The sequence below is a fragment of the Juglans regia genome, chromosome 7 (genome assembly GCF_001411555.2).
Source record: "Juglans regia cultivar Chandler chromosome 7, Walnut 2.0, whole genome shotgun sequence".
In the NCBI taxonomy this organism is placed as follows: Eukaryota; Viridiplantae; Streptophyta; class Magnoliopsida; order Fagales; family Juglandaceae; genus Juglans; species Juglans regia.
Genome location: NC_049907.1, coordinates 15,977,698 through 16,049,786, shown reverse-complemented (window position 1 = coordinate 16,049,786; position 72,089 = coordinate 15,977,698). Strand labels below are relative to the sequence as shown.

The following is a 72,089-nucleotide window of genomic DNA, read 5'->3' as shown; positions in this document are numbered from 1 at the left end:
CAAACAAGAACATCGAATTCGATGAATCCTTGAGACCCATATGCCAACCTCAAATCTGGAAATAACCATAGAAAAAATCAACAGTACCAACCTCAAAGATTTGATTAAAGAACAAAGATATGGGTTTGGGTAACTTACTGACGTCAAATCTTCACTGGGCAGTGATTAATCTATGATCGAGGGACGGTGTTCCGTGTTTGCATAGCTGCAATACACCTCAAGAGGCCATCGATGACGACGACGGGACCTAGGGTTTCAAGGGAAACTCGAGAGAACGAAGGAATTTCGGGAGGCTGCGTGCGAGAGGAGCTGTGAGAGAAGGTTGCGAGAGAGAGGGCTGCGAGAGAGGGTTGTGCGAAAGGAGCTGTGAGAGAGGGCTGTGCGAGAGGAGCTATGAGAGAGGGGCTGCGCGAGAGGGAGTGAGACGGTTGTGAAGAATCTGAAGATTGAAGAATCACGATGAAATGGAAAGGGGGGGAACTCGGGAACCCTCAGGCCTAATTCGGAATTCCTAAACGACTAAGTTATTAACAAATAGAAACGACGACGTATAGTAGTATACTAATTACTATGAATCTATTTTATATATTATATATATATATGATGATTTATAAAAAAATATATGATATATATATTATTATATATGAATATTAAAATAAAGGGCACCGAATGCGAAATATTAGTAATACACTAATATACTTGATATATATATATATATATATATTAAATCTCTAATCTCTTATGCTTGATATATATATTAATATATATATATATAAATATTAGTAATACACTAATAGTATTAGTATATTAGTAATAGTATTAATTTTAGTTATACTAGTAGTGATATTAGTTATACTAATAGTTATATTAGTATTAGTTATAGTGAGTTAGTATAACTATATAATATATTAGTATAATTATAGTGATTTAGTATAGGTATAATACTATAAGTTATAACTATAGTCTATACTAGTATTAGTATTAGTTATAGTGATTAGCATAACTATATATTAATATTTGCTATAGTGATTTTAATTTAGTATAACTATATAATAGTATTAGTATAAATATTATACTAACTATATCACTGATAGTATTAGTATACTAATAGTCTAATACCAGTATATCACTATAGTTAATAGTATCATATAGTAATATAGTATTTGTAATTAATACTATAGTGATTTATATAGTAATTTAATATAGACTTAAATTGGATTACTAATAGTATTAGTATTAGGCCATAAATCTAATTATTATACTAATGTATAGTGTATATTAGTATTACTAATATAGTATTACTAATATATTTATCAAAAGGAATATGTTGACAATTTATTAGGTCAAAAAATATAATTAATACAAGATATTGTTATATAAAATTTATATGAATAATACTTTAGTTATTATACATTAGTATTATATGTTATTATAAATTTATAGATTAATGTTTATCCATTAGTATTACATGTTGATGTTATTATGTATCTTAGTGTTTATAGTATATTATATATACATTAGTACTACATGCTATTATATTTATACATTAGTAATTTAGTGTTACAAGGTAGTAATATTGTAAATTTGTAATAGTATGATATTTACATATAGTCATATAGTAAACTATTATTAGTCAATTTAGTCTATATATTATAGTATAAATATATTATGTAACTAGTATATTATTGAGTTTAACTAACTATATAATATATAGTTGTATAAAATTTAAATGATTAATATATAGAAAACACATCTTTTTATAAAATATGTATAAAATCGGAGGTGAAGGCGGAGTCGGAGGGCTAAGTCGGAGGCAGATCGGAGTGGAGCCGAAGTCGGTTCATCAATGACTCTGACTCCGACTTCCAAGAGGGAAAAAACTCCGACTTGGAGCAGAGTCGGATCCGGAGTAGGATTGTCGGATTTTTGCTCAGCCCTAAGCTTGATGATGCATGGTGCAAGTGGCTAGGTGTGTAGAGCTCATAGATCAAAAGGTTGTCACGGGAGGGGAGGGCACAATGAGTGAGAGAGAGAGAGAGAGAGAGAGAGAGAGAGGACTTAGGGTTTAGGGCTGAGGTCAAAACAGCATCGTTTTGCACTTAGGGGCTGGGCCCTTTTCTGATGGTTTGGGCTTCGACACGGTTGGCACTCGCCTAAGGCTTTTGGTCCTTGCTCATATTGGTTGGGTTTCACACCCTTCAACTTAATTATTGATGTTTCGAAGCCCCTTATAATATTTATTTTAGGAAAATGCTTCAAATTCAGACTCCTATTAACATTGTCCCACACACTGATTTGTCATTGACAACTGTCATCATGCTTGCTTCTTACTTAATTACCACGGCATCAGCATGTAATTGTATTTAATAATTATCCCATCTTACCCCCACCAGATTTAATTAATTTCGTCATTAGTCAATGCAAGTTTAAGACCATAGAAAAAATAAAAAAAAACCCAAAGAGAGAGAGATTCTCACGATGTCAATTTTATATAATTTATTGTTGTCTATGAGTTTTATGTTCTTTTTCTAAGTATATAATTAAAATAAAAATGTAATTTGAACTATGAATGGAAAACACACGAAAATTACATCAACAAGTTCAAATTAATTCCTCTTTTAGGACGATATATTTCATCCCAGAAATTTTCATTCGAACAGAAAAATAACAGCTTCCATCATTTGGGATAGAATTTAGATTTCATCCCAAATATTCACTTTTTGGAATGAAATATAATTCGTCCCAATAAGTACTAAAATCTATTGTAGTGCATGTCACGTTTTATGTAATGAAGTTTATGAATTGAGCAATAGTACTCTACTAGGTCATCAAGTCTTGTTTATTTAATCTTTTATTTGAACAGTACTAGTCAGACTCAAGCTCATTACTAAGTTAAAGTTTATGTTCACGAAGTTTATGAGCTACTTAAATTAATAAAATAGATTTCATATTACAACTTATAATTTTATATACAAATTTTAGTGAACAAACTTTGAGCTTTTATAAATATATTTATATTGTTTATATATAAACATGTCCATAGTTTTATTATTCCTAACTGTTAAAACTGAAGATAAAGACACAAGGAATGCAAATATTCTGAGTGTTTTTCATTGATGTTTACTGTACATTGTGGTGGTATTTATACACTATGAAACAAATATTCGAGTATAATAGAATTCTCAAAATTGAATGAAATGCTGACACGTGTAGGAAAATTCTTCTAGACTATTCTGCATTGCTGTCATGTACTGGAGTGGCCTTTGGTAGAGTAGGAGCAGCTACATCTTTTGGTGGAGCAGAGGCTACGTGTGATGGTGGAGACACTGTAGGTTTGTTATTTCTAATATGCCCCGGCGAGCCAAGCAGAGCTGAAAGAACTGTGAGGCTCGAACGTAATGTGCAAAATCTGGAGGTTGATAGAGGCTTTGTAAAAATGTCAGCTAGTTGGTCCTTGCTTGAGAGAAAAGAGACTTGAAGGGCTTTAGCATGAATCCGATCTCGTACAAAATGATAATCAATATCAACATGTTTGGTACGAGAGTGCATCACAGGATTAACGACAGATATGTTGCACCAAAATTATCACAATAGAGAATAGAAAGTTTGGACAAAAAAATTCCTAACTCAGATAAAAGACCCTACAGCCACAATAATTCACAGGTAGCATGTGCCAAGGCTTTATATTCAGCTTCGGTACTTGATCTTGCAATTGTAGACTGTTTCTTGGAGCTCCAGCAAACCAGATTTTTGCCATCAAAGACACAATATCCTCCAGTGGATTTTCGATCATCTGGGCAGCCGGCCCAATTGGCATCAGAAAAAGCAGCCAAAACAGGAGTGGGAGATGATGTAATAGCCAAACCATAATCCATAGTATGCTTGAGATAACGTAAAATACGCTTAACAGCTTGCCAATGAGACAAGCAGAGTGCATGCATAAACTGGCACACCCGATTCACAGAGAAAGCCAAATCGGGTCTTGTAAACAGTAAGTATTGCAAACTTCCAACTATGCTTCTATAGAGAGACGGATCGTCCATAGAGGTAGAATCAAAGGCTGACAGTTTTGTGGAGGGAGACATAGGACTTCTCACAGACTTACAATTGCTCATGTTAGTTTTCTTGTCAAGAATATATTTCCTTTGTGATAAAACAAGTCCAGTGGGATTTCGATGACATTCAAGACCCAAAAAATAGTGAAGATCTCCCAAGTTCTTGAGAGGAAAATCAGATTGTAAAATCTCCTCCAGTTGAGCCAACACACTCAGATCAGAGCCAGTTAGAATCACATCATCCGCATAGACTAAGAAATAAATTGTCACGGATTGATGCCTATAGATGAACAAGGAGGCATCTGATTTCGAGACACTAAAACTCAGTTCCAAGAGCCATGAACTAAGACACACATACCAAGCGCGAGGGGCCTGTTTTAGGCCGTATAGTGCTCTGTTAAGTTTGCAAACATAGTTCAGGAATTGTGGGTGAACAAATCCCAGTGGCTGTGACATGAATACTTGTTCATCTAAGGTGTCGTGCAAAAAAGCATTTTGCACATCCAGTTGTTGAATCCGCCAACTAGAGGACACAACAATTGAGAGCACTAACCTGATGGAAGTTGGCTTAATGACAGGGCTAAAGGTCTCCAAGTAGTCGAGCCCTTCAAGTTGGCTGTAGCCCTTGGCGACAAGTCGGGCTTTCCGACGTTCAATCGAGCCATCCGAGTGATGCATGATCTTGAAAATCCAACGACAACCTACAAGCTTTTGGTTAGATGTAGGTGGAACCAGAGACCAAATATTGTTAGATAAAAGCGCATTAAACTCGGATTGCATAACATTTCACCATTCCTGATGCTTTGAAGCCTCTGTTACCGAAGTGGGCTCTTCGGGTATCTCAACAGAGCTGGTATGAGATTGTGGTCGGGGCCATGCGACGGTGCCATCATTGCGTATTTTTGGGAAATGGAGTTTGGATTTGGCTCGAGTCTGCATATGGTGTAGAGAAGAAGGGGGCATCGGGGTAGAAGTTGAATGAATTGGGGAAGATGCAGGTGCCCTAGATACAGGTGTGAGTGGGCTAGGTGGATTCATGGGCTCTGATGGTGATGCTACGGGTTGGGAGGAAATGGTACGCTGGTTAGGTGGGTTTGATGAAATGAGAGAAGGGTTTGGGCTAGAGGCTACGAGTTGGGTTGTGGGGAGTGTGGATCGAGAACAGTTAATGGGCCCGTGTGAGTGGTTTGAGTTGCTGAAGGTGGGAGGGGTGTTTAAGATTGGAAGAAATATGAGTTGGGTTGAGGTCTGGGGGACGAGCTAGTGTTGTGTGTAGAAAAATAAAAATGCATTTCATCAAATAACACATCTTGTGAAATATACATACGGGCAGTAGGTACATGGAAGCATAAATACCCATGATGATCCAAATTGTATCCAAGAAAAATGCAGGGAAGTGACTGATATTCCAATTTGTGATGATTATATGGCCTAAGATTAGGCCAACAAATACATCCGAAAGATTTTAAAAATGTGTAATCTGGCACTTTGTGAAATAAAATTTCAAATGGAGATTTATTATTTAAAACAGCAGAAGGAAGACTATTGATGAGAAACATTGTAGTTGTAAAGGCATCAGACCAATACAAATGTGGAGTGGATGAGTGTGGAAGAAGAGCTAATCCAGTTTCAACAATGTGTCGGTGTTTTCGTTCTACTGACCCATTTTGAGAATGAGCATAAGGACATGAGAGACGATGTGAAATACCAAATAATTGTAACATTGTGTTTAAAGATCTGTATTCACCACCCCAATTTGATTGAAATGCTCGTATTTTTGTATTGAAAAGAAGTTCTACATGACGCTTAAAAGATAAAAAAAGTAGACGTTACATCATATTTGCATTTCAAAGGGAATATCCACGTAAATCTGCTATAATCATCTACAAAAGACAGATAATAATGAAAACCACCATGGGATAGAATTGGTGCAGAACCCCAAACATCCGAAAATAGAAGTTGAAGAGGAGTAGTGGAACGAGAGGTGGACTGATTGTATAGAAGTTGATGAAGCTTTGCTTGACAGCAGGAGGAACACAACCCAGACGTGGATGATGAGTGCACTGGAAGAGAAACTTTAGAGATGATTTTATTGACTAGTTGCATAGAGGGATGTCCGAGCCTGACATGCCATTGAAAAGGAGATGCTCGAGTGCCCATATACGCTTGAGGAGATGAAAGATCAGATGGAAACACATACATTCCATCCTTAGTATTGCCTTGGAGCAGAATTTTGTTGGAATGAGAGTCCTTCACACGGAAAAAAGTAGAGTAAAATTCAAAGAAAACGTTATTATCTTCACAAAATTTTCTAACAGAAATCAAATTCTTAGAAATAGAAGGAATATGATAAAGTTTTGAGAGAAGAAGTTTGCCAGAAGTGGATGGAATGGTGGAGCTGCCAACATGTTGTATTGGAAGAGATGTGCCATCACCTATACACACTTGCTCATCACCCTTGTATTATGTGGGACTAGGAGACAAATTAGAAAAGTCATGTGTAAAGTGATGTGTAGCAGCTGAGTCAGGATACCAAAGATTATCAACTGAAGATGTTGGAGCAGAGGGTGAAGTGGGAACGTTGGTGAAATGAGCTGAAATGGAAGAGGGTGGAGGTGATTGAAAGCTTTGGTTGAACCTGTTATAGCACGTGAGAGCGGTATGGCCTTGTTTAAGACAAACTTGGCATGTGGGACTGGATGGTGAGAAGTGGGAAGGTGAGGATCGACCAGCATGACGACCACGTCCTCGGTAACCGCCTCTGCCTCGATAGAACCCACGGCCCCTATTTTGATTCTCAGTGAGCGGTTTATAAGTGACATTTGCAGAGAGTTCCGTGGTAGCTGTGAGGCCAATGAGTTGATGAGAGAGCCTGGATTCATGAGTGAGTAAATGACTGTACACCTGAGGTGGACTTAGAGGATCCACACAAGTTGTTATAGAGGTGACTACATAATCGAAATCGGAACCCAAACCAGCCAAGAGATATGTGATAAATTTAGAAGATGATAAGGGTTTGCCAACTGTTGCAAGTGTATCTCGGAGGAGTTTTGTCTTTTGGTAATAATCGGCTATAGAGTCTGAGCCTTTCTTCAATGTAGCAAGTTGATACTACACTTGCATGAGACGTGCTTGAGATTTTGCAGCAAAGAGATTAGCTAATGTGACCTAGATCTCACGAGAGGAAACAGAGTCTAAGACATGAGCAATTATATTTTCTGATAAGGAGGAGATAAGGACACTCATGATGGCTTGATCTTGTTGTTGCCAAGCCAAGTATTCAGGGTTGGATTTTTTTGAACTTGTATCAAACGGGTGAGGAGATTTAGTAGTGCCATCGACAAAGCCGATCAGATTTTGACCCTTGAGATAAGGCATGAGCGGAGCCTTCCACAAGAGGTAATTATCATGATTGAGTTTGACGGTAACTAAATGGGAAGAAGATGGAAGAGAAAGAGGTGGAGGTTGGGGTGGAGGCGTGTTGAGTATTTCGGCCATGGCAGTGCTTTAGATGTGAGTCTTAGCTAGCTCTGATACCATGTTAAAATTGAAGATAAAGACGCAAGGAATGAAAATATTCTAAGTGTTTTTCATTGATGTTTACTGTACATTGTGGTGGTATTTATACAATATGAAACGAATATTCAAGTATAACAGAATTCTCAAGATTGAATGAAATGGTGACACGTGTAGGAAAATTCTTCTAGACTATTCTGCATTGCTGTCACGTACTGGAGTGGCCTTTGGTAGAGCAGGAGCAGCTACATCATTTGGTGGAGCAGAGGCTACGTGTGATGGTGGAGACACTGCATGTTTGTTATTTCTAATACTAACGATTCAAGTACATATTTATAATACTATATATATAGTATTAAGAACACGATTTCTCCCTTAAATACGAAATTATTTGAATTGATAATAGTTTATACGAGCAAAGCCAAATTATATATGAATTGTATTATTTAATAATGTATAATAATTGTTTGTTTATGAACGACTCATTAAATAAAGAGCGGTGCCACTCTACCGTCTGAGTAGCACCGCTTGCTTATACCGCTAGTTACTTTTTAATTTTTTTTATTTATTTTTCACATTTTTTTAATATATTTAAATATTTTAAAAAAATAAAAAAAAATACCAATACACTTAAAATCACTTCTTTAAATAAATAAAAAAATCCTCAATAATACACTATAGCGGTCATCTTTGGACGGCATAGTAGCTTTTCTCTTAAATAAATGAATCAAGTTAAACTCGATTTTGACTAATTAGCTAATTATTTTGAGTGGTTTTTCTCGCAGTCTTATTTATTTGCAGTTAATTTTTATGATATAAAAACATGCAGTCCCATTAAAATCCGAACTCAAATTACTTAATTTCCAGCACATACGAAATGCGACCGAAAATTCAAATTTGGATAATTAGCACCAAGAAAAAATTAAGATGAGGTTGTAAATTAGGGCGTGAATCAGACATATTGCATGGTTATCATCAAATGGAAGTACTGTTGTCTAGAACATATTGCTTTGTTGGAAAAAGTTGGTTGACATGCATGGGATCCGAGTCATCCGACGATCGAAGCCAATCTGGAACACTTTATGAGGGCTATATAGTAATTGTCACATTCAAGGATTAGATTGTATTATTTTTCTTAATTTTTCTAAGCTTCATATATATATATAATATATATATATAAGTTAGTCTACATACAGTCTTCAATTGAGAACTATTTATGCAAATCCATTTATGTTTAAAAAAAATTAAAATTACAATAATATCCTCTTGAAAATTATGTTTTTTTTCTTTTTACTTCATTTATTAATGAGATTGCACACACAGTCTCTCATTTAGGATTACAAATAGAATTTCTTTATATATATATATATATTAATTTAAATAAATTTAAAACGCAACAAACCAAATCATAATTAATGTCTCACTTATATTCCCTCACTCTCAAATTTAAAGTTTTGGGCATATAGTCCATACACGTCCATTCTCAGGCAACCAACCACTTAATTAATATGCATGAAAGTCAGTACTCATTACATTCAAAATAAATAAATAATACATGAATCAAGCTAAATTGCTTAAAGATAAAGGATTGGATCAGATCATGCAAAGTACCCATGTGTCTACTTTATATATGCTGAAGATTACTACCAAGTCAAGATCATTTACTGTACAATTTTAAAATAATTGGCTTGAAAATTTGACATTTTGTACGTAGCCGGCGGCCTTTTTCCATATTTGCAGTTGCGAGTTCTACCCAAATTCTACTTCCTTTATGTTTTATTTATTATAAATTATGTTTGCAGTCTTATGATTATGTGTAAATTTTACATATTTTCTTTAAAAAAAAAAAAGATAAATATAGGGACTCATGTAAAAAAATTAATTTTTTAATAATAAATATTATTTTTTTTTCAAAAAAATGTGCAAGACTTATATAAATTGTATATAACATTCCTCTTTATATATATATATATATATATATATATATATATATATATATAAAATATGAATGAGCTTTGGAATCCACTCCATTTGCTTGCCGATGTACTGTTGAAGATATATAATATCAAAAACAGAAAACTGAATTTAAATACAACACAAAGTGATTATATATATATATACATAACTAAGAAATCTAGTTATTTCTAACAAAATAATTATTCTCAATTAAAATGAATATATTTTCGTCACAAATAATTATTTTTACTATAAAAAAAATTATAAATACCTATTTTTCTTGTAATATATGCAGGTTATCGGATTGATCATTAATGGTGCCTGATACGGTAGAGTTGCTAACTTCAGTAGAAATACGAAATACGGCCATCCATTGTTACTGACATTTATGAAAATGCATTATGTTCGTTTTTCTAAATTTTAATTTGGTCCGGCCAGAACGTACAAGCTCTAAGCGTGGTTGGACAGACAGATATATATATTCTGCATGGGTCTGATCATATGAATGGCATGCACAAGTAGTTTTTGCGGCGCAATGGTCGATGACTGTACTAATTAATCATGTTTTCCCCATGCATTTTTTTGTTATCGATCGGCTTCATCTGTTAATTTAAATAAATTTAAAACCAAATCATAATTTAATTAAAAGATCAGTTTCGCTCTGTCCGTGAATTAAGTACTTTATGACCGATATATATATATATATGATCTAAAACCATTTCTTGCTTTGCCAAAGGTGATGGGTAATCTAGTTGTTTATCGTACTTCTTGCTCCTCCTCGATCCATGGCTGCGTCTTTTACTCTCTCTCTCTCTCTCTCACATCCTGTTTAGTTCATTCTTTGAATTTCATAATCTGACGTGTAAAGTTAATGAAACCTATCCAAAAAAACTTCTTATTTATAATCAATTATTTCTTATAAAAATAACTATTCTTCTTATTTATAATCAATTATTTCTTATAAAAATAATTATTTTTTATTAAAATGAATCTGTTTTAAATATAAATAGTAATTCTTATCACAAATAATCTACAAGAAATACTCATTTGTTTTCGTTATAAATAGTAATTCTTATCGCAAATAAAAATAGTAATTCCTATCACAAATAATCTATAAAAAATGTTCGTTTATTTTCATCATAAATAGTAATTCTTATCGTAAATAATCTGTCAAAAATATTTGTTTTTCTTTCGGTGCCTTTAATAGAATCGAGCGCCCAGCATTTCAAGGGAACTATCTCTCTATATATAAGTTTATAACTCATCCCAAAATCAAACCAAGCGCCTGATCTTGTTATCCCCATATGGCTCACAACAAAATGAAGCCCTCATTTACCTTCTTTCCAGTACTTCTTTTGCTTCTCACTCTTTTCTCTCTTTCCTTTAGCGCCATAGAGGCAGCTCGGTCACTATTTGCATGCAACCCTCAGGAGGCGCTGACGAGGAACCTCGGCTTCTGTAAGGCATCGCTGCCTATACATGTGAGAGTAAGAGACTTGATCGGGCGGTTGACATTGCAGGAGAAGATTACGCTGCTGGTGAACAATGCCGCGCCAGTGCCCAGGCTGGGCATTCAGAGGTATGAGTGGTGGTCGGAAGCGCTTCATGGGGTGTCCAATGTGGGCCCAGGTGTTAAATTCGGTGGGGCCATTCCTGCGGCCACCAGCTTTCCTCAAGTCATCACCACTGCGGCTGCTTTCAATGAGTCACTTTGGAAGAAAATCGGAGAGGTACGTGCCTAAGGATTTTGTTTGAATTTTCATATCTGACTAGCTAATAATCTGTCTCTCACCAATACTAATTTATTTTGGTAGCGACGGCATGTGGTGCATGTGCATCATATACTTCTAGCAACAGTTCAATGATAATTGGCCGTCACATAGCTTTATAATCTAGTCATCAGTTGGATAAGCATGAACAAAATCAATAAATAATAAAGAAGTGGAAAGAAACATGAAAAAGATATATACTTGACTATTTTCATTGAAACTTTGACTGGTTTTTTATCCCAAGCTTGCAAATTCTATGCGCATGTTAGTTTGATCAGCTGGCTAACATGATTCATTTGAACATTTCACTACTAATAATTGCCGACGTTATAAGTTTCAGTTGGCTAGGCAGCCCCATTTCGATCGACGTTAACATGAACAAATACTCATGCAACGACCTACGTACCCATGTTGTTTTTTATTCCAATTGTCTATATATGGTGAAAACATAACGTCGGACATCATGTAATCGTGGTGGCTGTTGTTGTTTTTTTTTTTTAAATCATATATATAGTTGGTGACTTGGTTAATTTGTACATCATGTGTAGGTGGTGTCCGATGAAGCTAGAGCAATGTACAATGAAGGAACGGCTGGTTTGACATATTGGAGCCCGAACGTGAACATATTCCGAGATCCTCGATGGGGTCGGGGCCAAGAGACACCTGGAGAAGACCCGCTTTTGGCCTCAAAGTATGCAGCTAGATATGTCCAGGGACTCCAAGGCAATGGTATTGCTGGAGATAGACTTAAGGTTGCTGCATGTTGCAAACACTACACGGCCTATGATGTAGATAATTGGAAAGGGGTGGATCGCTTCCATTTCAATGCCAGAGTAATTAAGCAACTTTCAACTATTCAGATAATTTCCTATATATATATATATAAACACACACACACGTTTGCAACTACAAGATCATAATATATGATAAGGATAAACTTGATCATGATATATAATGCATATATATGGGTTATGTTACTTCCTCGCTCTCTTCAAATTATTTGACTGAAAGAGGTTGTATTTTGGTGTGTGTGTGTGTGTAGGTCAGTCAGCAGGACTTGGAGGATACCTATAACGTGCCATTTAAGGCATGTGTGCTGGAAGGGAAAGTTGCCAGTATAATGTGCTCATACAATCAAGTCAATGGAAAGCCCACCTGTGCTGATCCTCATCTACTCAAAGACATTGTCCGTGGACAGTGGCACCTAAATGGGTGAGTGAAACCCACCTTGTTAGTTTCAATAAATAGCTTACAAATGTATGATATCTTCTATCCACCATTCATTATTTTTGTGATGGGCCATGCATACAGATACATCGTCTCGGACTGTGACTCCGTACAAGTTCTATATGAACAGCAACATTACACAGCTTTACCAGAAGAAGCGGCAGCAGATTCAATCAAATCAGGTCAATGAAAAAGAATTAAAAATTAAAATCAGATACTACTGTTATATTATCTTTAATAATTTAAATTAAATGTAGTTATAGAAGGTTTTATTACCTAACTTGTATAAATAAATTAATAGGAGTTCAATTAGCTTATTATTGGGTAGTAAAGGGGCTTCATGTGATGTTTTGCAGGCTTGGATTTGGACTGTGGACCCTTCTTGGCAGTGCACACAGAGCAGGCCGTGAGAAGAGGCCTGTTAAGTGAAGTTGACGTTAACAATGCATTATCAAACACAATTGCGGTGCAAATGAGGTTAGGTATGTTTGATGGGGATCGATCAGCACATCCGTTTGAACGGTTGGGCTCAAAAGATGTATGCACCCCTGCCCACCAACAGCTAGCCCTTGAGGCTGCTAGACAAGGTATAGTTCTACTCAAAAATCATGGGTCGTCATTGCCACTATCCACAAAGACTCACCGAACTGTAGCAGTTATTGGGCCCAATTCCGATGTTACAGTTACAATGATAGGAAATTATGCTGGTAAGTCGTGTATCCATTTCTGTTGAGAAAAAGTCATTTACTAGTTGGGGGTCTTAAATTGGTGGCCTCATTTCTTTTGATTTTTTGTTTGATTTTTAATTTTTTGTTTGATTCAGGTGTTGCATGTGGTTACACAAGCCCACTACAAGGCATAGGAAGATATGCTAGGACCATTCACCAAGTCGGGTGCGTCAATGTTGCTTGCAATGGGGTACAAGGGTTTGAAGAGGCGGAGGCTGCGGCTCGACAAGCTGATGCAACTGTTTTGGTAATGGGATTGGACCAATCTATTGAGGCAGAGTTTAGAGACAGGGTAGGGCTCCTCTTGCCAGGACACCAACAAGAGCTTGTTTCAAGGGTGTCCAAAGCCTCCAGAGGGCCTACCGTGTTGGTGTTGATGAGTGGTGGACCTATTGATGTGTCATTTGCGAAGTACGATCCCAAAATCAGTGCCATCCTATGGGCTGGCTATCCTGGTCAAGCTGGAGGAGCTGCCATTGCAGATGTGTTGTTTGGTACAACCAATCCAGGTACCCATTACACATGACGTTTTATTTTTACTCGCTTGGCCTAATCAACAAGTTAACTAATGCTTCCAGTTATGTACTTGTTCTTTTCTCTAGGAGGAAAACTTCCCATGACATGGTACCCAGAGGGCTACGTAGCAAGGCTGCCAATGACAATCATGGACATGCGAGCAAACCCATCAAAAGGCTACCCTGGTCGTACCTACAGATTCTACAAGGGTCCTGTGGTGTTCCCTTTTGGCTACGGCTTGAGCTACACCAAATTCAACATGGGACTAGCCTATGCACCAAAGGATATCACCGTCACCGTCCCACATGCCTTGAGAAACTCCTCCATGATTAGCAATGGTGTCAAGATCAAGCACATGACTAACTGCGATGAACTCATAGTACCCGTTCACATTGATGTGAAAAATACAGGAACTTTGGATGGGAGTCATTCGCTTCTTCTATTCTCAACCCCACCTCCTGGGACGCAGTGGTTTACCAACAAGCAATTAATAGGCTTTGAGAAAGTGAATGTTGCAGTTGGGAGTAAGCAACGAGTCAAGATTGATGTTCACGTGTGCAAGCACCTCAGCGTCGTCGACAAATATGGAATTCGAAAAATTCCAATGGGTGAACATAAACTTCAAATCGGAGATGATCTTGAGCATTTGATTTCAGTCCAAGCAAGTCTAGAAGATATCAATCCTACACGACCGTAAAACTTATATATGATGGTAGCTGAATCTAATTAGGTCAACAATGACCATTTGTTTTAGGCTGTAATGTGATATTTGGGCGTTGTTCCATATGTGAAGACGATAAAAAAATGTTCAATACATAGCCGAAGGGTGTGTATTGGAACCTGGATTTGGATTTGTAAGGAGTTGTGACTTCAAATCAAAAGATTTGAAATGATCATTGGATTTACGATTTATTGTTAATTTGCATCACATGCTTGAGTACTGATCAATAATGCCTATATATGCTATGAATGTGAATTTGAAGTCTTTCTTTCTAATTTCTGACAATTTGAAGTCTTCTTTATTTCACTCTCAAACATGCAATTTTTCAATAATCTTTTTAACTCCATCTATGGTAAACCAACTTGCGCGCGGGTTGATTAACTTGTTATACTGATCAGGCATTGGATTGACCATATACTGTAGCAAGTTTTAAAAACAGCTTCAAGTTAACTTTTAATTAATTGGCACCAGTTCAAATAGCACTATAGGTTTTGAACTTAAAATGGAAATTAAATACATATCGCTCCATAACGCTAGCCGTTAGAAGTAATAAGAGCACCAGTATCGGATTCAATTTAGTCAAATTTTGGTCAAAATTTAATTAGCTTGCACAAAAATCTATTATAACGGGCTCAAAAAATGAACAGTAATTTTAGCCCAAGATTTATTTTCTGGTCAAATCTGGCTGGCTAAATATTATTTTCACCATAAACAATTCTCGTCCTACTGCCTATTGTTCCTCTCGCGCAAGAATAAAAGATAAAGAAAAATTCATCTTACTTTTCCGCAAGAAGAAAAAGATAAAGGAACATCATCTTTAATTGATGTACTTTATGCCAATTGTTGAGAATATATGATCATTGAAAAAATATGATCGTTGGAAAAAATATACCAGTTGAAAGAATATGAGCGTTGTAAAAAAAAGACCCTTAGAAAATTATATCCGTTAGAAAAAAATATGAACGTTAGAAAATTAATGTGTACTTTTTTAATAACAAATAAATATTCAAATTATAATTAGAATTAACATAAATTAAAATATTTTGGAGAGTGATAGATTTGGAGAATTCGTTATTTGGTATTATTGAAAAGTGACTAGCTAAATTTATGAAAGTGAATTCTCTATCTAAATTTTGCCCAAACTTTATTGAATCCACTACTAATACTCTAAACAGCTTTAAAGTATTTAATAAATGTCATGGGCTGTTATGGTGGAGACATATATATCTTTCTATAACTTAAAAGAGCATATTCTTATTACTGTTCATTACTATTCATGAACATTAAAGAGACTATTTTTTTTACATATCCCTATTACTGTTCATCAACAGTAATGATGAATAGTAATGAACAGTACATGGGTTTTTTTTTCATGTTTGTTTGGATTTTCTGTTTCTTTTTGGGTTCGTCCGTGTGAATGCCAATGTGCGACATAATACCAAAATCGTACGTGGGGAATGAGAGAGAGGGAGAAAGGAAAAGTGAGAAAAAATATTAGTTTTTGGGTTTTAAATTCCAATAATTTATCTTTAATCTTTATATTTAATCTAAAGGTAGAAGTTTAAATATTGATTTAAACTAATATAAAATAGATAATTAAAATATAAATATTCTATCATACACTTAAAATTAACTTCAATTTATAAAATTCTAATTTTTTATCATTAAATAAAATATAAAGTTTTACTGAACATTTTGAGAGAATAATATTATATCATATACTAAAAATCAACTTTAATTTATAAAATACTAATTTTTCATCATTAAATAAATGATGAAATTTTATTATACATTTTTAAGAGAAAAAAAATATCTAATTAATTTGAATTTTTAATATAATTTAAATTTCATAATAAATGATGAACATAAATAAATAATAATTTTATTCTTATACATTAGACTATTTTTATATTCGAAACTACACTTTATTTTTTTCTTCAATTTGACAAATGTGGCAAACGTGTTTTTTTTTATCAATTAGAAAATCTTACGTCATACAGGATTTTACACAAGTACCACTAATTTCAAAGTAACCAAACTCATTCTAAAGATCAGCACAATTACTTAATCAAATAAATAGCACAAACAGAAAAAATAGTAATAATAATAATAAAATATGAACTAATTAATTACTGTCGTCTGGCCGATCTAACGCTTCTGTTCTTACCGACCTTACTATACTAGGATGCCAATTAACCTTTTATATATGTGTGCGTATATATATCTCCTTATATTTAAAAGTGTGTATCATCTGATGAATAGTAAGATGAACAGTAATGAACAATGATAAACAATATTCTTATTTTACGCTTCCCTTCTTCGTCCATCTCTACATCCTCACAGAAATCATCTTTACAAAATCACCACAAAATATCACAAAAATTATTATAAAATACCACAACAGATCACAAAATCACCGCATACAATATTTTAATTGAATTATATGTAATGATGAATAAACGGAGAGACCCATTTTGGGAGATGGAGTTGCGAGAAGACGGGGGCTACCATGGGGGCTTCGACGGTGGCTTGGGTCCATGGGGTGGTCGCCGGAGGAAGAGGAGCTCGATGGTGGTGGTGGTGGTGTGGGAACAACGTATGGCGGCGGTCTGGTGGAGAAACTGTGTGAGACTCATGCGGGAGAGGGAATTGCAGGGAGACGTGGGCTACCATGGGGGCTTCGATGGTGTCTTGGGTCCATGGGGGTGATCGCCGGAGGAAGAGGAGCTGGATGGTGGTAGTGCGATAGCGCAGTGGCGCAAGCGTTGAGACCTATTTCGGAGTGCTAGCGTGTGGCAAAGGGAGGAGCTGCCAAGGGGTTTCGACGGTGGGGTTTGCTCGCCGGCGTGAGGGGAAGCCGGTGACGTGGTCGGTGATGAGGTCGGTGACACCCACAGTGGTGCACGGTTGCTTCATGGAGGAGATCAGGTGAGAGAGAAGCCGTGGCTGAGCAGAAGGAGAGAGAGGGAGAAAGAGAAAGTGAGGGGAAAATAAACTTTTTGGGATTTAAATCTAACCCTTCATCATAACTCTTCAAATTTGATCAATGGTGAAAATTTAAATACTGATTTAAATTAATTTAAATACTAATATTTCATCATTAAATAAATAATAAAATTTTGTTAAATATTTTTAAAAAAGTAAAACTATATAAATAATTAGAGTTTTAACATAATTTAAATATGATAATATTCTTAATTAACTAAAGAGAACTGCTACAACTACCGAAAAAGTAGTCCAAAAATGTGTCATGAATATGTATTTCACTTTTTTTTTTCTTTTTTTTTTTCATGTATTTTTTTAATCATTATAAACATTTTTTAAAAAAATAAAAATTCACAATATTATTAAAAAACAATTCCTTAATCACTAGGTAAAAAAAAAAAAAGGGTTAGAGAGGGAGAAAGAGAAAGCGAGACGAAAATGAAACTTTTTAGGATTTAAATCTAATCCTTAATCATAACTCTCCAAATTTGATTAAATGGTAAAAATTTAAATACTGATTTAAATTAATTTAAAATAGATAATTAACATATAAATATCATATCATAAATAAATTATCAAATTTAATTTATAAAATACTAATCTTTCATCATTAAATAAATGATGAAATTTTGTTAAATATTTTTAAAAAAATATAATTATATAAATAATTAGAGTTTTAATATAATTTAAATATGATAATATTCTTAATTAACTAAAGAGAACTGTTACAACTAACGAAAAAGTATCCCGAAAATATGTCATGAATGTGTATTTCACTTTTTTATTTTTCTTTTCTTTTTTTTCATGTAATTTTTTAATCATCATAAATATTTAAAAAAAAAAATTCACAACATCATTAAAAAAATACTTCCTCAATCGCTAGATAAAAAAAAAAAATAATAATTAGGCAAACGTCCCTTAGACGTTACCTTATTGCTAGTATATATATATATATATTCTCAATGGATTTTTATAATTTTTCTGGTCACTGTTGAATTCTCACTTTCTTGTAAATTTTTCCATCTTAGTATTTCGTTGGTAGTGAAATATCAAAGATTCAAAGTTGCCAAATTGTTAATAACATTAAGAAATTAGTGAATTTTGGTAAAGGAAATAGAGAGAGAGAGAGAGAGAGAGAGAGATGGCTGGATGACACCTTAGCAAGAAATGAATCAATGAAAAACATGCATGGATAATGAGGAATTAAGCTTCGGTCAATATTGCCCTTTAATTATGCCTGAAGAAAGCCTCATCCATGACCTTTTTTTCTGGGATATGCTGCATGCCATATATATGCTCAGATATGACATGAAGATGGCATTCCTGACCAATTAATTTAAACACACTTCCTCATATGACCTCCGGCCCGTCCCGTCCCGTCCCGTCCCCCTGGAGAATAATGTATCAAATATCATAGATTTACATCCCAATGACATAATGTAATCCATGCACTCATAATTGCAAACCAGATCACATGCACTGCCTATCGGTTGTAAATGCAGCAGGAACCATGCATGCATGCATCCATGCATCCTGCTTGTATGTAATAATCCCCTGATCTTACCCCCACTAGATTTTAATTTTGTCATTGTTTAATGTAAGTTTAATATCATAGAAAAAAGCAAAAACAAAAACAAAATAAAATAAAACAAAACAAGAGAGAGAGAGAGAGAGATTCTTATGGGGTCGGTTTTGCATAATTTATTGTTGTCTGTGAGTTTTTTGAACTGTAATAAATGCTCAATAAAAACTATAAAATTTATTTTAGGTTCTTTTCGTAACTATAAAGTCTAAACACGGTACCTATTATTTAAATATTGAAATATTGAGTTGAGTTGAAATGAATTAAATTTTTTATAAATAGTAATAAGATAACATGATATAATAAATTTTATAAAATTTATTTAAGATAAATTTAGATGTTTTTATATATTAAAATAAATTTAGATATATTTATAAAAAATTAAAAAAATTATAAATTTTACGTATTAAAAAATTATAAATTAAGATAAATTTAATAAATTTAATAATTTAAATATTTAAATATTAGAGTCAACCTAATTCATGAATTCGGATGAGAATTCTTGAAATTTGGTAAGGTCGGTTCGGTGGGTTTTTTCAAAGGGATATATTTAAGAGGCGCTTCAACTTAATTATTGATATTTTGAATCGCCCGTGATATTTTAAGTTACTCTTGAGAAAGATATCCAAAACTTGCTTCTCAACAAAAAAAAAAAAAAAAAACTCAATTTCTTGTATCAATACTTAAAAACTACATGAATCCCCCCTAAAATGACATTAAATCCAACAAAATCATATTTGAATATAACACAAGAGGCCAATAAATTGATGTTTGTGTAAATGGAAAAATGCAACTTATGCGCGGCAGGTGGGATGAGATATAAAATTCTCATCATGATAATTTTTTTAAATTTTTATATAAAATATAATAAATAATTTAATTTTTTTTAATTTTAATTTAATTTTTTTAAATCTTAAAATAATAATAATATTAAAAAATAATATTTTAAACTTTTATTTAAAATAAAAAATTCTTATCTCACTGTTCAAAACCACCCGAGGTTGCCGGTACGTACGAGGGGGGTGAATTAGGGGTCACAGATCGGGTATTTAGATCATGACCAACTAATACTCATTCCAAGGGGCTCAAGGACACACACATATCACATATGTACCCAATAAGTAATTAATTAATTAAATTTTAATTCCTTGTTGGGTGAGTAATAATTATAAGTACCCTTCCACCACCCCCGGCCCTAAAGCTTCAGTACTAGCTCTCACCCACCCCTATCTCATAGGCACTTGTAGTTGTAGAGGCCGGATTTTATTTTCTTTTTATATTCTTTTTTTGGGTACCTTAGCCTCCACATCACATATCTAATCTTCAACCTACATATAATATTCTTAATTGGCCTCTCACTCAATCCTACGCATTCTTTCATCTCTCTCTCTCATTGGTTCCTTTTCACACTTTTGGGCTTCTTCCTCTTGCATCTCCTACTTTTCTCCTTCTGCAAGGTAATGCCAAGATCCTCCCCATCTGTTTCTCTCTTACTTTTCTTTTTCATGATCTACTCTACTTGTGGCTGCCCTTCCTTATATTACCTTCTACCCGTTTTCTAACTCTCAGAATCGGTGCTTTCTGGGTCTCTCTCTCTCTCTCCTCTTTGATATAATAAACCTCAAGGTTTTCCTATTACATTATATGGTGGCATAATCTTAAGGTCGAATTCTGTTGCTTAATTTCCATGTTTAATGCCGGTGAGTTGCTTTCACAGGAGACCGGAGCTGAGATGGCTGATTGCAACAGTACAGGTCATGAAGATTATTTTGCTTCCCAACACCATGAGGTACTACTACGTCTTAAATTCTGCTCATCATCTTCTTTCTCATATATATATATATATATATATATATAGCCATATGTAAACAAAGACCAGAGAATGATCCACCATGTGTGAAAACACTCACAAACCATATATGGGTTCTGGTGGTTTTGAGCATTAATCAAGACACAAACCAACCACCCATGAACTATCAATCTCAACCTTTAATTTGGAGGGCTTTCAACCTCTTTGATACGAGTGATGGGCAGGATTGCTTTATATGCTACGGTATAATCACGCAGTAAGATATTTTGTAAATAGTAATAAAAATACGATGAAAAAATAATAAATAATAAAAAATTATTTTTAAAAAATACTCTAATACCCAAATTAGCGTGCATATGACCCACCATGCATTTATGGACATGATAGACATACATGATACACCCCCTATTTTTATTTTATTTAAATGGATTAATTGAATATTTCCGTTTATTTTCTTTTTAAGTATTTTTACTATTTATTTTGTTGGTTCAATTCCAAATTGTGACTCAAGGGCCCGAGTTAAACACCAATCATATAAATTTTCCTTTTGGAGTTTTCGTCTGAAAGCTGGAAGGACCATGAATCTATGTATACTTTAGACATTTGTGGGTCGACTGGGTCCTACATGATCCAACGGCTAATAATATGACACGACTCAGTATACGTTTTGGTCATACACACAAGTGTTTACACAAAGATATTATTTCTCTTTGATTTGTCGGCAAGAGATTCACCTACATCGACCAATAACGTAAAAGGAATCACAACCCAACGGCAATAGGGAGTTTGTCTGTCCACGTTGTTCACATGGACTTTGCTTTTCTCAAGTTTTGGTCAATTATTACTTCGTCCAAATTGTAATTCTCTGACATTTAATGCTTATTTTGGAATACCTTATTCATAACCCAAACTCCAACTACTTAGGTTGTGTTTGGATGATAAGTTATTTTTAAATTTTTTGTGAATAATAATAAAAAAATAGTAAATAATAGATAAAAATAATAATAAAATAATAAATAATAGTGAAGTATTCTGAGAATACCTCATCAGTACCCAAACTAGACCTCAATATTATAATTAAAAAAAGTTGTCCAAAATTCATGCCAAACAGCTTGTTAATGCTCATGGCATGCTTTTGGAATTCTTCAAGAGTAGGAAACATATTTCACCAAAATTTGACCAATTGATGTGAACATCTGAATGCCCAATTTCAATTGGATTTCTGTGAATGGAATTCTACCATTTTTAGCTGACTTTCTGAATGTACAAAATAGTTTAGAGATAGGACCTAATCAAATTCAGAGGATTTGATTTCTATTTAGTTATTAATGCCTAATTAATGCTTAGAATTCTAGGTTAGGTTTAAGTATTTTCCAAAACCTAGTCAAGGCGGCTTTCTTATCTATAAGGCAAAAGACAAGTGAATGTTGTATTTCGTGGAACATTTCAAAGTATGGAAAGTTCATACGTAAGTTGATAAGTTGGTTTTAATAATTAGGTAGTTCGTGTGGACAAGAAAAATTCCCTCAAATTAGCATTTACTTTAATAATGGAAGAAAATAAATTAGGAGTTAATGTGGGGAATAATGGAATAATTAATCCTCTGAATTCTCTTATTTAATGGCTACTCAGCAATGTTTTGAATACCGTACCGGATACTGTACCGGTCAAGGCACTGGAACGAAATATTTCGATACCTGTACCGTTTCGGAATAGCGTTTCAAGATAACATTTCGAAATATTCGATATATAAATAAATTATATATAAAAATTATATTCTAAAATAATAGTCTATATATAAATAAATTATATATAAATACATATATATAAATTATAAATAGTCTAGTATGAATTGTGAGTTAAAAAATAAGCTTGTAGTTTGAAAAAAAAAAATTGGCCGAAATTGCCGGTATTTTGGCCGGTACGAAGTAGATATAGTACCTGTACCGACGGGACGGCCGGTACGAAAAATTTCAACCGTACCGGCTAGTACGGTACGAAATTTAAAACTATGCTACTCAGGCCAATTTGTTTTTACAAATAAAAATATATATTATAGGACAAATTATGGTAAAAATGTTAGTCAATGCTCTCTAATTATGACCCCAATATTTATAGTAAAGAGATGATATTTGCAGTCCTAAGGTATGTAAGTGTCGTGCACTTCCTTTTAAAAAATTAGGGTAAATATGAGATTTATATGAAAAAATTAGTTTTTTAACGTTAGACCCCGGCTAGTCTTTTTCAAAGAGAGTGTGTGAGGCTTATACGCCGTCCTAAGACTGTATCTAGCATTACTCCTCAATCTTTTCTTCATTTTATGGATGTGCCTTAAGATCACTTATGACTATCTATTAGAACGGTTTTAATTAAATTACTTCCATGATTCCATCAAAATGTTGAAACCAGCTTGATGAAAGAAAGATTAATTCATGGTGTAATTACGTACTATTGATTCTTATTAATTATACGAATTAGTAATGGTTTAATTACTTATACTAAGTACTCAAGCTTAGCTAAAATTAATATCTAGACGCCTGCCTAGCTTCTAATCAAACAATTTTATTTTTGGGTGTATTATCACAGCAGGCGACAACTACAGAGAATAAGTACGGGGGACTCGTGCCAAAGAAAAAACCATTGATTTCAAATGTAAATCATCAACACTACTTCCACATCTCCAAACATATATATATATATATATATATGCATATATATATATATATATATATAACATGGTTTTGTATAGTTTTAGATTGAAGTATTGTACTCGTGTGAAGAAATATGCTATAAGTTTTCTTGTGTACTTCTAGGATCATGAACGTGCATTCTTTGATTCAGCGGACTGGGCATTATGCAAGGTGATTGCTCCCATGACTTAACTAATTTCTTAATCAGCTCATGATCGGCCTTGATAAATATATATATATATATATATATATATATATATATATTACTTAGCCATCTGTTTTTATTTTGTGGAAAATAAAAAGTGTATGCAAATGTTGTACAGCAAGGTGCTGGAGTAAATCAGAAATCAACAGCCGCAGTAGAGACCTTGCGACCAAAATTACAGGTATAAATTTAAAGGTTTGTTTAGACATGACCACCTTCTTTCAAAATTAATACGATCAAGCCAATCATGTGATCACATTCATCTGCAGAGAACACCGCACCAACAACTGCCACCCAGGAGACCTGCTTGCACATCTGGTCGGGATGCTGGTGAGTACTACTCATGCCCAATTGCAAATTAATGCTTATAGATAGATCATATACACGAGTTCAAACTACTTTGTATGTTATATATCTTTCAAGTGTTTACTCGATTAATTGGTGTGGATGTTACAGGTGCAGTAGAATCGTGTTCGATCAGGAATTAAAGATGTTGTGTAGTAATGTTATTTACTAAAACTCATATTGTTCATAAAATGGCATGCATTACCATGATCTGAACACTTTCTTGTATGTGATCAACTTCTACATTCTAATAAAAAGTTTTCCTTCCTATTTTATACACTTTATTTGTGACGAATGAAACTATCACACAACAAAACAAAACCGATACTAAATACTTTTAGTGATGGAAAAAGACCGCACCTACTCGACATAAGAATCGCGTCACCAAATAGATGTTGTGTCAATTTACTGTTTAATCGTCACAAAAAATATTTTTTATCACGCTTTTATTTCCAGTACTGTTTAGTTGATCGTTTGAACATGACACCCAATTTTTTATGGTTCATTTGCGTCACCCAAGTAACGTTTGGACGTACAAACTCTACGTTCAAATGTTATCCGCAAATATCACGGAAGCTATACATTCAAATGTAATGTTGTAACATTCAATTATATTAGTGCGAACAATAAGTAAAAGGTAGTTCAAATGTAACCATTATTTGAACGTTGGTTATGTAACGTTATAATGTTACATTGTAATTAAATTGAAAGTTACTTTAAATTTTGTTCAAATGTTAAGTCAGTAGAATTCGGATATACAGACCTACATTTGCACGTTGTGTGCCACATCTTTGAACGTGGTTATGTTTGTTCGAATGTTTTTCATCACACATTCTAATTTGTTTCTGTTTGAATATCAAACCAAATGGTTGCAATTACATTCAAATGTTGCAGGTTTACATTCGAACATAAATTTTAAACAAATTAAGAAATACATAAACGATATTATATATTGGAAATTGTACAAATTGTTTCATAAATACATAGACAATAATTGATTTTTTTTAAAAAAAATTTAGGGAAGAAAATAAAAAGGCTAAGCATCAGTTCTTCTTGATCTTTCAAGCGTTACGATTCTGCTACAATGAGTGACATTATGTGCTCCATATGGACCATCATCTCATTCTAAATTTGTTCTTGCACTTCAAGACGTATTCTTTCCTCTTGCTCCTTTTGTTGCTCCTATAAAAGCATTTCTAACTCTAGCCAATGAGATAGTAGATCCTCCATCTCTCGTTGTCTTGCTTTCATCTGCTCAATCTCTTAGCACGCAGCATCTAAATCTTTAGTAAGATTATTCAATTCAGAACCCGAGGTCACGGATGTTGAACCCAAATGGTTGAAAAAATGTCCCAGTTCTCTCACATAACCAAACTTGTCCCAAGGACTAGGATAAATATCTTGATATCACTGGGAGATGATTCTTTAGAAACAAAATGCAACTCAATCATTTTTTTCCTACAATAATTTCAGGAGTAATGAGTAAGATAAAAAAAAAAAAAAAAAAACAAAGTGATTAATAATAAAATATTTTTTTTGAAAACTAAATTTGACTTGCGTAATTCTCTTTCGCTACATGATCAATCCACTTGCAGTTGGCATCAATATGGGTCATGGTATACACATGAATGAGAGAGAAGTTTTCAGGATCTTCGCGTTTCTAATTAAACCACTTTAACAAAAATATATTAGCACTTAATTCATAAACTAACTCATAAAAAAGATATAATAACTAAGAGTAGTGCTACATGTACACATAGCTTTATGCAGAGCATTTTACATATTGAGTGTCAACCCCATTTTTTCAATTTTTTATTTTTTAATTTGAAATAATAATTTTAACTATTAAAATATTTTCCGTTTCAATAGCTTATCCGTCGGCACGTATGGTTATGTGCATAAAATTGTAAGAATATTAGCATTTTTCTATAACTAATTACCATTTTCGATGGAATAAGCTTGAACCCACCCGATGGTAGATTGTCAAATTTGATATATTTTGTGCATTGATAGAACTCAAGTGTTGCATGAAAAATTAACAAAATTAAATATACCCTACGAAATTATCACATAATCTAAATTATTTAGAGTAAAAAAATGTAATTACTTGGTAATTAGGGTTTGAGAAAAGTTCGCAGCACTTTTTTCCAATCGTCTAAATTCATTTCTTGGAAAGGTTTTTGGATTGCCTCCTTGAACATCTCAAATTTCTTAAAGTGTTCATAACACCTATCCTTGTGACACCGAAATAATGCAGATACCAACTCATTTGTAGTTCATACATCCTCTTTTAAGACCAAACTTTAGTTTGAGTTCATTCTAAAAAGTGAATACTTGAAATATCGTTAGAGACAATATCAAGTTGGCCTCTATACTCTCTCCACTGTTTTGGTAGGCCTCTATATTTGAAGAATCATTTTCAACATCACTAAAACTATCCACTATTGTTAAGGCATCATAAATATTCTAAAGGGCTAACTTCTGTACCACTCACCAACTTATATCTCCACTATATTCAGGCTTGAATAGGATATCCTGACCAGTTAACCCCCAAAGTGGGCATGGGTCCTTACTAATAACCAAAGCCTGTATCATTACCCAGAAGCCCAGCTCAATACTAAGGGAACCCAGCCCATAGCCAATACCGACTGGATAACTATTCAGTTAGTGACAAAGGATAGAAAAGGCTGTCATTCAAATCTGGTAAGAGATGAACCCTTATCTCTAAATTTGAATTCGAATAAAGCATAACCATTATTCGATAAGAGAATAAAGATAACTCATAGAGCTCTATATAAAGGAGGAATCCAGGTTAGTAAAGGGGATCGAATTATTGTTATTATTATTATCATCTTAAAGTCACTGATTTAGACATTAGAGATGTTCACTCGAACCCCCAAACTCTTTACTGTTTGGTTGCAGGTGATCGTAAAGTGGTGGTGGCGGTGAAACACGTCCACAACAAGACACTTTTATTGGATCAACTAAGTAATATGCTTGGGTCGCTTCACAAGCCAGTATAAATAGATCATCTTCATACCACTTACATGCGTTGTTGACTTTTGTGAGGTAGTTATCTCTATGTATTGATAATCGATCACTGCTTAGATTTTACCAATCATATTTAAATAAATATGTTATATTTCCACCTAGGTATTTCAAATTTTCAATCCAATAATGTCACTTATGACATCATAATAGTCAATGTCTTTCGTTGCATGACTACCCTCAACCAACAAACCACAATTTTGAGTTTTTCAATTACGTTCACACTCCTTGGTATGAAACCTATAATCCCAAACTGTGCAACCCGTATATCGAACAGTTCTTTTGGAATGATCACATGCTAGTGCATACAATTCAAAATGTTGTTTTGTATGTTGCTCATGACGCGTGAAAGTAATTCAATCAAGCAATATATATTAAGTTTAAAATATTATGTTCGCACATACTTCCATTCTTGTTCAAATATAATTTAAAACTATTTAAACGTATAAATATATGTTCTAACTTATGATGTATATTCAAACGTTTAAAATATTACGTTCAAACATTTTATAATCTAAAATGACGGAGAACCATTGATATTTGAATAAGGCAGTAGTTACATGCGCACGTGTAACCATCACAAAAGTGTGGTTCAAACGTAAATCATATACGTGTAATATTTTTTAAATAATATCCCAAATTTAATAACGGTTAAATAAAACCGCCTCGAAACACTACATTTGGTGACGGTTTTGTGACCATCACAAATTATAAACGGTCACAAAAATGTCAAATCTATTGTAGTGAATTATATATACAAACAATGTTGCATTCGTTCCTTTCAAAATATGGGTGTTTTATTAGTACTACTACATCTATGTTACAAAAAATCCACCAATTTAGTAGTGTAAAACAGTATCTGGAAGCCAATTGCTCTCATGTCTAGCAGCCTTGCTTAGCCATAACTATATATATATATATATATATAATTTATTCATATTTAATAGTTGGATAATGCTAGGATGACACCTAACTATGTCCCACCAAATATGCCTTCGCACTTTTTTTTTAAAATATTTTAAAAATAAAAATAAAATATATATAAATTTATTAATAATCACTTTCTTAATCATTAAACAAATAAAAAAATAAAATATACTGGAGGACATATTTGATAGGCGCATTTGGGAGTCATCCAAACATGATTTTCCTTAATAGTTTAGCAAAACAATGTGCAGCATTCATTCTAGAAGCCAAATATATGTATATATGGACAATAAAGATAAGGAAAACGACTCATGACCTTATGGAAACAGTATAGGTTAATATAACCCATAATGAATAGTTGGCCATCCATTCTCGCCCTATCTTTACAGTATTTTAATCTTTTTTCTTTCTAGTTCTCTACAATCAACCAACCACAGGCTCACAGCTCACGTCACATTCTGACATAATTATGAGATAAGTGTAGTTTCTAGCTTTTTTCATTTTTTGAGAAAAGCTAAAACCACCGACACGATGACATCCATCCTCCCCATACTTTTTTTTTTTTTTAAATTTATCTTTTACTTAATAATTAAAAAAATATTTTTTAATAATATTATAATTTTTTAAAATATTTAAGAATATAAAAAAATAAAAAAAATAATAAAATGATTTTATTGAGAGCTATTCTCGAGCTACACCCTCGATGGATATAACATGAACCTTTTTGTAAGTGTGGCTTGCATACCCAAGCTAAAAATTTCGAATTTAGAAATGGTCCCAAATTCTTATAAGAAAAATAATATTTATAGTCGTGAGTGTGCAAGTATCATGTAATCACTTTGAAAAAATGTATAAATATGAGACCCACATAAAAATAAATTAATTTTTTAATAGTAGACTTCACTATTTTTTAAAGCGATTGCACGACGTTTGCGCATTCTACGACTGCATATAGCATTACTCGTCCCATTATTTTATTCTTTTAAATTTATCACTAATGTAATTGTAATTTTTTTTTTCAAATATTTTTTAAACATATTTAGATATTTAAAAAAATAAAAAATAAAAAATATACTAATTCACTAATAGTCATTTCTTTAATTATTATAAAAATAAATAATAATAAAATAAAATAAAATAAAGAAGCGGTCAAAATAAACAGACAAATTAATAGAGCCATTTAGCATTTCTCGTTATAATTTTCTTATATAAAAAAAAATAATTTAGCATTTCTCATTGTCAAATAGGATGTCCCTGGCATGACTCAAAAGTGACATATAAAGTTTTAATTACTTAAGAGAAATACTATTCATCATTCTCATATTACACATTAATATATAATTTGTCATTTTTATTATTTTATTTAAAGACACATATTTATACATAAATATATATATATTTAAATAGAAGAATAAAAATAATAAATTATTTATTGATGTGTGCCGTAAGAAATAATAAATAAATTTTTTTTTTTTGGCAACCTCTTTCTCCAACACTACTTTATGAAAAAGGGCCCATAAGATTTGGGCTTGGAAGAGTACCAAACCCATTGTGGGGCTTGTTTGGAGGGTTATTTGCAATTAATTGTCATACAAGTAAATATGAAAAATGTATTTTTGATATCTTTTTTTTATAACTATAACACGTCTCACAAGATTTGAAACAAAAAAAAGAAAAGAAAAAAAGGCGTCTTACAGTAAATAATGTGATTCACACCAACTTATAAGTAATAAAGTTGAATCATATAAACAATTATTAAAACAACACTCAAAAATCCTATTATATATTTATAAACAAGTTAGCTTCTTAAGGGCTTGTCAATGTCATGGAAACCTTTTTGAACGATTTGCCATTTTTGTGGACAATCCCTCTGATTCTCTGATCAGTATCAAATGATGTTATTTTATTTTTACAGGGCAAAGATGTTCTGTGGAATCACAAGGGCTGCCTTTTTCTAACAATATGTATTTTACATATAATTTCAATTCTCTCTCTCAAACAAATATTGTAATATGGGAAATGATTGGCCACAAAGAAATCTCACAGACGTAAACTTACAAGTTGACATAATTTGATATGATATATCGGATTATAAATTTATTTTTATTGCAAAAAAAATCTAACGTATAACATAAAAACATATCAGTTTGTGAGTTTATTTCTGTAAACTTTCTATTCTGATCTCTTTTCTATTTTGTCTAATGTGAAGTAATGTTTATAAAATGAAATAAGAACTATTTATCCTTCTATTTTATTTCTGTCAAAGGAGAAGAAAAGATCAGATTGCATGCAAGATTCTGGTCTCTAGAAGAATTAACAGCATGTATCAACAACCTATGCTTGTTAGACCCATATACCAAGTTCAGAGGTTTACAATTAATGAGCCGTGCAAGCTGGGATATATGTGTGCTGATCGATCTCTCACAGATCACAAATGGAACGTTGCCTTAAACTTGCATGAGGAAGTGTGAAGAAGGATCGGACAAGTTTTTAGGTTTGATTTTTTTGGCACTCAAATATTAGAGATCATGTAGTTGTGGGCAAGTAATAGTTGGTGACTTGCATTCTATCTGCTCCCTCTCTCACGTAGTCTTCTCCATTACTCCCAATTTTACTCTAACACGCACGGACAACAACATTAATAGTACACCATGTACGTAGTAGTTTTCTTTAATTTTCATGCCAATTATTCACCAAACTAATTTCTTCTTTCTTACCAATGCATGACTCTAATCTCGATCCTATTGTGAAAGAGAAATGTTACCTATCATTTCTACACCACATATTAACATGTAATTTGTCATTTTTGTCATTCTATTTAAACACAATACATATTTTACACATCAATATGTGTGTCTTTGAATAGAATGACAAAAATGATAAATCACATGTTGGTATATGGTGTAGCCTGTAAGAGATGAGAAGTAGAATTTTTCATCGTAAAAAGACTCATTTTATCCAACAAGGAGAATTTAAAAGACTGTATAGTCTAACCCCTTTCATAAAAGACTTGAAAAAGAAAATTAAAGATTAAAAATTAAAGCAATAACATAACTTTCAAGAAAATAAAACAGTAAAGAACATGAATATTTTTTACAAACAAATTAAAAAAGATAAAACACGTAAAAACACATGAAAATGATCAATAGTTGAAATAATTTATTTTTATAAAAAAAAAAATACTTTATTTTTCAAATATTTTATTGGGTATATAGGGATGTTTTATATTTTTTGAGAATTTTTAGGGGTAATTTTTTTGTTTTTAAGAGAAATATGGGACGACTCATGATAATTTGTGAAAATGAAGTGATTTCCCAATCTTTTTGTGGGTGTAGCTAACTAGTTGATGAGACATGAGTAGCATAGGATCTCACGAACACGGTCAAAGATGGGTACTCATTTGTTAAAATGATGCACACCATTAGTATTATAGGTTAGGTGAGTCATTCTAGAAATTAATCGAACGGGATTCCAGTCAGTCACCATAATCTAAGGTTGGTAAATCTGCATTGATATATAGCTCCCTCCAAAGCATCCCTTTCTTCCACCAATTCACATTGCCTGCAAACTCCTGCCATGGCGATCTCAGTTATCATAAGAGTACTCTGGCCTTTGGCTGTAGCTCTTACCTTTGTTTCTGTTCTTTACGCCAACTTAGGTACGCATGAACAAAGAAATTTGTATGAATTTCTCCCACTATATATATATATATATATATATATATATATATATATATATAGATAGATTTCAGGTAAGAGTCTTTGGCTTAATTTTCCTCAATAATCCATGACAGGGATGGCAGAAGAACCTGAAGTGCCTAAAACTGGAGGTACTCATGAAGAGCATGATGTTCCTGAAATTGTTGCCAAAGCATTGCTGTGTTTCAATAATAAATATGTAAGCAGAACCTCACTCACTCATTCATCATAACATAACACCTACGCGTTGTGAAGTTTCTCACGCTATTGCTTGGTTTGATTTCATTTGGACAAAAATCACAGATTTACAGTAGCTGTGAAGAATCCTATAGATTGAACGAGAGCGGAAACCTCGACGTGGCTCCTGAACATACCGATGAATACTGCACTGGAGCGTGCCTGACTGAGACAAACCTTGTCCTGGGCTGCATTGAAAACATCTTCTCCAACTTTTTGTTTTATAATAAGGCCACAATACAGGATGTTCGAGATACTGTCAAGGCAGCATGTGGGAATGGCGAAGAAAGAGGTACTGGTTGCTGTACTCGGCTGTAAATTAAGACATCTTTGATCTCTGTTTTGGTTATTGTCAAGCATTGTAACCTGGCGTTTGAATTTGGATTTTGTAGGTAAATTTAATGTGGCTGAGCACATTCAAGCTGAAGCAAGCAATGCACAGAAAACCATAAGTCAAATCGTCTTTGGGCTTGGACTGATGGTTCTGGGGCGTGGTTTACTGCCTTAATTATTATTTTTATTTTTAGCTTTGGATAAGGATAGATCAAATAAGAACAGCCTTAATATTATGTGTTACTTATTTTTATGAATGACTTTCAGGACCCATGGTTTTTATCGCCGTGATATGTATACTAATTATATGATCAATAACATGACAGATTACTACTTTCTTGGTTTTGGAATGCATGTTGCCGTGGCCAAACGATCCAAATTAGCATTGGCAGTGGCTTATGCATCTTCATATTCATCTTTATATTTGCATAATATTTCTTCAAATTCATCTACATTGAATTATGCATCTTTAAATTTTTGCATAGCTATAAACAATGTTTCTTCAAATTTGAAGAAACACCGTTCACTCCCTAAACATTAATTTTATTGTTTTTTCTCTCTCCCCAACAGAAATCTCTCGAACACTTTTTTCTCCTCGCTCTCTCTTTTTCTTTGACTACGAAGGCACCAGAACAACTCTCGATTCTCTCTCTCTCCACAAACAGATTTGTATCTATTCTTTGGCACCAGGAAACAACTCTCAACAAATTTGTATATCCTCTCTCTTCAACAACGACGGCTTGTGGATAGTACTCATCTCTTCTATCTTCGACAACGACGACTTGTGAACAGATTTTCATTGTCCCGTTAGGTTTTGAGGTTCCTTGCCCTGTGGACAGTGCTCATCAACGATGGCCTCTTCTCGTAGCCCGGTACTCGATTTTCCCTCTCTTGGTTAGGTTTTGCTGATTTGGTTAGGTTTATGCTGTATGACTATTTAGTGTTTGAATTAAAGATTGGACTGTTTGAATTAAAGGGTTTTTGGCAACAATTAGTATATGAAAAAGTCTCCTTGTTCTGTCATCATTGTAGATAGCAGGGTCATTTTAAAAAATAATTGTAGGGTGATGAGAAAGGGGAAGAACCTGGAAGTTTTAGAAGGGTATGGGGGAAAACATCATGGAGGGTGAGGAAGTTTGATAGAATCGGGAGCATAAATTGATTTGTTGGTACTCAAATTTAATGGAATTGTTGTAATGTGTCCTTTGCTATCTAAATCACCTACGTAGGTATTGCCAATTAGTAGAACAAAAATTGGGTAAAATGTGGTATGTGCCCTTGAACAGATTTTACGATGTTGTCACCAACAAGCATGATAGTGTTTGGTGGTAGATAGGACCAAGTTGAGGTGAGAGAGAAATAAGGTAGTAAACTCAGGGAAGGAGAATTTGACAAAATTTGCAATCATGAAAAAAGAGAAAGAAGGTAGTGTTGTTGTCTATAGTTAGAGAACATGCAATGAGGAGTAAATTATTTTTATTTCAACCAGGAATTATATGTTTAATTACATGATATTAAAATTAACTGGGTTTGGTTTTTCTTGGACTAATCTACGTACAATGTATATACTAGACCATAGTATACATGATTTTGGTATTTAGTATTTAGGAAGCATGCTTGGCATATATATTGATTATTTCATTTTTTTGGTTTAGTTGATAAATTGTCATTTAGATAACTTCATTCTTGGCAGATATATTGATTTTCATTTTTTCATCTTATTCTCTTCATGAATATTTTTCTTATTTGTTTTGCACTTTTCAAGCATACATACTTTTCCCATGTGTTGTTTTAAAATAGGTTTGGCAAGTGAGATGAGACACAAAATTCTCATTTCATCTCATTATTACAACTTTTTTAAATTTCTACACAAAATATAATAAACAATTCAATTTTTTCAAATCTCAATTCAACTTTTTCAAATTCCAAAACAATAATAATATTAAAAAAATAATATTTTAAACTTTCATCTAAACTTTCATCATTCAATATTTTAAACTTTCATCTAAACTTTCATCATTCAATATTTTGTTGAATGATGAATTGTTTAACTAATAAGGATCCCTTGTTCACCACACTGTTAGAAAGTGGTAAGGGTGGTATTAACAATCCCCTATGGACAGTGCAAATGCTGATGTCCAAGCGACACAACGCCAACGGGAAAAAAGGAAACAAAAATCTCAGTGGGGTGTGTCATTTACTGCAGAGGAAGATACTCTCCTCGTTTTAGCTTGGCTTAACATTAGTATGGACTCTATACGGGGGACTGACCAATCCTCCACACAATTGTGGAGTAGAATTTGAGTACCACTCCACCTATAAAAAACCTAATAGTCAAGAACGGTCTATCCCCTCTTTGACCAATCAATGGTCAATCATTAAAAAATGCGTCAATAAATTTTGTGATAGCATAGCCCAAGTTGAAGGAATGCATCCAAGCAGTGCGATCGAGCTAGACAAGGTATAATGCTTAATTAGATGTTTTATTGTTCTAATTATTAAGTATTTGCAACGACATAACCCAACTAATTGTTCCACTATTTTGTACATTGATAAGACAAAAATGTTGTATCAAGAGATCCAAAAAACAAACTTTAACATAGATCATTGTTGGAATCTTTTGAGACACCAACCGAAAAGGCAAGCACACATGGACCTTGTAAGAAAAAAAGACAATGTGTCATGTTCAGGTATTACTCCAAACTCAATACGTTTAGGGGAAGACATGGAAAATGTGGTCGTGGATCGTGAGAGACCTCCAAGCAAAAAGGTTGAAAAAGTAAGAGAGAAACAAAGAAAATGTAACGAAAGATAAAATAATGTAATTAATGAGGCCTTAAGCCAAATGAAAGATAATAGACGGACTTGTATGATGGAGATAAGAGAATCATAATTGAAGTATGAGAGTGAAAAATCTGGGTTACTACTTGTTAAGAAGAGAAAACTTGATTTGGAAATTAAGGCTGAAGAAGATAGATCTAAATTAGTAGCTCTTAAGAAGAGAAAATCTGATATGGAAATTATGAAATTGGATATTGAATCATTGATTTCATGAATTTTGTGCAACAAGAGTATTACCATAATCTTCGAATGGAAATCATTGAGGAACAATGGAATAAGGTCATATCTCACACATAGTTGTATGTTTGTATGATGGTGATTTTGTAATTGTTTTCACTGTGTGGTAACATATTTTGGGTATTGTTGTGCTGCTGGTTGCGCACCAATTTTATCATTTTTTGTACTGCTGGTTGCTATCAACGACATGGAAACTGCTGTGGAGCTGTTGTGGAAAAACTTGCTAATTTTTATCACTTTTGGAGTTTGTGGATTTTGTATTAAAATCAAATTTGTGTATGAATTTGTATTAAAATCAATTTTATGGAATTTCTATTAAGTTGATTCTGATACATGAAATTTGTATTAAGTTGATAATACATGGAATTTGAGCACAAGATACATGAGATTTATTTGAATCTGTATAGAATTTATTTTGGTTGGAAGTTTAATTTGTATGGAATTACATTGTATTAAGTTACAAATATGTATGGAATTTATTTTGGCAAGAAGGTTGAATTTGTATAGAATTAATTTGGTTGGTAGTTGAATTTGTATGGAAATAAGCAGATTTTCGTGATTTTGGTTGGTAGTTGGATGGTCTATTGATTTAGGAAAAAAAAATATTAATAAAATAATAAATATTTTATTATTATTTGGTTCAAAAATGCATAATCCAATGTGAGAGTTTTTCTTCATATGCAAAATCAATCTTCAAAAGATGTGATTTTGCATATGAAGATGCATAGTCCACTGCCAATGCTCAGAAGTTTGCTATCATAACGTGAAAGCTCTAAACTTAATATCTATGAACCCAAATATGAATATACGTGTGTGTATATATATATAGATATATATATATATATATGTATGTATGCATGTATGTACATCTTTAAAGAAGAGGAAGAGGAAGAGGAAGAGGAGGAGGCAGAGATTCGACATTAACCATGAGACAGACTATTCTTGGGAATATTGTATGCCATTGACACATTGAGACCAATCTTCTAACACTTGTGGAATAAGCAAATTTAAAAAATTATGCATCTCAAAAATCTTCACATATTTATACTCACAAATCATAATCAGATCCTTAGTAAACACTTGTCTCGTATGTGAGGTGGGTTTTATTCAATCACAGAGTTTGACCCCCAAAAGAAATTTGTCGTATCTTTCTTGTTCCTTCTTCTTTCCCTCTAATGGAATTTCTCCAGAACCTCTCCACCACTCTTTTAGAATTCCCAAGAACCCTCCCTTGACATCTCTCACTCCCAATAACCCGCCATTTAGTCCCATTTCTCCCTCTCTTCTTCCTCATCTCATCATCCCTCGCCAATGACTACCTCCCTGCAACCACTCCCGCTTCACTATTTCTCTTCCCCGCCAACCTTGTCTCTTTCTTCTCTTTCATAAATTATTTGAACACCAATTTTTTTGTGGGCTCGTGCAGTAAACTGCACGCCCTTTTCACTCAGCACAACCAATGAACTAGTGGGAATTCAGCCAAAACTGAGTCTGATATTATACGTGACCTTTCTTCTTGCAATATCTATGATAGTACTTGGGTTTTAGATGATAATAGCCCTCTTTATCTACCCTAGCTTTGCCAGTATCTTCATGACACCTTCAACGGCTTCAAGAACCACCGGGTAGATTCGACTATCTCAGATACCAGTGGAAGCCTCACGTTGTCGAATCCCCCAAGGTTCACTTGTTTTGGTTATTTTCTAGGGACATATGGGTGTCTTTATGTAAGAATTAGAAACTAGTAAAACTAGAGAAGAAAGTAGGAAGAAGGAAAAGAGCAGAGAGAGAATTTGCTGTGAATGGCTACTTTACTCCAAAAAGTACCTCTTGCTATTACAATGCGCAGCTCCTTATGTACACACAAAGGAAAACAATTTTAACCAACTACGGAATAATCGAATATACAACAAATCTGTACTGCTGCATAACTAACTCTACAATTACATAAATGTACATTACAACTCAGCTACAAGAAAGACTTTCTAGTAAATTAATAGCAACACTATTACAGGCAGGTGGTGCACTTGATGATGACACTGTCTGCAGATCAGCTCCTGTGATGTTGTCACGAGCACCTTCTGATCCTTGATGATCTTCTGAGTTGAGAGTGGTGATGCCATGTTGTGCATGCATCTCTAATACTGAACTATACAGGTTTAGTTGAAGAAAAATGATGCTCACGTTGAGAGGGAGAAAGTTGGTCTTTGTGGGGGACTCCTTGAATAGGAACATGTGGCCTCAGAGACCAAAGTAGAATCTTTTAAGTTTTAGGAAGGTGCGGGTTCAAGACTCAAGGATTTTATTCTTTCAGATTTGGAGTAAGTCTAAAAATCTTTGTTCTTTACTAGCTATTAAGTGTGTTTGCTGTAAATTTACTCTGTTTGTCTTTCCATTTACTTCATTTTTCTGCTTTATTGTTGAAGTGAGATATATGACTTAGATTATGTAGGTTAGGTTTAGATTTGCCTTAAATCTCTCGGATGAATGTTTTAAAGTGAAGTGATAAAAGAGTTATATCAGGTTAAGAAATACATATATGAGCTAAATTATAGTTCTGAAGCATTTAGAAACAAGGACTGCATAAGCTGGGCAATTAGCTCTATTTGGCGCTAAACTTTTCTTAAACAACAGCTGCATATTTGACATTTTATTTTACGTTTTCTGCATTAATGAAGGATTACAAATGCTCAATAGACTACATCAAAATCACCATTCCTTGTCCAGGAATGGAAAGTCCAAGGACAAGGTTGGGCTTTAAAGGGACACACTGAGGCTTGACATGATCCGAGACTCTTCCTCCAAGTACCATAATACTGATATAATCATCTTCAACACATGCCACTGGTAGACTCAACACATAACCTTTAAAGGGAACACTGTTGATTTTTTATATACTAGAAACCACGAATTATGAGATGTGTAAAGTAGCCTTAATGATCAGTATTGCTCCAACAATTCCAGCACTTAACCAAGTGACAAATTGGTATATCATAATAATATACTGCTAGATCTACATTCTACATAGAGATATTAAAAGCAAACTTATTAAATGATGTAGTTTGATATGACTTTACTCATTTTTTAAGCAAAAATTATTTCTAGGAAGGGAGTCATATCTATAAAGGGTTGGAAACTTGGAACTAAAAGAAGCATATGCTAAAACCTTATGGACATGGGCAAAATGGGTTGATCGCAAAGTTGACAGCACTCGTACAAGGGCCTTTTTCCAGGGATATTCAGCTTCACATTTCAGGTAAAGTTGAACTTCAGGGGAAAACTAAACACTGAGCTTTTCAGCGTTTGTAGGAGAAGAATGAACATATTGCTAATTTCATAGAGGGCAGGCTGATTTAATCTCAATTGTCGTCTGTCCACATTGCAGAGGAGGAGGGCAATGGAATTCTGGAGGGAACTGTCTTGGTGAGACTCAGGCTATAACAAATGAGACTCATCTTGCACCCTATCCGTGGATGATGAACATTATTCATCTATAATAGCAGAGATGAGAACGCCAATGTTTTACCTCAACGTTACAAAAATGATAGACTACAGAAAGGATGGGATCTCTCAATTTATAGACATCCGGGAATACAAACTAGATATGGGAAGATCCAAGAATGCAGCCACTGGTGCCTCCCTGGGGTTCCTAACTCATGGAATGAGACTCTCTATGCAACACTGTTGATATCATAACATGACTCATGCAATAGTCACTAGGAATTTTATGTAGCCACTCCTTAAAACAGAGTATTGTCTCTTGTTCACTTTGACAGTACAAGATCGTATAAGATATACACATAAGACTTAAATATAATCCCATGAATTGTGGGATACGAAACAGTTGTACAACAACAAAAAAGGAAAACACTGATTGACCAACTTGAACTACGATGGCAACTTGATCTTCGAAGGTTGACTTCCTGGATTGATATCTTTGGAGTGAATTACGCCTAGAACAGAGGGTGTGCTGACTTCCCCCCTCAAGCTTAATGGAGGTAAGCATACAATGAGCTTGTCTTGAAGTAGTGAAAATTTTTGCACTACAAGTGGTTTTGTTAGAACATCAACTGGTTGATCTTTTCGAAAATGAAACGAACATCAAGTTAATGATGAGTAACACGTTCATGGACAATGTGAAAATCAATGGCAACATGTTTGGTGTTGAAAAATGGGATTAATCGAGAGATAGGTCACGCCAATATTGTCACACCAGAGAAGCGGGGGTTTTGGAAGAAAAATTCCAAGTTCCTTTAATAGAGCTTGTAACCATATGAGTCCAACAGTGGAATTTGCAAAAGTCTGATACTCGGCTTTGGTGCTTGACGGGCCCTATTTTGTTGCTTCTTTGAACTCCATGAAATGAGATTTGTTCCAAAGTAAATAAGATAGCCACTTGTAGAGTGCCGATCGTCAGGACACCTAGTGCAATCAGAGTCCGAGAAAGCTTGCAAAATAGTATTTGAAGTGGTACCAATACTAAGCTCATGTGGTGATGTTGAATAAAGATAGCATAGAATACGCTTAACGGCAGTCCAATGATTTATTGTAGGACGTTGCATGTACTGGCAAACCCGATTTACAACATAAGAAAGATCAAGTTGTGTCAATAAAACATATTGCAGAGCACCATTCGTGCTACGACAGAGAGTTGGATCCGAAAAAGCCTCACTATCAAACAGGGAAAGGTTCTGTGTAGAGGACATGGGGGTTGCGATTGGCTTCGCATGGTGCATATTTGTTCTCTGTAAAAAAATCTGTAATATAGTGAGATTGAGAGAGAAAAATCCCATAAGAGTTTCGATGATTTTCAATGTCGAGAAAGACATTTAAAGGACCCAAGTCCTTGATGGGAAGATCACGATGCAGTTGTTAAAGAGGGAGTGTCAATGTCCATTTGTGAAGAACCAATGATGATAATGTCATCCACATAGATTAGGAGAAATAGTTGCACATTTTTTTTATGATACAGAAATAATGAATGATCAACCTTAGAGGAATGAAAACTCAACTCAAGTAGCCATTAGCTTAACCTTGAGAGCCAAGCACGAGGTGCTTGTTTTAGACCAAAAATGACACAGTTCAACTTGCAGACATGGTGAGGGTACTGGGGATGAATGGACCCTTGTGGTTGAGACATAAAAATAGTCTCCAATATTTGTCCATGCAGGAAGGCGTTTTAGACGTCCAACTGATGTATTGGCCATCGACGTGAGATGGCAATGGATAGAATCAACCGAATTGTTTAAGGCTTGATGATAGGACTATATGTCTCGGTATATTCGAGACCAGGTTGCTAAGTGTAGCCTTTGGCAACAAGGTGAGCCTTGTGCCGTTCAATGGTACCATCTACATGGCGATTGAGGTGAAATACCCATTTTGAACCAACCAGATTCATGGAAGGATGAAACGGAACCAAAGACCACGTGTGATTCTTCAGTAGTGCATCAAATTTAGAGTTCATTGCTTGGCATCAAGTAGCATCTTTGAATGCAGTAGTGAAAGAAGTGGGCTCCAAAGCAGTGGAGAGGTCAATGGTGACAACCATGGCACGAGGTGGATAAGGCATAGTGCCATCGGTGTGGATCTTAGGCTAGGTGATGTTGTTCTGCAACTGAGTATGTATAGAACGAGCAATACTTACTGTTCAAGGAGGTGTAGGTGAAGCTGTTAGAGATGGCGGGCTAAAAAATGCATATTGATGCCTAGGTGCATGTTGCAAAGGAAAGCGTGCCTATGGTGAGGGAGAAGAAGGTGGCACGTGATCACTATATGAATTAATAGGCGCTGGGCTTGGAGAGAAATGAGACTGAGGCCCATTGGTGGAATCACTTGCTTGGACCTACAGAAAAGATGGAAGAAAAATGGTGTGGGCTGGTAGGGAATCACAGGTTAGTTGCTGCTGGGCTTACCGAAAGGGAAAACGTTGCTCATCAAACTGAACATCTCATGAGATGTAAATACGACCACTGGGCTAATGAAAACACTTATATCCTTTCTGAGATGGGATGTAACCCAAAAAAATGCACAATTTGGATCAATAATCCAAATTATGAGAATTATAAGGGCCCAAGTGGGGCCAACATGCACAGCCAAAAATTTTGAAAAATTTGTAATTGGGCCTGGTCAAAGACAAAGAAAAAAGAGGAGACTGATTTTTAAGAAGAGGTGACAGAAGACGATTGATGAGATAACATGCCGTGAAAAAGGCATCAGTCCAATATTGTTAAGGAACACTTGCATGGGCCATGAGTGAAAGCCTAGTTTCAAATGTGTCGATTTTTGCATTCTACAGAGCCATTTTGTTCATGGGTGTGCGGAAGAATCAGACAATGAGTGATACCTATAGATTGAAAATAAGCATTAAGACAACGATATTCACCTCCCCAATTAGTTTTAATCATTTTGATTTTATGTTCAAACTAACGTTCAACAAGCAATTGGAAATTATAAAAGGTACGTTCAACACCAGATTTGTGAACTAAATGATAAAACCATGTGAATTTACTGAAATCATCAACAAATATCACATAATAGCGGTACCCTTCAACAGAAGGAACAGGAGAGGGTCCCCAAACATCAGAAAAAATAAGATCTAAAACATTATTGGATTTTGATGGAGATAAATAAAAAGGAAGTTTGTGACTATTGGCTTGTTGACAAGAGTCACAAACTGAATCAGTTTTATTTGGAGAGACATGAAGTTTATTGGAAAATAAAATATGATGCGCTAAATGAAGAGACTGATGGCCAAGCCGACAATGCCAGGTATCAAGTGAAGCACGCTTGCCAATGAAAGCAGCTTTGGAAGAAGATGAGGATGGTGGAGAGAAAAGGTACAGTCCATCTTTAGTTGGTTTGTGGAGAAGAATTTTTCCCGTTTTGAGATTCTTGACATAGAAAAAACAAGGGTGAATTAAAAAAAGACATTATTATTCGAAGTAATTTTACTGACAGATAAAATATTTTTTTTGAATTGAAGGGACATGTAAAAGTTGACGTAAGAATAAGGATTTGGAAGGAGAAGAAATACGAGAGTCACCCGTGTGATAAATAGGCAAACCTGCGTCATTGCCTTCATGGATCTAACCAGTACTAGTATATTCATCAGCTCTGAGATTTAAATTGGACAACTAAGAAGTGAGGTGATGAGTTGCAGCTATGTCAGGGTACCAAGCCTGATCAGTGGGTCCACCGTTGGAAGTCATAAAGGCTTGATACTAAGTTGATTGGTATGTTTGATAAGCATGATCAAAATGATGATAACACTGCAGCACAGTGTGTCTTGCTCAATTGCAGACTTGGCAAGTTGGGCGATTCCCATTTGAAGTGGGATTACTTACTCCATTCCCACATCCGCGCCCTCTTGAACATGGATAGTTTTGATTTGAGTTCTTTGTGATGGAACCTGAAGCTTCAGATGAAGGAGATGAAACATGACCACGATCGGAGTTTTGTTGTGACTGGGAGATATGTTATTGACTGGAGCAATAGCCAAGTCAAGGGATGCATGCTATTTCTCCAGATGGAGCTCGTAGTTGAGAAGATGACCATACACCTCTTGAAGAGTCATCGGATCAAGACGAGTGGTGAGGGACATGATCAGAGGATCATATTCAGGGCCCAAACCTGCAAGAATATAGCTGACAAGTTCACATTCCAATGGCAGCCAAGGTATCTCCATAGCTTTTCATTCTCTGAAAGTAAGCTGCGACAGAAAGATTGCCTTTCTTCGACGAAGCAAGAAAGCCGTGAGTTCATGACACAGGCTTGAGATTGAAGAGAGAAGGTTTGCTCCAAAGCAGGCCATACTTCACGTGAAGTGTGTAATCCAAAGACCTGAGCCAACACTTATTTGAAAAGAGAAGAAACAATGGCAGAGAGCAAGAGTTGATCTTGATGATACCATGCAATATATTCTGGATTGAGGGTTAAGGTGGGAGAAGTGCTGTTGAAAGTAAAGGTAGAAATCATGGGTGGAGGTGGGGGTGAGAGCCATCAACAAAGGAATAAAGATGTTGATCATTGAGATAGGGTAGGAGTTGTACTTTCCACAATAGATAGTTTTGAAATGGTGAGAAATATTGGGAAGAGAGATAGAAGGTGAAGTTGTTTGAGCACTAGCAGAAGACGAAGACATAGTTGGGAGAAAAAAAAATAGAAAACGACGTTTGTCGATAATGGCTCTGAAACCATAAAACAGACTATTGTCTCTTCTTCACTTTGACAGTACAAGACCATATAATATATACACATAAGACTTTAAATATAATCCCATGAATTGTGGAATATGAAACTGTTGTACAACAATAAAAAAAAGAAAACATTAATTGACCAGCTTGAACTACGATGACAACTTGATCTTCAGAGGTTGATTTCCTGGATTGATATCTTTGGAGTAAATTATGCCTGGAATAGAGAGTGTGCTAACACTCCTTTTGGCCTATCTAGATAATTTGGGAGTAAGGAAGCAGAAGAATGGTTAGTCTATGAGACAGATACCTAGAAGTTGTAATTATGCAATGCAGCCCATAATCTTCCGAAGTGGATTTTGGAATGTCCTATTTTTTGTCCTTCTTGTGCATATTGGTTGATAAGAAGCCATAGGGTCAGAGAAGCTAATGTTTGTTTTAAATAGTCAGCTTAACGAGAGAGAGAGAGAGAATGGATGAATGGGAGTGAAATAGCATCTCTAACCGTTCCCCAAAATGCGAAAGTATCAAAATCACACATCTTTAATGATATCATGCATGGTAACTTCAGCTAGTCCAAATGGTGACTGCTTTTTTTAGTCCCCATGAACTACATATCAACTAATGAGAACGTATCTCAAACGAAAAGGAATTAAGAAGTATGGTTTGTACTTTTTATTGGATACATCCAACATGTCTTAAAATATATATATATTTTTTTAAAATTAATCTAATGCTACCATTAAGGACAGTAGTTCAATGAGCAACCTAACCATTTTGATTTTGATCTTAGGACTAAGAAAAATCTTCTAATATAATTAACATAGTTTTAATTAATGTGCATTAACCTAGTGTTTTGTTCGTTAAATCTAATACTATTTTACGTTTTTTAACATTTACAGGAATGTGATGGAAATGAATTTGGGTTTTAGAAAATGTCACTAAATCCATGTTTAAGAATGATTAGGAATTTGATAGAATTGTGAGAGTATAAGAGAATTTTATATTTACTTTATCTTTTATGTACTATTTATGCTTACCAAAATTTTCTTATATCTTATTTTGATAGTTGATAGAAAAAATCTGAAAGAAATGAAAATTATTTATACAGTACTATAGTTTTAGAATGTGTAAAACCCGTACACTCATCTTGAAAAAAATAAATAAATTTTAAATACACATAAAAAAATGCATTTTTTTATAATGAGCATCACTTTTTTCTAATAAAATAGATGAATATTACATAAAATATAATTATATTTAACATTACTCTTACTATAAATATCTTTTTTGTTCGTTCTCCAAGTCCAAGATATAAACTATGCATGCCCCGTTGGATGGTAAAATTATTATATCTTATCACATTATTATAATTTTTATAAATTTATATATAAAATATAATAAATAATTTAATTTTTTTAAATTTTAAAATAATAATAATATTAAAATATAATATCTTAACGGTATTTTATTCAAATTTTTAATTTTTATCTAAAGTAATCCGCTCAACACAGAAGTCGGGCAGTGTTATTGTCTCTGACGCTCAGAGGGGGAGAGAGAGAGATAGAGAGGAGAGAGGGACTCGTGTGCCTTTTCTGGGAATTCAATCTGAGTTGCAGAGAACTGGCATTTTCCTCACTGCCTTCGGAGAAAGATGAATGTCAACGTGGACTTGGTGGCTCGGACAGTCCAGGTCGACAACCGGATTCCTCTCCGTAATTACTATCGGATCGCCGATAATCTTCTCAAACAGGTTCGTTCAATTCTCTCTCATTTATCTGTAATCGAACTTTTTAAGTGTGTGCTTTACTAATCTCAATTTCAATTTAATGGTCACTTCGGTTGAATTATTGCATGCTGATTATCAAATTAGATGGCCTTGTGAGATTTTAAGTCTATTTCACTATGGAAATTTGCTGCTCCAGGGTTTTCGTTGCTGTGTTATGTACTGATATGGTATGAAATTTGTATAATTATAAGGAATTAATCAATCGTAGGCAATTCGAGGTGCCTAAGGCCTCCAACAGTGCTCAAATCTTGGATGCAAACTGATGATTTCATTTTGGTATGCTTAAAGAACTCAAATAGATAATTACATGAATGACCCACTACGGAAACAATGACATTAGCCCCAAGGCAACAACCCTTGTTCAATTACAATGTGACCCACTTAAAGTAACAGACCCACTAACACATAACTTCAAAACACGACCCAACTAACATAATTCATGATCCCACGGGCACAAACCCACTAACATAAGACTCAAGCCAAAATTGATGCTTCTAGAATCATAACATACTCCCCCTCTTCAAAAGACCTTGTCCACAAGGTCAGGAAAGTTTCCACCAAAGCTCATCCAAAATCTTTCCTAGTTGCATTGCCATCCACGTCCTCCTGAGATGTGTCCTCCTCAATTCCTTCTAGCAAATAAATTATTGGCCTATTGCATCGATGTCCTGGTTGAAAATTTTCATAACAGAAATAGCAAAGGCCTCGATCCCTTCTCTCCTGCTTCTGAGCTGGGGAAATTCGTTTAACAGGTAAGGTTGGCCCTTTGTTGTGGTTGTTGGTGGTGGAGTTTGTTTGATTACTTGGTTCTGGGCTTGGTGGAGGGGCATGTAGCCTTAATAAAGGAGTTGGCATAGGAAGACTGGGCAGGTTGGTTCGTTGTGGTGGGCTAGGTAGGGAGTAGTGTGGAGTTCTTTGTAGGACTTCTTCTTCTTGCAAACGGGCTAATCCAAAGCCTGCCAAAAGAGTTGTAGGCTCGAACATGGTGACGACAACTCTCAAATCATCACGTTAGCCACTAAGAAAGGTGTTGATGCGAAACTCTTCGGTGAGTCCACTGATTCGATTAGATAAGAGCTCGAATTGGGTTTGATATTCTTCAACACTGGACACTTGTCAGAGCTTAGTAAAAGCTCATACTGGATCTTCGTAAGCCGATGGACCAAAGCGAATTTTGAGGGCTGAAACAAATTCCTCCCAAGTGTGGACTGGACTCGAGTCCATGAGCTAGAATACCAAGAAAGAGCCTTTCCTTCCATATGGAAGGATGCAATTTGGAGTCGGTGATCATCAGGGGTATTACAATAGGCAAAAAATTGTTGGGCCTTGAGGATCCACTCGGTGGGCTAAGATCCATCAAATCTAGGAAAATCAAATCGCAAGGTACGAGCTTGAATTCCTCCATGTCCTTCAAATAGAGGGTTTCCATTGAGCTTCACATTATTGCCTCCACCCCCAGAAGAACCTTCTCTGGAGTTAGCATTTCCCACGGTAAGAGCTAATTGATCATAACTAGCCGCGAGATTGCTGAGTTGCTGCAATACAGTTTCCAACAATTGTCGTTGGCGAACTTGTTCATCCTTCGAATGGTTAGTCTCCCCTTTAAGATTAGCCACAACTTCTGAGAGTTGTGTGTTGCGAGTCCCTTCACCCATGTCGTAGGAACATGGCTCTGAGACCACTTGTTATGTACTAATATGGTATGAAATATGTATAATAAGGAATTAATCAATAGTAGGCAATTCGAGGTGCCTAAGGCCTCCAACAACACTCAAATCTTGGATGCAAACTGATGATTTCATTTTGGTATGCTTAAAGAACTTAAATAGACAATTACATGAATGACCCAGTACGGACATGATGACATTAGCCCCAAGGCAACAACCCACGTTCAATCACAATGTGACCCACTTAAAGTAACAGACCTACTAACACATTACTTCAAAACGCGACCCAACTAACATAATTCATGATCCCATGGACACAAGCCCACTAAGATAAGACTCAAGCCGAATTTGATGCTTCTAGAATCATAACATGCTGTGAGTGTTTTATACTGTATTGGCAAACTTGTTGAAGTGGCAAGTAAAAAAATAGCATCGCCTCTGAGTTTTACTGCCAACGGTATATAGAAAGCAATTTCTATTACTAGCAGATGGATGTGAACATGTCAGTTGATGTTTAATGGCTTTGTAAAGTGTTTGTTTATATGGTTTCTCGACGTTTTACTATCAGAAAAAAGGTGCGTTACTGATATTTAACCATATTGTCTGTGGCATATTGTGGATTTGATGCTTAGGTGTAGCCTAATGGTGAAGCATGGTTTTTGGGACCATTACCTTTTATTTATAGGGGTTTCATTCCCTTTATCTATAATGGCTTACTATGTTATGTTCAATGCACTCAGGCTAGTATCTATCGGGAGGAGAAGAATGTTGTAGATTTGTATATCATGCTTCTTAGATATTCGAGGTAAGGAAAGGAAAATGGTGTGGTCATTTCCTCGTGTTGCTGAAAATGATGTCTTAGATTTACAAGTTTTGTTAAATGTATTATTTGTAACTTGCTGCAGTTTGGTGTCTGAAACTATACCATTTCATCGAGATTACCAGGTTCTGCTTCCAAAAGAAAGAACACAACATAAGAAGGTGAGGTATACTAATTTCTAAATTTTTGCTTTTTTGCTTTTTTTTTTTTTTTTAGCATGTATCCATGTGGTTTTTCTTCTTTGCATTGCAGAGATTGTCATCAGTGCTAGATGAGGCCGAATCTTTGAAGCCAGAGTACCTGTGTCGAGTGGATGAACTGAAAAAGGCCCATTCTGGATCCAGATTGCCTCAACTTGATGGCCCAGAATCAACTTCGCGTGGCTCAGAGACATCTCTAGAGTGGCCTGCAATCAATAGAAATTCTTACTTGAGCATTGACACAAAGCAGGTATAGACTCAGCTATATGAAATTATTAACTGATAATTGCATGGTTACTCATTTTCTTGTCATTTGATTTATCTGACAATACAGTGCTTAGGCAGCTTTCTTTCCCATTTCTTTATTTCTTCGGCATGGTTTCTCATTCATAATGTTCTTTTGTCTTAATGCTTTCTCCTACATTGTATGGACTTTGTAGGAACATTCATTTTTTTTTCATATACCTTCAGTCAATTTGTTTGATTTCTAATTTTTTTGCTCTTTAGTGTAGAATTCTTATTTTTCACTGTAATTTTTTCTTTTCATTGCTGCAGTATGCTAGTGTGGCACCTCAGTCTTCATGGAACTATAACAATCATCGTCCTCAAGGTTTATCATCAAATTCCATCCAAATTGAGCAGCAGTTCCAAAATCTGTAAGTATATTATTATTATGATTCTATTATCATGATGATTGGAGACATAAGGCCCGTATGGGACAGTAATATCTTTGAACCATGCAAAATCAGCCCTTTGTAGACGGGGGACCCTTTTACCTTTTATATCTGTTCAAGTGAGGAGCTGGCAGCATATGAGTTAATATATGGTGGGATGAATAGTCCTTTTATGCTATCACATGAGCCATTGCGTTGGCTTTTGGATGTTTTTTGTTGATTCTTGATAGCCAGCTTTCAAGACAAAGGACAACAGGAGATTTATAGTGATTATGTAAATTTTGTACCGTTGCACCAGGTAAACAAGGGCAGAGGGAGAGGTTATGGTGCAACATCATATAGATATGTTTGTTGTATCTATAATTTGAAGAAAAAACTTGTTGTTTAAACAAAGTCCAGTATGTTTGCATGTGCATATGACATCTGCGGCTGCTTGACTACGAGTTCAAATTATTTTATGGCATTGAAGTAAATTCTATTGGATCAGTATGTCTATACTAACCTGATTTAGGGCACTTCCCATTCATGAAATTTGAGGTTAGCAATTTTGTACTCTGATGAGATGCTACAATTTAAAGGGCTTTGGTTTGAGTTTGTTCAGGTGTCCATCAGAGACTTGACTCATAGTAGAGCTCATATTCAAGAGGGAGGCTCTTAGCCCATTTGTCACAGGCCTTTCTGAACCTGCTCAGTTCACCCAACACAAGCTATAATAGGACCCAGAGATTTTTTGCCCTGATTAATGGCACAGATTGTAGATGTTTGTAGGTAGGAGCATCTACTTTATTCTACATATGCACATTTTAAGAACCCTTACAGATAAGGTTAGAGCAATGAAATGGACAAACCCCTACGGGTTGGCTCAAGTGGTAAAGGCCTTGGGTTTGGGGGTTATGCTCCCCCCAAGTCTAAGGTTCAAATTCCCTTGGGTGCAAACAATCTCTAAGAGCCATTGAACTAGGGGATTTTCCCTTTGCATTATCCGAGGTACACTTGCGGAAAACTCCTTGCTGAGGGCCTGTTTCCGGACACCCAATGCCAATAAAAAAGAAATGAAATGGGCAAGGACTTGAGTGATCTTCTATTGATTACTACCTATCCACGTATTGGCATTTAAGGAAGTATCAATCTGTTTAAAAAGTTTTTTAATATAACCTTATAATATAACATACCTACTACCTTGTATACTACCTGGGTACTTGGGCTTTGATTAGATATATCTCTCTTGTATACTACCTGTGTACTTGGGCTTTGCCTAATTATGAGGATCAATAAATTTTGTACTTATAAAAAAAAACATGCCTAGGAAAAAGTTAAATATTAGAGACTGGTAGCAAGAAGTGTATGCTCTGAGAATGAAGCTAAGAAAGGTACAAAAGAGCACCTTTACTTGCTCCTGGTCTTGTGAGATGATTCCTGAAGAGACTGCCACCTTAAATTTGATTCTGTAAGGTGTCTCACCTTGATGTGAACCTCCGAAATGCTTCGTTAATCCTATGTAGTTGTTGATCCTCTGGCTGCTCCAATCTCCTATACTGTTCTCATTGAGCATTCTTTTAGTTCATCTGTTCTTGGTTTTGTTCAAGCTACAAACATTATTATGTATGCTATACTGTACTAGAAATCTAGAGAGAGTGGGCTGTATATTCTCTAACTTGGAACTGGTCCTATGGCTAAACCACGTATTTTAGTATTGTAGCTTCTGTGGGGATAACCCATAAAAACTAATATTTGTAAATGTGCAGATCATTTAGTTTACCTCCTCCAAAGAAGGAAACTTTATCTAGACACTCTTTCTTCGGTCCAAACGGTCTTCGGGGACAGTGGCTAGGACCTAGTGCAGAAACAAAGGTGGAACTCATTCTTCTCCACACTAATTAATATTTCTTCGTCTTCTTCTGGCCTAAACTTCATGAAGTAATGAAGACTAATGTGTACAGGTTCAATATCCAAACAACATGGACTTAAACCCTACAGAAACTTCAGAGTAAGGACTTCTGCTGAAGTTTTCCATTTTCAGCTTTGCCTTCAAACTTTTTTTTTGATAAGTAAGAAGTAATTGTAATTTTATTAGAAACGAGTGCTATGCCTTCACACTTTTGTTACTCTCTTTGTTTTTATGTTTTAAACTTCTCTCACATGGCGTCAAAATGAATTTGAAAGAATGACTATTTTACTTTCTATTTAGCGTCTAAGTTTCTTCCTTCTAAATTGTGGCTGCTCTTAACATTTGAAATTTCATCCGTGGAAATAGTCTGAATCAGGCTGGCCAACGTGATCTTGTGGCAGCAAAAGATGGCGATCCCACTGGAAACAGATATACAATGGAGTCAGTGCTCTCCTTGGATGATGGTAGATGGTCACGTCCAACTGAGTCATGCTCTCTGTTGATCAATGAATCAAGGGAAGATCCTTTCCAGTTGTTCAAGCAACCTTCCATTCCTCCTGTCCTTGTTCAACTGCAGCAGGACGTCACTCCAATTCCTCCCTCAAAAGTTGCTGATCCAAGACCTGGACCAGCTAAATCTTCTCAGGATGGGATGCCGAATTCTGAGTCATATCAACATCTACACATTGTAGGATTTCTCTGCAGACTCTTGTTCAAACAAAACACACATTTGTCTATTTCTTGGAAACATCAGGATAATTTTTCCTTTTCCTTTTTACTTTTAAAAGGTCATATGCATCTAGTTCTTGATGAAAATGATGATAGTTCCATTTAATTTATACTGCAGCCTGTAAAAATGATGGAAGATTTCTTGAGGTTAGCTCGGGCAAACACTCAAAAGAATTTGGAGACATGTGGCGTTCTTGCGGGTTCACTGGTATGACTAACTAAATCTTTTAAGAACAAAAATGATAGTGTATTCAGAGGGGAAAAAAGGTTAGTAGAGAAGTTGATCTCATTGTTTATTATGTTTCCAATTTTGCATGGCTGTAGAAAAACAAGGTTTTTCATATCACTTCGCTTATAATCCCAAAGCAAGAGTCAACTTCTGATTCGGTAAGATGGTTATCAATTTATATTCTTCTTTATGGCCTCTCTCTCTCTCTCTCTCTCTCTCTCTCTCTCTCTCTCTCTCCAAGACATAGTTAAGTTTGCGTTCTGTTTGTTGTTATCAGGTTTATCTTAGTCCCCCACCCCCAAAAGCAAATGTATTGGCTTTGAAGCCACAAAATGCTAAAGGAATATTGAGTATGTGTTATAATTATCAAATATTTAGGTTTTTGGAAGAATTTGAGATTCTTGCACATTTGATTACCATCCGAGATTAGGTCTTATTCCCTTTGCAGATGTGCCCTTTAACCTCTGATGCTAATGGAGATTGTGTTAAGTAATAATTTCAAATATCCCTGATTTAATTGAACTTCCTTTGCCAATATTTCTTCATTTCTTCTAAGTATCACTAAATGTTTTATTGTGGTTTTCTTTAAAGCGCTTGTATAAACTTCACCATTACTAGGTGCACCCCTTCATTGTATCTTTTAATTACAATTTTTCTGTTATGGGATTTGCTTGAAAGCATAGAGAAAAGAGGCAGCTAGAATTCGTATGTAGCCTCTCTCATACATTTACCATATATAGGTTGCAAATATATATATTCACTATCTAGATAGGCGTATGTCTTGTATATTTCATGTGTGCTTGGATTGTGCATTTTGCGGCTGTTAATGAGCATTATTATTTAATCAAGATTGAAAATATAGTAAAATGAATACTCTTTGCACATTCCTCTCACTAACACATTCGTTTAATTCTAATATTCCCTCTCAAGCTGGAGCATATAGATCATACAAAGCCAACTTGGAACAAGTTCATTCTAACCGATTACAATAGAGATATGGTGACTATGTCAACTAACTGGTCTCCAGACTTCACGGATGGTGTAGATATATCATATATCTACACTAAGTATCTTATCTCGAATGAAATGACAATAAACCTTAATATCCTTGGTTCTTTTATGAAAACAAATGTGTTAGATGTAATATATAATGTGACCTGGTTATCTTAAAACAATGGGATATGAGTTAGAGGTGAATCCAATCTTTAGGGGAAATTATTATAACCATGTCACTCTATCAATATGCCACCACCATCTGTTTCTTGCTTTTCTATGGGACCAAGTTTCTGCCTAAGAACAATATCCTGTAGTAGAACGTCTATCTAGAGAGACCTGTCCAATATGTATCAGTAAAACCTTTTATCCTGAGATGTCCATCTGAGCTATACACTATCCCAAGACCTGGAGCTTTCTTCAAATACTTAATACGAGTGATAGCTTCCAAATGTGAAACACTAAGAACCTCCAAGTATTGACTAACAATTCTAACTTCATATGAAGTATACGACCCCTGGTTATTGCTTAAGACCATTCAAAGACTTTATTAGCCTGTAGATAGAACCTTGATACTCCCCCCAAAGCAATTAACTTGGGTGGTTGCTCCACATAAATTTTCTTATGTAAATCTCCATGTCAAAAAGCATATCCAACGTCCAAGTGAAACAAGGGCCAATCAAGGTTGGCAAGCTAAGAAATTACGTAATGAAGTAATGAGATCTTTACAAATAGGGGAAATGTCTTATTGTAATCAATACCATATGGCTCCATGTAGCGCCTGGCAACCCAACAAGCCTTCCATATTTCAGCAAAGCCATCATGCATGAACTTAACAGTGCATACCCATTTACATCCATCAGTCTGTTTACAGGCCATAAAGCAACAAGTTCCCAAGTCTCATTTTGATGCAAGGCCTTAATTTCCATTTCCATAGATGTATCAAACCCAAATTAGATGAAGCAATTATCTCTAAGGGTAACATGTATACACCTTAAGTGGAGCAATCAGATGTTGTGGTGACAACTCTTTGTGAGGAGAGATTGGACTCAACAAATATGGAATTGGCAAGGAGACATGAACATATTGTGGTGGGCGTCGTGTCTCGTGTCAGATTTTGGTATGACAAATGGTGGGGTGAACGAAGCCTCCAAGACACCTTCCCTGCCATTTTTGAGCCCGCACGAGAAAAGGATGCAACGATAACCGATCTCTTGGTCTTTTTTGGTGCCTCCCCTCAATGAAATGTAGATTTCATTAGGACAGCCCAAGATTGAGAGTTGGAGACTATCATAGAGATATGAGTCATTGTATTCTGTAAGCATGACAAAGGGTACCATAGATAGGATGAGCTAGAGCTCCTCCAAGAAAGGTAAATTCATTGTCAGATCATTTTACCAAGTTCTAACGAGTCCTGGAATGACCATGTTCACATGGAAGAGTATATGGCAGACGAAAGCTCCTTCAAGCAACTTTTTTCATATGGGCAACATCTTTGGACAAGATCCTCACCACAGATAATTCAAGGAAATGCTGGGTAATAGTGTTGGACTAGTGTTGTATGTGTAAGAAGAATGGTGAATCATTATAACATTTGTTTTTACACTGCGAGGAGGCTAGGACCATCTGGGATGATTTTTTCGCTAGAATCGGATTGCATGGGTCATGCCTCTTAGCCTGGTGGATTTCCTTGCATGCTGGAAAGGCCCTCAAGGCAACTTACAAGTGGTAGCAATCTGGAGAATGGTTCCTATATGTATGCGTTGGTGTATTTGGCGTGAGAGAAATGATAGAAACTTCGAAAACCGTGAGAGATAATGGATGAGCTTAAAGTTTTCTTTTTTAAAACTTTGTTCTAATGGGCGAGGTGGGGGCCATTGTTTGTAATGGGCTAAATGTCCATGATATTCTCCTTTCAATTGTAAACTCTAATTAGGTTATTCTCATGTATACTCCCTGTGTACTTGGGTTTTACCTACTTCTATGAATAAAACTTCTTGATTACCTATAAAAAAAAAAATATATGGAATTGGAATTGAGACGGGTGAGATATTAGCTCAAGATTATAATCACGCAAAGATGAACATCTGTAAATTATGGAGCAGACTCGAACAAACTTGAGATCGGCACAAGTAAAGTAGCATTGAAGAACAAGATTATATTAAGTTCCAAGAATATCCACGAGTTGAACCCTACAAGTTTGTGGTTCCAGCGGGCAACCCAGATCTATGTCTAGGGAGTAACCCTTTTGGCTTTTAGAATAACCAAGAAAGACGCATATACCAGCACGGAGATCAAGTTTATGATAATCGGTACCCAATATGTGAACGAAGCAAACATGCCCTAAAATCCTTGCTGGCAAGAAAAGGGAAATGAAGAAGAAAATTTTCACTACGGCAACCGCAATTCTTATTCTGCCATGCACACCACCACCGACAATGATGGAACTAATGGCAAAGTTGACGAAGATATCATAGTGATGTTGACGTTGATGGTGCCATCTACCCCCAGTTAGGGGTATTAAGTCCCAAAGTATAATCATGCAAAGATGAACATCCGTAAATTATGGAGTAGATTCAAACAAACTTGAGATCAGCACTAGTGAAGTAGCATTGAAGAACAAGATTATATTAAGTTCCAAGAATATCCACTAGTTGAACCCTACAAGTTTGTGGTTCCAATGGGACCCAATATGTGAACGTAGCAAACACACCCAAAACCCCTTAGTGGTAAGAAAAGGGGGATGAAGACAATAATTGGGGATGAAGAAGAAAAGTTCCACTACGGCAACCACAATTCTATTTCTGCCATGCACAACACCACCACTGACGATGACGGAATTGATGGCAAAGTTGACGACAATATCATAGTGATGAGGTTGATATTGGTGCCATCTACCCCCAGTCAGGGGCATTAAGCCTCATATTTTTCTACTTCACTATCAGTTATATCAAATGTGTGAGTGTGTAAGAGGGAAAATTAGAACAAAGAGCTAAACCCTAAACCCGTTGCTCTACTATCATGAAAATATAGAGAGAAAATAGGAGGCTAGATTTCATAAGTAGCCTCTCTCACACCTTAATTATATACATTCCTCTCACTAACATATTCTTCTAATTCGAAAAAACTTTTATAACATTCTCATATAAGAAAATGAATATAACATTTCCCTGCTGCTGATGGCTGCGGAAAGCAATTTGTCTTTTTTCTGTGTTGTCTCAGTTTTTATATTGGCAGAATTTTTATTCTGCACAACCTGTATTTATTTATTTTTTATAAGTATAGACATATAACCACAGTGGGAGTCGAACCCATGACCTTTTGATAAATACAGGTTGTATTTATGTGTTAAACTCCCTTCATGTTCAGTGTCAGACTTTGAATGAGGAAGAAATATTTGAAGTTCAAGACAAATTGTCGCTCTTTCAGCTTGGTTGGATCCACGTAAGTGTGTGAATACTCCAATGCCTAGTTGTTGTTAGCATTACTTCTCATTAAGTTTTGCATGCTCATTATTGTCTCTGCTCTGAACTATTGGAAAGTTGATTCAACAAAAAATTTAAATTATTGGAATATATAATATTATTTTTAGGGTTGTGAGCAGGCTGTTGGCCTCACTGGTTTTACACTTTTTGTTGATGTTCCTCTTTTTGAAGTAATAGGTATGAAGTCAGTTGGGGATTATCTAGTTCTGTTTTCCTCATGCTTATATATATTGAATACAATCCTCAACGCATGTGCTTTCCATTTACAGATGCTGTAATGGGAGGGACTAGTGTTGTCATTTTTCTCATGTTTTACTTACAAATGATGATCATGTTGGTATGTCTATAGCTTTACATTATATATTTTAAAAAAAGTCAGATAGCTGCCCGGATCATCCTTTTTTTACGAGTCTGGATAAACTCAGTCCCATGAAAAAAACATGTCATGTAAATATCAGAACCATCTTTAAGTTCGGGGCTCACTCTTATAGGTGCCATTACTTAACTTTTTTTTCTCCCCTTTCTTGGTTCAACTGAAATTGTATTTGGGAGTAGTAAAACTGTCTGTACTTTGTTTATGAGTTGATATGCCTTACTTTTACTGTTGATATTGTAAAGAAAAAAAGTTATCATGAGAAATGCAGATTGTTTGAAAAGCCAGACTTTTGCATCCAACAACTCGTAGATTGATCTCATTTTCCTCCCTCAACCTTCTATGTTTTTCCTATAGTTTTATAATGTTTGTTATAGGCAGTTGTTTGACGTATTGACTATGTGTGCTACTAATGTGATGTCAGACACACCCATCACAGACCTGCTTCATGTCATCAGTAGATCTGCACACTCATTACTCCTACCAGGTAACAAATGGTATCACTTGTACTTTTCTTGGCTTTGACAGCTTTTGGCTCGATTAAAGTCAGTTGCACATTCATTATTTTTTAATTTAAAGTTTTTGTAGTGTTGCAATAAGTTGCAAAGTGTTTTAGGCCTCGTTTGTTTTTGGAAAACTTTTCATCTCATCTCATCTCATCTAATCATTACAACTTTCCCAACTTCCAATACAAAATAAAATAAACAATTCAACTTTTTCAAATCCCAAAATAAAAATAATATTAAAAAATATACTCTAACAATATTTTATTCAACTTTTTAACTTTAATCTCATCTCATCTCATCTCATCTCCGAAAACAAACGAGGCCTTAGTTTTACTGGAGCATGGGTCAATGCTTTCTTTTCTTTCTCATTCATTCTTTTTCCTTTTTCCTTTTTCCATCCTTTCTATTTTGTAATATTCTTTTATCTTTATAAAGGCAACTTTAATACCAACTATTGGAACCAAGATCCTTTAATGCCACTTGGCTCAACAGCCATGTACCTTGTTGCCTGTCCAACAATTGTATTTTCAATCTTCTTGAATGCATTAGGTATGTGGTGGGCAGGTTATTTTGATGAGTAAGCGATGGTTGCATTAGCATGAAACTTGTTAGGGATAATGACAAATATCTGCTAAATACTTGGTTCTTGAAGCATTCATGAAGAGAGGGTAGCGATGAAAATATATAAACTAAGAGCATTAGTTATTTGGAGGTGTAAGCAAAACAGACAAATGGTGAAATTGCAATTGCAGATGTGGGCATTAGTTATTTGGTGAATTTTTTTTCTCCACCGACCGGTTCAACTGCTTTTAGATTTGCATATTTGTTTCGTTTCCCACAGTTTCTTGTTGTTATTATGTGTTTTTACTCTGCCGAACGGATTTCTTTGTGGTGTCATTGTAGATTATGCTACCAGAAGCAATTGCAATTGTTATGGCCCCTACAGATACTTCAAGGTTGGTTTTCGTCTAGCATCTATCGATTATCATATCAAACACATTCTGGATGAAGAAACACAATCTGCTTAGAATATATAATAGCAAAGCAAAATTTTGTAATCAATATCAATATTAGAAACGTCTAAATACAATTTCTGGTTGGACTTACGGTGTGTTAATCCTGACCGTTGGCAAGGCAACCACTGGAACTCTATATTTCATTCCTTTGATGCAGATTTAAAGATCTGCTAACCTGTGGTCTGTTGTTTGGAAATGAAAACTGCACAGCTTAACGGCACTACTCACTAGATTATATATTGAGAGAGCAAGATTATCAAAGGGGATAAATAGTCGGCACTCTATGTATCTTGGTTATATTTTTACTAGTTGGCATGCTAATATATATCCCATGCTACTGCAGTCCACATGGCGTATTTCATCTCTCTGATCCAGCCGGTGTGTCCATGATTCGAAATTGCCAACAGCGTGGCTTTCATCCCCACGAGGAGACACCTGATGGAAACCCAATTTATGAGCATTGTTCACATGTATATATGAACCCGAATTTGAAGTTTGACGTAGTTGATCTTCGGTGAGACCGTGATTTCTCAATGCTGATGAAGTTTTCTGATTAAAGGTATTAATACATACGTGCACACACATATATATATATATATATATGTATATGTACATCATCAAACAGTAAATCTCTTTTCACCTTACAGAGGTACTGTAAATTCTTCTGGATTTTTTTGGGTAGATACAGGATGGATAGAACGCAGATCCATTTGTATGTTCAACCATTTGTGAGAATGCACAAGTCGGTCTTTGATTTTGTCATTGAAGTGATACATGACTGGCAGATATATATAAACTGTACGTGTAATTAACAGCGGCATTGTTTATAATTTGTCTCTTCATGAGCATATTAGTTGCATGGCAATACCATATGGCAAGTAGATAGGTTACATCATTCTAGAGAGTTATCAGGAGTTTTCGGGTTACATCATGCCAATACCAATCCATTTCTAGTACTACTACTACTGCTGCTGCAACCATCAACCATACTATATACCCTTCTATCTCTGTTACTTATTTAACTTTCTAATAATATTACTTTGATTGTATTCCTTTTATAAGCTGTTTACTGTTCCTAAGGATTTATAGATCATATTTGCTTCCTTTTGTAAAGTCTGCATTGCCGTTATTCATCATATAGGGTTTGGACAATCAGTTGTGTTTAATTGAAACTTGCCCAATAAATGCTCTTTTTCTACCTTCTTTTTGCAAACGCAACTTTGAACCTCTATATGAAACAGAAACACAGGTCTTTTCTGATCAACACTCTTAACCCCAATGTTCGACTTCTTCCAATTTTTACGCAATGCTACATTAAAAAGATGAACAGGCACGCTTGTTGATGCTGGTTTTGTCCTCAAGCAAAGTACTGCATTTCTAATGGAAGTGTGCATGACAGGCGGAGAGAAAAGAAAACAACCATCCCTTTGACTCAATATTTTCGTTTCGTCTCGTCTCATCTAAACATCTGAATGCCACAAATATAAGTATTTTTCAATTTTAAATTTTTAAATTTTTTATCTAGCATTTTTTATTTAATTATTATAAATTTTTCAAACTTTTAAATAAAACACAAAAGACATTTCAATTTTTTTAAATTTTGAAACAAAAATTATATTAAAAAATTATATTCTGAAATTATTTTTAACTTTTTATAATATTTTTATTCAACTTTTTTTTTCATCTTTTTCAAAAGTACTCTATAAAATATTTTAAGTCAAATCATTTCATTACTATTTATAAATCTATCATTTCATCTTAACATCTAAACCAAACCTATGTACGTTGGTGTAACGACTGGTCACTTTTTAAACTTCCGTTTGCATGTACTGTGATCAGCTATATATGGCCACCTAATTCGCTTTCATTTTTGGCTATGCGTGGTCTGAAATATCACTATTTTTGCTTTTTGAAACACAAAATGATCACTAATTAAAATTTCGTTTTTAGGCTTATGTAATCTATCATTTTCAATAGATAATACTTACATGCATACATAATTAATGTTAGAATTACAAGATGTGATAATTTCTTCCCATAATTAAAGCATGTGTTCAATAAAATTGAGAGTTTATATCTCTAATAACTTGTGATAGATTTTTCATAGAGCTTTAAGGTTCCTGCAAAGGAAGAAAATTTCCAGCTATGGAGAAAATTACTCTCTACCCCTATTTGTCTGATTTTTGTTCTTGTCCTAAGAGAGATAAGAGGAAGAGCAAAAAGCCTATATGGAATTCAATGGGCTAGTTCTATTTTTAAAGTAGGGTGAGAGTAGGGGCCTTCAAATGTGTCTATTAAAATGACCCATCCCATTATGGGCTCAATAACTAAATGTTAATGCTAGTCCACTATTTATAAAAGTAAATACAACAATCTCCCACTTGGATATCATTACATTTAATCACAATATAAACACAAACAAGAATCCCAAAATGAAAGGCCTTGTTCAAACCTTCAAGTATAAGCTAGTGAACAATACACCGACAGGGCATACGACACATGACCAATACTTGCAATCACGTAATTCAGGCCAATGAGATGCAAGTGCAGTATAGAAATAATCAAAAGAGTGACAAACACTTGTTTGCATAAGAAGTCCTAGAGACAAATCTGAAAGTCTTTAAAGCAATAGGCCTTCTCCGAAATGTAGTTGTAGCACCTAGTCTAGTGACTATACCGACATAATGACACCAAACTTATACTCACTACTACCTGACTTAGGCATAGACTAAAACAGTGTGATACGGCGGCTTGAAGAGGAACTTTGGGACTTAAGTGAAGTGTGTTACAAGAGAACCCTAAGTCAATAGTTGTCGTGAACTCAAAGAATGGATGTCTGAATAATGGATCGGGGCGGTTTATGGGCCAGTCTATCAAGTGAAGGGGGCACCTGGATCGTGGGCTGTTTAGAAGCCCAACATCTATGTTTGTTTTGTTGAGTTAATTTGATATTGTAAGGGCCATGAGCCCACTTACGGAAAGAACCTTTTAGTAATTCAATAATATCAGTATATGAACCTGTACGGGGTAGTGGGAAGGGATATCAGAGAATATTAATCTATTAGACTTATTGGAGGTGCTTTCCCAGAAGAAAGCGTGTCATTACCGTTCCATTCCATTTCCACTCAAGTAATATACAGTTATCCGTATTCATCTTTCACTATATTCTTCCATTAATTCTAGACTATTACAAGTGGTATCTTAGAGCTCAAGATCCTGCAATGGCTGAAAGAACCCGTTTGAAAGACCTCCAGGAAGGATTAGCTTCCTTCAAACAAACCATTAAAGCTCACATTCGCCATACAGAGTCACAATTTAGCACCATTGGGGATGAGCTGAGTGCTATGAGTCGGCAGATAGAGGCCTTAATGCAGCAGTTTTCTGAAATGACGTCAATCTTGCACAAAAAAAAGGACACAAATTCAAAACACACAAATCATGAAGAGGACCAACAACTGTTCATACCTAAGGGTGGGGAGCTACAACCACGATCGTTAAGACTGGATTTTCCAGTATTTGATGGAGAGGATCCACACGGATGGCTTTACAAGGTAAACCAGTTTTTTACCTTTCATAACACATTGCCACAACACCGTTTGAGACTAGTCTCATTCCATGTGGCTGGAAGAGCACTGGTTTGGTTTCGGGATATGGATGAATCTGGCTTGTTGTGTGGGTGGGAGGAGTTTGTGAAAGCATTATTAATCAGATTTGGCCCTAGCAGTTATGATGATCCTATGGAGCAACTTACGAGGCTAAGGCAGGTTGGCTCTGTTGAGGAGTATAAATCAGCCTTTGAAACACTCTCTAACCGCTTGAGAGGCTTATCTGAACCATACAAACTGAGTTGTTTCCTCAGTGGTCTTAGAGATGACATTAGGTTGACAGTTCGAATGTTTAATCCCCACAACTTAATTCAAGCTTTCGGCTTAGCCAAAATACAGGAGGAGAAATCCTCATTCCACTAAAAGACCCAACCTAAACCTTCTTTCTATCCACACACAGAACCAGCAGCAACCAAATACCAAACACAGTCAAACAATTCAACCATATCATCCAATAACAGCTACCCCAAAGCTGTTGTACCTGTCCAAAAAATTAGCCAAAACCAGATGAAAACACGAAGAGAAAAGGGATTATGCTACCATTGTGACTCCAAGTGGCACCCGGGACATCGATGTACCAGTCCTAAGTTGTATTTAATTGAGGAAGTGGAGGATGAGATAGAACAAACTCAAGAAGGGAAGGACTATACCGCTGGTCAGGGTGTTCAGGAACCTCTTTTCTTGGTAGAAGGTACCCCTGAAATTTCGCTACATGCCATTACGGGTTCTAGGAATCCAAAGACCATGCGTGTCAAAGGGAAAATTGGTAGCCAATGGGTGGTTATCCTCATTGATTCAGGAAGCACTCATAATTTTGTAGATCCAGCAGTGCTTTCAAGGGTTCATATACCTTTAATGCCAGAAGAAAAAATTAGAGTTAAAGTGGCAAATGGTGAGTTGGTCGATAGTGAAGGCAAGGTGACAGGCGTGGATGTTTGCATCCAAGGGACCAGTTTTTTGGTGGACATGTATGTGTTAGTTTTGGCAGGGTGTGATATGGTCCTAGGGGTTCAGTGGTTACAAGCATTAGGACCAATATTGTGGAATTTTAAAGACCTAACGATGCACTTTACTTCCAAACAAACCACTGTGCAGCTGCAGGGTCTTAATAACAACACTTGGATTGAAGAAGGGTCCATTCATGAATGCAGCAAGTTAGAGAATAAAGGAATACTCTTACAATTCATTGAAAATACAGCCAAACACCAACCCAACCAGATTCCAGAACCTGTCCAGAAACTTCTCACCTATTATTCTGACATTTTTACCAACCCAAAAGGCTTACCCCCAACCCGTTCCCATGACCATGCAATTACCTTACAACCTGGAACCAACCCTATTTCAATCAGACCATATCGCTACCCTTACTTCCAAAAAGATGAAATCGAAAAAATTGTCTGGGAGTTGCTAGATTCTGGGGTTATTAGACCCAGTCAAAGCCCTTATTCATCACCTGTTCTGTTGGTGAGAAAGGCAGATGGAATGTGGCGTTTATGTGTCGATTATAGAGCACTAAACAGTGCCACCATCAAGGATAGATATCCTACACCTGTAGTGGAAGAGTTGCTGGACGAACTACATGGGGCTAAAATATTTTCGAAGTTGGACTTGAGATCGGGCTACCACCAAATAAGGGTGAAACCCGAGGACATTCCAAAGACTGCATTCCGGACTCATGAAGGGCACTATGAGTTTCTAGTTATGCCGTTTGGCTTAACTAACGCACCCTCGACGTTTCAGAGGTTGATGAATCAGCACCAACTATTTGCTAAACTGAGCAAGTGTAGCTTTGGGTGCGAAGAGGTGTCTTACTTGGGTCACCTCATTTCGGGAAAAGGAGTTCGGGTTGATCCTGAAAAACTGCGAGCAATGTTAGACTGGCCTATTCCAAGATCAGTGAAGGACTTGAGAGGCTTTTTGGGCCTCACGGGCTACTATTGAAGGTTCATAAAAGGATACGGAGCTGTTGCAGGGGCATTGACAGAATTATTAAAAAAAGAAGGGTTTAAGTGGACAGATAAAGCCCAAGCTGCCTTTGATAGTTTGAAAGAAGCTGTGACACAGCCCCCTGTCTTAGCACTGTCTGATTTTCAATCACCATTTATTATTGAATGCGATGCCTCGGGTGAGGCCATTGGTGCAGTTCTAATGCAAGCTGGAAGGCCAATAGCCTTTTTCAGCAAAGCCTTGAAGGGTAGGGCTGTAGGGATGTCTACTTATGAAAAGGAACTGTTTGCACTTGTCTCGGTGGTGCAAAAGTGGCGTCCATACTTATTGGGACAGGCCTTTGTAGTCAAAACTGACCATCAAAGCCTTAAATTCCTGCTGGAACAAAGGATAGGAACCACTATGCAACAGAAGTGGATTTCTAAATTGTTGGGATACGATTTTGTGGTGGAGTTTAAGAAGGGTAGGGAGAACGTGGTAGCTGATGCCTTATCTAGGCAGAGACAAGAAATTACAGCAACCTTAGCTGTAATATCTCTACCGAGTTGGGATTGGGTTAATGACATTAAGGCCTTGTATGATGAGGACCCAACAGTACAAGAGTTATGGAAAAAACATCAAAATGGTGAGCAGAATAGCCTCTATACAGAAAGAAATGGACTGCTTCTCTACAAGGGCAGGATATATATACCAGCTAATCAAGCCCTCATTCAAAAGATATTGGAGTTAATTCACTGTAGCCCTACGGGTGGGCATATGGGTTTTGATAAGACATTACACAGGCTCAAAAGAGATTTCTATTGACCTGGTCAAAAGGCTCATGTTAAAGCTTTTTTAAGAGAGTGTGACATATGTCAAGTGATGAAAGTTGATAACTCTCTACCCAGTGGTCTTTTACAGCCCCTGCCTATTCCCTCAAAACCTTGGACTGATATCACAATGGATTTTGTCGAAGGGCTGCCCAGTTCAGGAAAATTTAATGCTCTATGGGTTGTTGTTGACAGATTTACCAAGTATAGTCATTTTGTACCTCTTTGTCATCCCTACACGGCTAAGGTGGTGGCACAACTTTTTATGAAGCATATATTTAAACTGCATGGGATGCCAGCTTCTATAGTGTCTGACCGAGACCCAACTTTCACCAGTAAGTTCTGGAAGGAATTATTTGTATTACAAGGGGTCCAATTGGCTTTTAGTACGGCTTACCATCCACAAACAGATGGACAAACAGAAGCAGTTAATAAGTGGGTGGAAAATTACTTGAGGTGTTATGTGAGTGACAGGCCAAAACATTGGGCTCAGTGGATCGAATTGGCAGAGTGGTGTTATAATTCAAGCATACATGCATCTACAAAAATAACGTCATTCGAAGCATTATATGGGTACAAGCCCCCCAAATTAATCAGTTACGTGCCAGGCACAGCACGGTTGGACGAAGTAGAAATTACCTTAAGGAACCGTGAGCAACTATGGGGTTTGTTGAAGCAAAACATCATCAAGGCCCAGGAAAGGATGAAAAAATATGCCAACAGCAAGAGAAATGAAAGAAGTTACCAGATCGGAGAATGGGTCTTCCTCAAGCTGCAACCTTACCGACAGTCATCGATTAATCGTCGCCAAAGTCTCAAGCTTTCACCTCGGTACTATGGGCCCTATCAGATAGAGCAGAGGATCGGTGAAGTAGCTTATCGCCTGCAGCTTCCATCTACGGCACAGATCCACAACGTATTTCACGTTTCCCAGCTTAAGCCGAAACTCAGCCATGGAATCTTACCTCTTACAACGATGCCTCCTGTAGATAGCCGTGGGGTCATTAAACCCAAACCAGAGGAAATATCGCAAAGGAGATTGAAGAAAATTAAAAACAAACCGTGGGTCGAAGTCCTGGTCCGATGGCAAGGGCAGAAGCTAGAAGACGCTTCCTGGGAGCTACATCACCGATTGTGCGAAGACTTTCCCCACCTTGTGGGCAAGGTTTTCTGAAGTGGAAGGGAGTTGTGATACGGCGGCTTGAAGAGGAACTTTGGGACTTAAGTGAAGTGTGTTACAAGAGAACCCTAAGTCAATAGTTGTCGTGAACTCAAAGAATGGATGTCCGAAGAATGGATCGGGGCGGTTTATGGGCCGGTCTATCAAGTGAAGGGGGCACCTGGATCATGGGCTGTTTAGAAGCCCAACATCTATGTTTGTTTTGTTGAGTTAATTTGATATTGTAAGGGCCATGAGCCCACTTACGGAAAGGACCTTTTAGTAATTCAATAATATCAGTATATGAACCTGTACGGGGTAGTGGGAAGGGATATCAGAGAATACTAATCTGTTAGACTTATTAGAGGTGCTTTCCCTTGAAGAAAGCGTGTCATTACCGTTCCATTCCATTTCCACTCAAGTAATATACATTTATCTGTATTCATCTTTCACTATATTCTTCCATTAATTCTAGACTATTACAAACAGATTGTCTCTTATAGGTAATACGCCTCGTCTATAATGCGTGTGACTCAGACACGAGACTAATCAATATGTTTCAATGCATAAAGTACGCCCTGTCCAAAATGCGCGCGACTCAGGCATGAGACTAAACATAATGTCTCATTACATAAACAATCAATTTGTCCAAAATGCGCGTGACCTAGGCACAAGTCTAGTCAATATGTCTCAATACATAAAGTATGCCATGTCCAAAATGTGCATGACTCAGGCATGAGACCAAACACAGTGTCTCATTACATAAACAATCGCATTGTCCAAAATGCGTGTGACCCAGGCACGAGACTAGTCAATATGTCTCAATACATAAAATACGCCCTGTCCAAAATACGCGTGACTCAAGCATTCATTGACATTGCTATATTTAAAACATAGTATGAGCATAAACAACAAGTCAAACAGTTAATGATCACAAAACTCCCGCTAACTAAATACAACAGAAGACTTTAACAATCCCAAATGAGTCACATGCTCCTGAAATAGTTTTGGAGCTAAACCTTTAATTAGTGGGTCAGCTAACATATACTCTATGGAAATATGTTTAACACAAATATAAGATTTGGTTATTTTCTCTCTAACAAACTAGTACTTAATATCAATATGCTTAGAGCGAGAAGAGCTCCTATTGTTTTGAGAGAAAGCCACTGCTATAGAATTGTCACAAAATATCTTCAGCGGCCTCGAAATGGTGTTCACAACACCTAGCCCCAAGATAAAGTTCCGCAACCATTTAGCCTGACATGTGGCCTCATAACAAGCTACATACTCTGCCTCCATTGTAGAGGAAGCTGTAAGTATCTGTTTGAAACTTTTTCAAGAAACAGCTCTTCCTGCCATCATAAAAATATAACCAAAAGTATATCTCCTGTCATCTGAACAACTTGCAAAATCGGCATCAGAATATCCAACTACATCAAGAATGTTAGATTGTCGATATATAAGCACTAGATCTTTAGTGCCTTGCAAATACCTAAATACTTTCTTTGCAGCTTTCTGGTGAGCCAAACCAAGATCACTCAAGTATCTCCCAAGTACATCAACAACATAAGTAATATCAGGTCATGTACATACTTAAACATACATTAAACTACCCACAACCAACGAATAGGGAACCGTTTGCATTTGAGTCCTCTCACTATCATCTTCAGGGCATTGAGATTTAGAAAATTTATCACTTTTTACAATAGGTGCTTTTCCAGGAGAACAAGAATGCATATTAAACCTACTTAAAACTCGATCGATGTAGGTTTTCTGAGACAATCCAAGAACGCTTCTAGATCTCTCATGAAAAATCTGGATACCCAAAACATAAGAGGTCTTACCAAGATCTTTCATATCAAAATGAGATGACAACATGCGTTTTGTCTCAAACAGAAACTCAATGTCATTTGTGACGAGTAATATATCATCAACATAAAGAACAAGAAAGATATACTTACTCTTACTGGCCCTCAAATATATGCATTGATCAACAAGATTCTCCTTGAAACTGAAAGAGGTAACAGTCTCATCAAACTTTAGGTACCATTATCTCGATGCCTACTTAAGCCCATAAATGGACTTGTTAAGTTTACACACCATGTGTTCCTTTTCTTCCACTTGGAAACCATCTGGTTGCATTATATATACATCCTCCAATAGATGTCCATTAAGAAAAACTGTCTTGACATTCATTAGATGCAGCTCGAGATCAAAATGAGCCACTAATACCATAATAATCCGGAAAGAATCTTTGGTAGAAATTTGCGAAAAACTGTCCTTATAATCAATGCCTTCTCTTTGATTAAAGCTCTTAGTAACAAGTCTAGCTTTATACATTTTTATCTAACCTTCAGAATTATACTTAGTCTTAAAAACCCATTTGCAACCAATTGGCCTATAGCCACATGGTAGTTCAACCAAGTCTCATACACCGTTTGGTGATCACACCCCTTAAAATAGCATCTTACACTTGATCACACAAAACGATGATGATCCAGTTGAGTATTTTACCTTGGTACCAATATGAGCTTTCCATTACTCAACTCTCATTTGCTACTCTTGCAGATTGGCATCAGAGTATGACAAGCCTTTACGTGCACACGTTTTTTGTCATTACCTTATCTGATCGCACCATTTACCACATGTTCTCCCACTGATCACATATTAGGGGTGATTTCATTTCACTAAAAAATAATTAGTGAATGACATCAATTCTCCGTGACTGGATCAATAATTCATATCTCGTGATTGGATCAACTATCCATATCCTTATCACAATTGACGACTTCAGCCGAATACATAACACATGTATCGATCTGCATTGAATTTTCGTTAAGTACTTTCTCTAGAGGCTATTCCTAAGGTTTTCCCTAATCACTTTATCAACACTTTGAAAATGATTACCATGATCAAATCACATTTCACTAAAACTTTAGTGAATGACACTGAGTTTTCATTAAGTACTTACTCACCTGAATCTTTCCTTAATCACCTTATCAACAACTTTACCATGATCAATATTTTACTTGGTTAATCAACGTGCACTGAAATTTCCTCAAATACTCACCCTAAGGCCATTGCTGAGGTTTTTCTTGATCACTTTATCAGTGACTTTACAAATGACCAAAATTTTCATTTGGATATCACCATAACTCCAATTTTCTAGGCGTCCCCAGAATTTGCTAAGCTATGCATGTCGACCATGAGATTGCTTCACTTAGGTTTCTCTCAATCCCATTATAGTCACATGTTCTCTGAATTTCTCCAAAGATAAACCTTTGGTCATCGGATCTGCTACCATCTCGATCGAGAAAATAAAATTAACATTGACCTCACCTCTTTCCACTATATCTAAAATATAGTGATAATGCACATCAATATGTTTTCTCTTGGAACTCTGTGTTCCACTTTTTATCAATGAAATGACAAACTGATTATCACAAAATACATTGATTGGTTATGTGGATGTACCCAAATTCAAGCTTTCAACAAAGCATTTTATTCACATCGCATTACTCACTGTATTACTACAAGTAATATACTCTACTTCCATAGCAGACTTAGCAACACAACCATATTTCTTACTTAACCAAGAAACTGTTGTTCCACCAAATAAAAATATATATCAAGTTATAGATTTTCTATCATCTACATCACTTCCAAAATCAGGATCACTATAGCCGATTAATTCTAGATCACCGTTCCCAAAGCACAATTTCAAATTTTTAGTACTTTGTAGATATCTTAATATATGCTTCACTGCTTGCTAATGCTTTTTGCCTGGATTGGATTGAACTCTACATACCAATCCAACTGCATGACAGATATCTGGTCTGGTACTTGTCTTTGCATACATGAGGCTTTCCACAACTTGAGCATAAGGAACTTTAAGTATTTTACTTATTTCCTCCTCATCTTTTGGGCACATACTGTTATTTAAAGTATAAGCTTTGCAAACAAGCGTACTTAAATATTTACAATTTTTCAAACCAAATCTTTTAGGCAATACAATAAATTTGAGTTTCTATCTCTAGAAATTCTTATTCCAAAAATATAGGCGGCTTCACCCATGTCTTTCATTTCAAATTTAGATTTCAAGAATTCTTTTGTTTCGTGCATCATATCTAGACAATTACATGCCAGTAATATATTTTCAACATATAATTATAATAATGTTAATTTATTACCATTTTTTCATATGTATACACAATGATCTCGTGAACTCATTTCCAAAATGGCTTGGTGAAATTTCAAGTACCACTGTTTTGAAGATTGCTTAAGTTCATACAGTGACTTCTTCAACCATTAGACTTTTTCTTCATGTCCTTTAATTTGGAATCATTCTGGTTGAATCATAAAGATATCCTCTTTTGATTCACCACTGAGAAAAGTTGTTTTTACATCTAATTAATGTAATTTCAAATTTATCCTGACAATAATGGACATGATGATCCTTACGAATGTGAACTTCGCCACAGGCAAATACATATCCACAAAGTCTACACCTGGTTGTTGAGTATATCCTTTGGCCACTAACCTTGTTTTATACCTTTCCAAACTACTATCAACTTTAAATTTTCTTCTGAAAACCCATTTACAACCAATAGCTTTTCTATCCTTTGGAAGATCTGTAACTCCCAAACATTGTTTTTATTTATTAATTATATTTCATCTTTCACGGTCTCAAGCCATTTATCTAAATCAATATTATTGACTACCTCAGAAAAAGTTTTAGGATCATTATCTAAGTTTTTCAAGCTGGTATTTAGTACATAATGATCTTGAAATAATATTGATGGTCTTCTGGATCTTTTATTCTAACTGTCTCCAACATCAAACTTTTAATGGGCCTACCCAATTGGGTTTTTATTTCTAATTTAAATTCTTTAAAATTTTCAATTGCCTCAGATTTATGCTTGAGTAAGTAGATATGTTCATATCTTGAATAATCATCAGTAAAAGTAATAAAGTACTTCGTTCCTCTATGGGTTTTTGTTTTAAAAGACCCACAAACATTATAATGTATAATTTCTAGTAAATCCGTGAATTTCTAACTTTTTGAAAAAGATTTACTACTCATTTTTCCTTTATACATGGTTCACATATATCAAAATTATCTGAATTTATTTGTGGTATTAATCCAGTTTTACACATTCTGATTATCTTATTTTTGTTTATATGACCTAATCTTAAATGTCATAAATATGCACAATCTGTAGACACATTCAAATAATCTTTATTAATATCAATATTCAATACATACATATTGTGATCTTTCACGCATTTCACTGACATATTGCCCTTACTTATTACAACGGAACTTAAACTCAAATGTGTAGCTTTTCTTATCTAGTACAGGCACTGATGCTAAATTCCTACGAATACTAGGTACATATAAAACATCACTAGGTAAAATAACAGAACTATTCACTTTGAATTTACATGTACCTGGCCCCAAGACATTGTAGTATGTATTGTTGCCCTTATACACTCTGTGCTCTCCTGTTTGTTTATCTTCAAGTTTGACAAACATATCTTTATTCCTGCATATATGTCTTGTTGCTGCAGAGTCAACTCACTATGAATCTGACGTTGGTTCCACTAGTATTACTTCTGAGATTTTCATCACAATTTCCTTGTTTTCTTATGATTTATAATGCCATTTCTTTCCACACTTAAAAACAGTTTCCAGAAAATAGTTTATTCTGTTTCCTTTTTAATCATTTCTTTTTTTAAAATTGTTTTGGCTTCATCTTATTCTGTATAAAACGCATGTCCCGAGCCATCAATAAATTGGATGATTCACTATCTTTATTCCATCTCTTCATCATTTTTCTTTCAAGTACTAAAAGTACTAGAAGCGATATCATTGTTACTTCATTTCCATTGTGTGTTAAAGAAGTAACAATGTGATCCCAAGATGAAGGAAGACTTTTTAGTATGATTGTAACTTGCATTTTATCAATAAGAGGATGACCAGTATCATATAATTCTTTTGCAATTAACTCCATTTGAAGTACATGATCGCCAATATCATCATTCTCTTTCATACAAGTCCCGGTTAAACTTATCCAATTATAATTGTATATAAGTATCCAACCTTAAACCATACTTTATTTCAACTGTATCCATAATTTTTTTAACAGTTTCATAATCTTCAAATAAATGAATAATGTGATCATTCATGCACTGTAAAATTAAAGTTTTTGTCCACGCATTGTGTTCTATCCATTTATCTTTATTTGAAATGCCGCTCCCACTTTCACTTGCACCATTTTCTACAATTTCTTCATATGGCTTTGGTGTTGTTAATGTATATAAGGTCTTTTTATGGGTTAGAAGAAAAGTTATATGCCTTTTCCAGACCCAAAAATTTCTTCCATTCAGGCTTCGTTTGGAACTAAAACTCATCTCAACTCATCTCAATTCATCATTACAATTTTTTCAAATTCCAACATAAAATATAATAAACAATTCAACTTTTTCAAATCCCAAAATAATAATAATAATAATAAATAATATTCTAACAATACTTTTTCAACATCCAAACGCACCCTCAGTTTTTCTATCCTTAAGGGA

The 72,089-nt window shown here is 35.3% G+C and overlaps 4 protein-coding genes and 1 pseudogene across 5 annotated transcripts; all 5 read left to right on the top strand.

Moving 5' to 3' along the window:
- The first annotated feature begins 10,723 nt into the window (after positions 1 to 10,723).
- On the top strand, positions 10,724 to 14,695 carry LOC108989129 (putative beta-D-xylosidase). 2 transcript variants are annotated; one of them, XM_018962643.2, is made up of 7 exons: positions 10,724 to 11,257; positions 11,845 to 12,129; positions 12,339 to 12,508; positions 12,608 to 12,705; positions 12,880 to 13,230; positions 13,347 to 13,760; positions 13,854 to 14,695. In XM_018962643.2, the coding sequence occupies exons 1-7, from the start codon at positions 10,832 to 10,834 to the stop codon at positions 14,462 to 14,464; spliced, it is 2,355 nt and encodes a 784-aa protein (XP_018818188.1). In that variant the 5' UTR covers positions 10,724 to 10,831; the 3' UTR covers positions 14,465 to 14,695. The 2 variants fall into 2 exon arrangements, with proteins under 2 accessions (XP_018818188.1, XP_018818189.1); XM_018962644.2 differs by lacking the exon at positions 10,724 to 11,257 and adding an exon at positions 11,600 to 11,761.
- Positions 14,696 to 20,393: 5,698 nt separating this feature from the next.
- LOC108983739 lies at positions 20,394 to 24,384 on the top strand. Its single transcript, XM_018955485.2, has 7 exons — positions 20,394 to 20,512; positions 20,773 to 20,844; positions 23,452 to 23,517; positions 23,679 to 23,726; positions 23,879 to 23,941; positions 24,030 to 24,090; positions 24,217 to 24,384. Exons 2-7 carry the CDS (start codon positions 20,788 to 20,790, stop codon positions 24,246 to 24,248), a joined length of 327 nt encoding a protein of 108 aa, XP_018811030.1. The 5' UTR covers positions 20,394 to 20,512; positions 20,773 to 20,787; the 3' UTR covers positions 24,249 to 24,384.
- A 7,235-nt stretch (positions 24,385 to 31,619) lies between these two features.
- Positions 31,620 to 32,684, top strand: LOC108983741. Its single transcript, XM_018955486.2, has 4 exons — positions 31,620 to 31,738; positions 31,874 to 31,977; positions 32,082 to 32,307; positions 32,408 to 32,684. Exons 1-4 carry the CDS (start codon positions 31,657 to 31,659, stop codon positions 32,521 to 32,523), a joined length of 528 nt encoding a protein of 175 aa, XP_018811031.2. The 5' UTR covers positions 31,620 to 31,656; the 3' UTR covers positions 32,524 to 32,684.
- A 5,414-nt stretch (positions 32,685 to 38,098) lies between these two features.
- Positions 38,099 to 39,122, top strand: LOC108983740 (annotated as a pseudogene).
- A 6,013-nt stretch (positions 39,123 to 45,135) lies between these two features.
- On the top strand, positions 45,136 to 58,835 carry LOC108983742 (AMSH-like ubiquitin thioesterase 3). The gene is made up of 14 exons (XM_018955487.2): positions 45,136 to 45,371; positions 47,815 to 47,879; positions 47,980 to 48,055; positions 48,147 to 48,344; positions 48,650 to 48,750; positions 50,514 to 50,619; positions 50,709 to 50,755; positions 51,023 to 51,344; positions 51,504 to 51,593; positions 51,710 to 51,772; positions 55,977 to 56,051; positions 56,890 to 56,952; positions 57,875 to 57,927; positions 58,331 to 58,835. The coding sequence occupies exons 1-14, from the start codon at positions 45,273 to 45,275 to the stop codon at positions 58,503 to 58,505; spliced, it is 1,533 nt and encodes a 510-aa protein (XP_018811032.1). The 5' UTR covers positions 45,136 to 45,272; the 3' UTR covers positions 58,506 to 58,835.
- Positions 58,836 to 72,089: the final 13,254 nt, after the last annotated feature.

Excerpts from the sequence above, each read along its gene's own strand:
- LOC108989129 (XM_018962643.2), top strand. The coding sequence starts at position 10,832 with ATGGCTCACAACAAAATGAAGCCCTCATTTACCTTCTTTCCAGTACTT. Across the intron at positions 11,258-11,844 it reads TTTGGAAGAAAATCGGAGAG|GTGGTGTCCGATGAAGCTAG; the intron begins GTACGTGCCTAA and ends CATCATGTGTAG. Across the intron at positions 12,130-12,338 it reads GCTTCCATTTCAATGCCAGA|GTCAGTCAGCAGGACTTGGA; the intron begins GTAATTAAGCAA and ends GTGTGTGTGTAG.
- LOC108983739 (XM_018955485.2), top strand. The coding sequence starts at position 20,788 with ATGGCTGATTGCAACAGTACAGGTCATGAAGATTATTTTGCTTCCCAA. Across the intron at positions 20,845-23,451 it reads TTGCTTCCCAACACCATGAG|CAGGCGACAACTACAGAGAA; the intron begins GTACTACTACGT and ends GTATTATCACAG. Across the intron at positions 23,518-23,678 it reads AAAAACCATTGATTTCAAAT|GATCATGAACGTGCATTCTT; the intron begins GTAAATCATCAA and ends GTGTACTTCTAG.
- LOC108983741 (XM_018955486.2), top strand. The coding sequence starts at position 31,657 with ATGGCGATCTCAGTTATCATAAGAGTACTCTGGCCTTTGGCTGTAGCT. Across the intron at positions 31,739-31,873 it reads TGTTCTTTACGCCAACTTAG|GGATGGCAGAAGAACCTGAA; the intron begins GTACGCATGAAC and ends AATCCATGACAG. Across the intron at positions 31,978-32,081 it reads TGTGTTTCAATAATAAATAT|ATTTACAGTAGCTGTGAAGA; the intron begins GTAAGCAGAACC and ends CAAAAATCACAG.
- LOC108983742 (XM_018955487.2), top strand. The coding sequence starts at position 45,273 with ATGAATGTCAACGTGGACTTGGTGGCTCGGACAGTCCAGGTCGACAAC. Across the intron at positions 47,880-47,979 it reads ATGCTTCTTAGATATTCGAG|TTTGGTGTCTGAAACTATAC; the intron begins GTAAGGAAAGGA and ends AACTTGCTGCAG. Across the intron at positions 51,594-51,709 it reads GCGTTCTTGCGGGTTCACTG|AAAAACAAGGTTTTTCATAT; the intron begins GTATGACTAACT and ends GCATGGCTGTAG.